General features: G+C 53.4%; 1 long non-coding RNA gene across 1 annotated transcript; it reads left to right on the forward strand.

Annotated features, from left to right (window-relative positions):
* The first annotated feature begins 507 nt into the window (after positions 1-507).
* LOC140737641 (uncharacterized) lies at positions 508-43056 on the forward strand. Its single transcript, XR_012101216.1, has 2 exons — positions 508-667; positions 42449-43056. It is a non-coding gene; the product is annotated as an uncharacterized lncRNA (long non-coding RNA).
* Positions 43057-70060: the final 27004 nt, after the last annotated feature.

The raw sequence follows: 70060 nt of genomic DNA on the forward strand, positions 1-70060 counted from the left end.
GTTGTGTCGAACATGTCCCTACCTTAGTAATTACTAGGGTTACCCATAGCCCTCTATTTTTCTGAGCTCCAAGTACCTATCCAAAAGTCTCTTAAAAGACCCTATCGTATCCACCTCCACCACCATTGCCAGCAGCCCATTCCACGAACTCACCACTGTCTGTGTAAAAAAACTGACATCTCCTCTGTACCTACTTTCAAGCCCCTTGAAACTGTGGCCTCTCATGATAGTTATTTCAGCCTTGGGAAAAAGAATCTGACGATCCACTTGATTATTGCCTCTCATCATCTTATACACTTCTATCAGGTCACCTCTCATCCTCCATCACTCCAAGGAGAAAAGGCCAAGTTCACTCAACCTATTCTTATAAGGCATGCTCCCCAATCCAGGCAACATCCTTGTAAATCTCCTCTGCACCCTTTCTATACTTTCCACATCCTTCTTGCAGTGAGCTGACCAGAACTGAGCACAGTACTCCAAGTGGGGTCTGTCCAGGGTCCTGTATAGCTTCAACATTACCTCGTGCTCTTAAACTCAATCCCACGGTTGATGAAGGCCGTGTTCATGGACCGTTCAGAAATCTGATGTCAGAGGGGCAGAGGCTGTCCTCAGAAGTTGTATATGAGCTTCCAGATGCCAGTAATGAGAAGACGGAATGTCCTGAATGGTGAGTGAGAATGGAAGCTGCCTTCTTGAATGGTGGGAAGGTTGTGTCAATGATGGAGGGGAGGGTTGTGTCTGTATGGTGGGGAGTATTGTGTCCATGATGGAGGGGAGGGGTGGGGAGGGTTGTGTCCATGATGGAGCGGGGTTTGTGTCCATGATGGAGCGGGGTTTGTGTCGGTGATGGTGGGGAGGGTTGTGTCGGTGATGGTGGGGAGGGTTGTGTCGGTGATGGTGGGGAGGGTTGTGTCCGTGATGGAGGGAGGGTTGTGTCGGTGATGGTGGGGAGGGTTGTGTCGGTGATGGAGGGAGGGTTGTGTCGGTGATGGTGGGGAGGGTTGTGTCGGTGATGGTGGGGAGGGTTGTGTCTGTGATGGAGGGGAGGGTTGTGTCGGTGATGGTGGGGGGGGTTGTGTCTGTGATGGTGGGGAGGGTTGTGTCTGTGACGGTGGGGAGGGTTGTGTCTGTGATGGTGACGGTGGGGGGGGTTGTGTCCGTGATGGGGGGGGAGGGTTGTGTCGGTGATGGTGGGGAGGGTTGTGTCGGTGATGGTGGGGGGGGTTGTGTCTGTGACGGTGGGGGGGGTTGTGTCGGTGATGGTGGGGAGGGTTGTGTCGGTGACGGTGGGGAGGGTTGTGTCGGTGATGGAGGGAGGGTTGTGTCGGTGATGGTGGAGGGTTGTGTCAGTGATGGTGGGGAGGGTTGTGTCCGTGATAGTGGGGAGGGTTGTGTCCGTGACGGTGGGGAGGGTTGTGTCGGTGATGGTGGGGGAGGGTTGTGTCCGTGACGGTGGGGAGGGTTGTGTCGGTGATGGAGGGGAGGGTTGTGTCCGTGACGGTGGGGAGGGTTGTGTCGGTGACGGTGGGGAGGGTTGTGTCGGTGATGGAGGGGAGGGTTGTGTCCGTGACGGTGGGGAGGGTTGTGTCGGTGATGGTGGGGGAGGGTTGTGTCTGTGACGGTGGGGAGGGTTGTGTCTGTGACGGTGGGGGGGGTTGTGTCGGTGATGGTGGGGGGGGTTGTGTCGGTGATGGAGGGGAGGGTTGTGTCCGTGACGGTGGGGAGGGTTGTGTCGGTGATGGTGGGGGAGGGTTGTGTCTGTGACGGTGGGGAGGGTTGTGTCGGTGATGGTGGGGGAGGGTTGTGTCGGTGATGGTGGGGAGGGTTGTGTCTGTGACGGTGGGGGGGGTTGTGTCTGTGATGGTGGGGAGGGTTGTGTCTGTGATGGAGGGGAGGGTTGTGTCGGTGATGGTGGGGGGGGGTTGTGTCGGTGATGGAGGGGGGGGTTGTGTCTGTGACGGTGGGGGGGGTTGTGTCAGTGACGGTGGGGGGGGGTTGTGTCGGTGATGGAGGGGGGGGTTGTGTCTGTGATGGAGGGGAGGGTTGTGTCGGTGATGGTGGGGAGGGTTGTGTCTGTGATGGAGGGGGGGGTTGTGTCTGTGACGGTGGGGAGGGTTGTGTCGGTGATGGAGGGGGGGGTTGTGTCTGTGACGGTGGGGAGGGTTGTGTCGGTGATGGAGGGGGGGGTTGTGTCCGTGATGGAGGGGGGTTTGTGTCCGTGACGGTGGGTGGGGGGGGGGGTTGTGTCTGTGATGGAGGGGAGGGTTGTGTCGGTGATGGTGGGGGGGGTTGTGTCTGTGACGGTGGGGAGGGTTGTGTCCGTGACGGGGGGGGAGGGTTGTGTCGGTGATGGAGGGAGGGTTGTGTCCGTGACGGGGGGGGAGGGTTGTGTCGGTGATGGAGGGAGGGTTGTGTCCGTGATGGTGGGGAGGGTTGTGTCGGTGACGGTGGGGAGGGTTGTGTCTGTGACGGTGGGGAGGGTTGTGTCGGTGATGGTGGGGGGGGTTGTGTCTGTGACGGTGGGGGGGGTTGTGTCGGTGATGGAGGGGGGGGTTGTGTCTGTGACGGTGGGGAGGGTTGTGTCGGTGATGGTGGGGGGGGGTTGTGTCGGTGATGGTGGGGGGGGGTTGTGTCTGTGACGGTGGGGGGGGTTGTGTCTGTGATGGTGGGGAGGGTTATGTCCGTGACGGTGGGGAGGGTTGTGTCGGTGATGGTGGGGGGGGTTGTGTCGGTGATGGTGGGGGGGGGTTGTGTCGGTGACGGTGGGGAGGGTTGTGTCCGTGACGGTGGGGAGGGTTGTGTCCGTGACGGTGGGGAGGGTTGTGTCCGTGATGGTGGGGGGGGGGGTTGTGTCCGTGATGGTGGGGGGGGGTTGTGTCTGTGACGGTGGGGGAGGGTTGTGTCTGTGATGGGGGGGGGGGGTTGTGTCCGTGACGGTGGGGGAGGGTTGTGTCTGTGATGGGGGGGGGGGGGTTGTGTCGGTGACGGTGGGGGAGGGTTGTGTCGGTGACGGTGGGGGAGGGTTGTGTCGGTGACGGTGGGGAGGGTTGTGTCCGTGATGGTGGGGAGGGTTGTGTCAGTGACGGTGGGGGGGGGTTGAGTCGGTGACGGTGGGGAGGGTTGTGTCGGTGATGGTGGGGGGGGTTGTGTCTGTGACGGTGGGGGAGGGTTGTGTCTGTGACGGTGGGGAGGGTTGTGTCCGTGATGGTGGGGAGGGTTGTGTCAGTGACGGTGGGGGGGGTTGTGTCCGTGATGGTGGGGAGGGTTGTGTCGGTGATGGTGGGGAGGGTTGTGTCAGTGACGGTGGGGGGGGTTGTGTCGGTGATGGTGGGGAGGGTTGTGTCAGTGACGGTGGGGAGGGTTGTGTCAGTGACGGTGGGGAGGGTTGTGTCCGTGACAGTGGGGGGGGTTGTGTCAGTGACGGTGGGGGGGGGTTGTGTCCGTGATGGAGGGAGGGTTGTGTCCGTGATGGTGGGGAGGGTTGTGTCCGTGATGGTGGGGAGGGTTGTGTCGGTGATGGTGGAGGGTTGTGTCAGTGACGGTGGGGGGGGTTGTGTCGGTGATGGTGGGGAGGGTTGTGTCAGTGACGGTGGGGAGGGTTGTGTCAGTGACGGTGGGGAGGGTTGTGTCCGTGACGGTGGGGAGGGTTGTGTCCGTGATGGTGGGGGGGGTTGTGTCTGTGACGGTGGGGGAGGGTTGTGTCTGTGACGGTGGGGAGGGTTGTGTCCGTGATGGTGGGGAGGGTTGTGTCAGTGACGGTGGGGAGGGTTGTGTCGGTGATGGTGGTGGGGAGGGTTGTGTCCGTGATGGAGGGAGGGTTGTGTCGGTGATGGTGGGGAGGGTTGTGTCGGTGATGGTGGGGAGGGTTGTGTCGGTGATGGTGGTGGGGAGGGTTGTGTCCGTGATGGAGGGAGGGTTGTGTCGGTGATGGTGGGGAGGGTTGTGTCGGTGATGGTGGGGAGGGTTGTGTCCGTGATGGTGGGGGGGGGGGTTGTGTCCGTGATGGTGGGGGGGGGAGGGTTGTGTCGGTGACGGTGGGGGGGGTTGTGTCCGTGATGGTGGTGGGGGGGGGGGTTGTGTCAGTGACGGTGGGGAGGGTTGTGTCGGTGATGGTGGTGGGGAGTGTTGTGTCGGTGATGGTGGTGGGGAGTGTTGTGTCGGTGATGGTGGTGGGGACGGTTGTGTCAGTGACGGTGGGGGGGGGTTGTGTCGGTGATGGTGGGGAGGGTTGTGTCGGTGATGGTGGGGGGGGGGTTGTGTCTGTGATGGTGGGGAGGGTTGTGTCAGTGATGGTGGGGAGGGTTGTGTCAGTGATGGTGGGGGGGGTTGTGTCGGTGATGGTGGGGAGGGTTGTGTCCGTGATGGGGGGGGGGGTTGTGTCAGTGATGGTGGGGAGGGTTGTGTCAGTGATGGTGGGGAGGGTTGTGTCAGTGATGGTGGGGAGGGTTGTGTCCGTGATGGTGGGGAGGGTTGTGTCAGTGATGGTGGGGAGGGTTGTGTCAGTGATGGTGGGGGGGGTTGTGTCGGTGATGGTGGGGAGGGTTTGTGTCGGTGACGGTGGGGAGGGTTGTGTCAGTGATGGTGGGGAGGGTTGTGTCAGTGATGGTGGGGGGGGTTGTGTCGGTGATGGTGGGGAGGGTTGTGTCCGTGATGGGGGGGGGGTTGTGTCAGTGATGGTGGGGAGGGTTGTGTCAGTGATGGTGGGGAGGGTTGTGTCAGTGATGGTGGGGAGGGTTGTGTCCGTGATGGTGGGGAGGGTTGTGTCAGTGATGGTGGGGAGGGTTGTGTCAGTGATGGTGGGGGGGGTTGTGTCCGTGATGGGGGGGAGGGTTTGTGTCGGTGACGGTGGGGAGGGTTGTGTCAGTGATGGTGGGGAGGGTTGTGTCAGTGATGGTGGGGGGGGTTGTGTCGGTGATGGTGGGGAGGGTTGTGTCAGTGATGGTGGGGAGGGTTTGTGTCGGTGACGGTGGGGAGGGTTGTGTCCGTGATGGTGGGGAGGGTTGTGTCAGTGATGGTGGGGAGGGTTGTGTCAGTGATGGTGGGGGGGGTTGTGTCGGTGACGGTGGGGAGGGTTTGTGTCGGTGACGGTGGGGAGGGTTGTGTCCGTGATGGTGGGGAGGGTTGTGTCAGTGATGGTGGGGAGGGTTGTGTCAGTGATGGTGGGGGGGGTTGTGTCGGTGACGGTGGGGAGGGTTGTGTCCGTGATGGGGGGGGGGTTGTGTCTGTGATGGTGGGGAGGGTTGTGTCCGTGATGGTGGGGGGGGGGTTGTGTCCGTGATGGTGACGATGGGGGGGGTTGTGTCGGTGACGGTGGGGAGGGTTGTGTCCGTGATGGGGGGGAGGGTTGTGTCGGTGACGATGGGGAGGGTTGTGTCCGTGACGGTGGGGAGGGTTGTGTCTGTGATGGTGACGATGGGGAGGGTTGTGTCCGTGACGGTGGGGAGGGTTGTGTCTGTGATGGTGACGGTGGGGAGGGTTGTGTCCGTGATGGGGGGGAGGGTTGTGTCGGTGACGATGGGGAGGGTTGTGTCCGTGACGGTGGGGGGGGGTTGTGTCAGTGACGGTGGGGAGGGTTGTGTCCGTGATGGTGGGGGGGGGGGGTTGTGTCCGTGATGGTGGGGGGGGAGGGTTGTGTCGGTGACGGTGGGGGGGGTTGTGTCCGTGATGGTGGTGGGGGGGGGGGTTGTGTCAGTGACGGTGGGGAGGGTTGTGTCGGTGATGGTGGTGGGGAGTGTTGTGTCGGTGATGGTGGTGGGGAGGGTTGTGTCGGTGACGGTGGGGGACGGTTGTGTCAGTGACGGTGGGGGGGGGTTGTGTCGGTGATGGTGGGGAGGGTTGTGTCAGTGATGGTGAGGGAGGGTTGTGTCGGTGATGGTGGGGAGGGTTGTGTCCGTGACGGGGGGGAGGGTTGTGTCGGTGATGGTGGGGAGGGTTGTGTCGGTGATGGTGGGGGAGGGTTGTGTCTGTGACAGTGGGGAGGGTTGTGTCAGTGATGGTGGGGGGGAGGGTTGTGTCTGTGATGGGGGGGGGGGGGGGTTGTGTCCGTGACGGGGGGGGGGGGTTGTGTCCGTGATGGTGGGGAGGGTTGTGTCCGTGACGGGGGGGAGGGTTGTGTCGGTGACAGTGGGGAGGGTTGTGTCGGTGACGGTGGGGAGGGTTGTGTCGGTGACGGTGGGGAGGGTTGTGTCTGTGACGGTGGGGAGGGTTGTGTCGGTGACGGTGGGGGGGGTTGTGTCTGTGATGGTGGGGGGGGTTGTGTCGGTGACGGTGGGGGGGGTTGTGTCTGTGATGGTGGGGGGGGTTGTGTCAGTGATGGTGGGGAGGGTTGTGTCCGTGATGGTGGGGAGGGTTGTGTCGGTGATGGTGGGGGGGGTTGTGTCGGTGACGGTGGGGGGGGTTGTGTCTGTGATGGTGGGGGGGGTTGTGTCAGTGACGGTGGGGAGGGTTGTGTCTGTGACGGGGGGGAGGGTTGTGTCGGTGACGGTGGGGGGGGGTTGTGTCTGTGATGGTGGGGGGGGTTGTGTCACTGATGGTGGGGAGGGTTGTGTCCGTGATGGTGGGGGGGGGGGTTGTGTCGGTGACGGGGGGGAGGGTTGTGTCTGTGACGGTGGGGAGGGTTGTGTCGGTGATGGTGGGGAGGGTTGTGTCGGTGATGATGGGGAGGGTTGTGTCGGTGATGGTGGGGAGGGTTGTGTCTGTGATGGTGGGGAGGGTTGTGTCGGTGACGGTGGGGAGGGTTGTGTCCGTGATGGTGGGGGGGGGAGGGTTGTGTCGGTGACGGTGGGGGGGGTTGTGTCAGTGATGGTGGGGAGGGTTGTGTCCGTGATGGTGGGGGAGGGTTGTGTCGGTGATGGTGGGGAGATTTGTGTCGGTGATGGTGGGGGAGGGTTGTGTCGGTGATGGTGGGGAGGGTTGTGTCGGTGATGGTGGGGAGGGTTGTGTCTGTGATGGTGGGGGGGGGGGGTTGTGTCGGTGATGGTGGGGAGGGTTGTGTCGGTGATGGTGGGGGGGGGAGGGTTGTGTCGGTGATGGTGGGGAGGGTTGTGTCTGTGACGGTGGGGAGGGTTGTGTCGGTGATGGTGGGGAGGGTTGTGTCTGTGACGGTGGGGAGGGTTGTGTCGGTGATGGTGGGGAGGGTTGTGTCTGTGACGGTGGGGAGGGTTGTGTCCGTGATGGTGGGGAGGGTTGTGTCAGTGATGGTGGGGAGGATTGTGTCGGTGATGGTGGGGAGGGTTGTGTCTGTGATGGTGGGGAGGGTTGTGTCGGTGACGATGGGGAGGGTTGTGTCTGTGACGGTGGGGAGGGTTGTGTCCGTGACGATGGGGAGGGTTGTGTCTGTGACGGTGGGGAGGGTTGTGTCCGTGATGGTGGGGAGGGTTGTGTCAGTGATGGTGGGGAGGATTGTGTCGGTGATGGTGGGGAGGGTTGTGTCAGTGATGGTGGGGAGGGTTGTGTCGGTGATGGTGGGGAGGGTTGTGTCTGTGACGGTGGGGAGGGTTGTGTCCGTGATGGTGGGGAGGGTTGTGTCAGTGATGGTGGGGAGGATTGTGTCGGTGATGGTGGGGAGGGTTGTGTCTGTGATGGTGGGGAGGGTTGTGTCGGTGACGATGGGGAGGGTTGTGTCGGTGATGGTGGGGAGGGTTGTGTCTGTGACGGTGGGGAGGGTTGTGTCAGTGATGGTGGGGGGGGGTTGTGTCTGTGATGGGGGGAGGGTTGTGTCAGTGATGGTGGGGAGGGTTGTGTCAGTGATGGTGGGGAGGGTTGTGTCGGTGATGGTGGGGAGGGTTGTGTCAGTGATGGTGGGGAGGGTTGTGTCAGTGATGGTGGGGAGGGTTGTGTCGGTGATGGTGGGGAGGGTTGTGTCAGTGATGGTGGGGAGGGTTGTGTCTGTGATGGTGGGGAGGGTTGTGTCTGTGATGGTGGGGAGGGTTGTGTCAGTGATGGTGGGGAGGGTTGTGTCTGTGATGGTGGGGAGGGTTGTGTACGTGACGGGGGGGGAGGGTTGTGTCTGTGATGGTGGGGGGGGAGGGTTGTGTCAGTGATGGTGGGGAGGGTTGTGTCTGTGATGGTGGGGAGGGTTGTGTCTGTGATGGGGGGGAGGGTTGTGTCGGTGACAGTGGGGGGGGTTGTGTCTGTGATGGGGGGAGGGTTGTGTCGGTGACGGTGGGGAGGGTTGTGTCGGTGATGGTGGGGAGGGTTGTGTCAGTGATGGTGGGGAGGGTTGTGTCGGTGATGGAGGGAGGGTTGTGTCGGTGACGGTGGGGAGGGTTGTGTCCGTGATGGTGGGGGGGGGAGGGTTGTGTCGGTGATGGTGGGGGGGGTTGTGTCGGTGATGGAGGGAGGGTTGTGTCGGTGATGGTGGGGAGATTTGTGTCGGTGATGGTGGGGGAGGGTTGTGTCGGTGATGGTGGGGAGGGTTGTGTCGGTGATGGTGGGGAGGGTTGTGTCTGTGATGGTGGGGGGGGGGGGTTGTGTCCGTGATGGTGGGGAGGGTTGTGTCTGTGATGGTGGGGAGGGTTGTGTCTGTGATGGTGGGGGGGAGGGTTGTGTCCGTGATGGTGGGGGGGAGGGTTGTGTCGGTGACGGTGGGGGGGGTTGTGTCGGTGATGGAGGGGAGGGTTGTGTCAGTGACGGAGGGGAGGGTTGTGTCGGTGATGGTGGGGAGGGTTGTGTCAGTGACGGTGGGGAGGGTTGTGTCCGTGATGGTGGGGGGGAGGGTTGTGTCGGTGACGGTGGGGGGGGTTGTGTCGGTGATGGAGGGGAGGGTTGTGTCGGTGATGGTGGGGAGGGTTGTGTCGGTGATGGTGGGGGGGAGGGTTGTGTCGGTGACGGTGGGGGGGGTTGTGTCGGTGATGGTGGGGGGGAGGGTTGTGTCGGTGACGGTGGGGGGGGTTGTGTCGGTGATGGAGGGGAGGGTTGTGTCAGTGACGGAGGGGAGGGTTGTGTCGGTGATGGTGGGGAGGGTTGTGTCAGTGACGGTGGGGAGGGTTGTGTCCGTGATGGTGGGGAGGGTTGTGTCCGTGACGGTGGGGAGGGTTGTGTCTGTGATGGTGGGGGGGGGTTGTGTCCGTGATGGTGGGGGGGGGTTGTGTCCGTGATGGTGGGGAGGGTTGTGTCAGTGACGGTGTTGGGGGGGGTTGTGTCCGTGATGGAGGGGGGGGGTTGTGTCTGTGATGGTGGGGGGGGGTTGTGTCTGTGATGGTGGGGAGGGTTGTGTCCGTGATGGTGGGGAGGGTTGTGTCTGTGATGGTGGGGAGGGTTGTGTCCGTGATGGTGGGGGGGGGAGGGTTGTGTCTGTGATGGTGGGGAGGAGGGTTGTGTCTGTGATGGTGGGGGGGGGGTTGTGTCTGTGACGGTGGGGAGGGTTGTGTCCGTGACGGTGGGGAGGGTTGTGTCTGTGACGGTGGGGAGGGTTGTGTCCGTGATGGTGGGGAGGGTTGTGTCGGTGACGGTGGGGAGGGTTGTGTCAGTGATGGTGGGGAGGGTTGTGTCAGTGACGGTGGGGAGGGTTGTGTCGGTGATGGTGGGGAGGGTTGTGTCGGTGACGGTGGGGGGGGTTGTGTCGGTGATGGTGGGGAGGGTTGTGTCTGTGATGGAGGGGAGGGTTGTGTCGGTGACGGTGGGGGGGGGTTGTGTCGGTGACGGTGGGGAGGGTTGTGTCGGTGATGGTGGGGAGGGTTGTGTCTGTGATGGTGGGGGGAGGGTTGTGTCTGTGATGGTGGGGGGGGGTTGTGTCGGTGATGGTGGGGAGGGTTGTGTCAGTGATGGTGGGGAGGGTTGTGTCAGTGATGGTGGGGAGGGTTGTGTCGGTGATGGTGGGGAGGGTTGTGTCAGTGATGGTGGGGAGGGTTGTGTCGGTGATGGTGGGGAGGGTTGTGTCGGTGATGGTGGGGGGAGGGTTGTGTCGGTGATGGTGGGGAGGGTTGTGTCGGTGATGGTGGGGAGGGTTGTGTCAGTGATGGTGGGGAGGGTTGTGTCTGTGACGGTGGGGGGGGTTGTGTCGGTGATGGTGGGGAGGAGGGTTGTGTCAGTGATGGTGGGGAGGGTTGTGTCTGTGATGGTGGGGAGGAGGGTTGTGTCGGTGACGGTGGGGAGGGTTGTGTCGGTGATGGTGGGGAGGAGGGTTGTGTCGGTGATGGTGGGGAGGGTTGTGTCGGTGATGGTGGGGAGGGTTGTGTCAGTGATGGTGGGGAGGGTTGTGTCAGTGATGGTGGGGGAGGGTTGTGTCTGTGACGGTGGGGGGGGTTGTGTCGGTGATGGTGGGGAGGAGGGTTGTGTCAGTGATGGTGGGGAGGGTTGTGTCGGTGATGGTGGGGAGGGTTGTGTCCGTGATGGTGGGGAGGGTTGTGTCGGTGATGGTGGGGAGGGTTGTGTCCGTGATGGTGGGGAGGGTTGTGTCGGTGATGGTGGGGAGGGTTGTGTCAGTGACGGTGGGGAGGGTTGTGTCCGTGATGGTGGGGAGGGTTGTGTCCGTGACGGTGGGGAGGGTTGTGTCTGTGATGGTGGGGGGGGGTTGTGTCCGTGATGGTGGGGGGGGGTTGTGTCCGTGATGGTGGGGAGGGTTGTGTCTGTGACGGTGGGGAGGGTTGTGTCAGTGATGGTGGGGAGGGTTGTGTCCGTGATGGAGGGGGGGGGGTTGTGTCTGTGATGGTGGGGAGGGTTGTGTCCGTGATGGTGGGGAGGGTTGTGTCTGTGATGGTGGGGAGGGTTGTGTCTGTGATGGTGGGGAGGGTTGTGTCTGTGATGGTGGGGAGGAGGGTTGTGTCTGTGATGGTGGGGGGGGGTTGTGTCTGTGATGGTGGGGAGGGTTGTGTCTGTGACGGTGGGGAGGGTTGTGTCCGTGACGGTGGGGAGGGTTGTGTCTGTGATGGTGGGGGAGGGTTGTGTCGGTGATGGTGGGGAGGGTTGTGTCGGTGATGGTGGGGAGGGTTGTGTCTGTGATGGTGGGGGAGGGTTGTGTCGGTGATGGTGGGGAGGGTTGTGTCGGTGACGGTGGGGAGGGTTGTGTCAGTGATGGTGGGGAGGGTTGTGTCTGTGACGGTGGGGAGGGTTGTGTCGGTGATGGTGGGGAGGGTTGTGTCGGTGACGGTGGGGGGGGGGTTGTGTCGGTGACGGTGGGGAGGGTTGTGTCGGTGATGGTGGGGAGGGTTGTGTCGGTGATGGTGGGGGGAGGGTTGTGTCGGTGATGGGGGGGAGGGTTGTGTCGGTGACGGTGGGGAGGGTTGTGTCGGTGACGGTGGGGAGGGTTGTGTCGGTGATGGTGGGGAGGGTTGTGTCCGTGATGGTGGGGAGGGTTGTGTCGGTGATGGTGGGGAGGGTTGTGTCGGTGACGGTGGGGGGGGGTTGTGTCGGTGACGGTGGGGAGGGTTGTGTCGGTGACGGTGGGGAGGGTTGTGTCGGTGATGGTGGGGAGGGTTGTGTCGGTGATGGTGGGGGGAGGGTTGTGTCGGTGATGGTGGGGAGGGTTGTGTCAGTGATGGTGGGGAGGGTTGTGTCGGTGATGGTGGGGAGGGTTGTGTCTGTGACGGTGGGGAGTGTTGTGTCAGTGACGGTGGGGAGGGTTGTGTCGGTGATGGTGGGGGGGGTTGTGTCCGTGACGGTGGGGAGGGTTGTGTCGGTGATGGTGGGGGGGGGTTGTGTCGGTGATGGTGGGGAGGGTTGTGTCAGTGATGGTGGGGAGGGTTGTGTCGGTGATGGTGGGGGGGGTTGTGTCCGTGATGGGGGGGGGGTTGTGTCCGTGACGGTGGGGAGGGTTGTGTCGGTGATGGTGGGGGGGGGTTGTGTCGGTGATGGTGGGGAGGGTTGTGTCAGTGATGGTGGGGAGGGTTGTGTCGGTGATGGTGGGGGGGGTTGTGTCCGTGACGGTGGGGAGGGTTGTGTCGGTGACGGTGGGGGAGGGTTGTGTCGGTGATGGTGGGGAGGGTTGTGTCGGTGATGGTGGGGAGGGTTGTGTCGGTGATGGTGGGGGAGGGTTGTGTCCGTGATGGTGGGGGGGAGGGTTGTGTCTGTGATGGTGGGGGGGGGTTGTGTCGGTGATGGTGGGGAGGGTTGTGTCAGTGATGGTGGGGAGGGTTGTGTCGGTGATGGTGGGGGAGGGTTGTGTCTGTGACGGTGGGGGGGGTTGTGTCGGTGACGGTGGGGAGGGTTGTGTCGGTGATGGTGGGGAGGGTTGTGTCTGTGATGGTGGGGAGGGTTGTGTCGGTGACGGTGGGGAGGGTTGTGTCGGTGACGGTGGGGGGGGGTTTGTGTCGGTGACGGTGGGGGGGGTTGTGTCGGTGACGGTGGGGAGGGTTGAGTCAGTGATGGTGGGGAGGGTTGTGTCAGTGACGGTGGGGAGGGTTGTGTCGGTGACGGTGGGGGGGGGTTTGTGTCGGTGACGGTGGGGGGGGTTGTGTCGGTGACGGTGGGGAGGGTTGAGTCAGTGATGGTGGGGAGGGTTGTGTCAGTGACGGTGGGGGGGGTTGTGTCGGTGACGGTGGGGAGGGTTGTGTCGGTGATGGTGGGGAGGGTTGTGTCTGTGATGGTGGGGAGGGTTGTGTCGGTGACGGTGGGGAGGGTTGTGTCGGTGACGGTGGGGGGGGTTGTGTCGGTGACGGTGGGGAGGGTTGAGTCAGTGATGGTGGGGAGGGTTGTGTCTGTGACGGTGGGGGGGGTTGTGTCGGTGACGGTGGGGAGGGTTGTGTCGGTGATGGTGGGGAGGGTTGTGTCTGTGATGGTGGGGAGGGTTGTGTCAGTGATGGTGGGGGGGGTTGTGTCCGTGACGGTGGGGGGGGGTTGTGTCAGTGATGGTGGGGAGGGTTGTGTCGGTGACGGTGGGGAGGGTTGTGTCGGTGACGGTGGGGGGGGGTTTGTGTCGGTGACGGTGGGGGGGGTTGTGTCGGTGACGGTGGGGAGGGTTGAGTCAGTGATGGTGGGGAGGGTTGTGTCGGTGACGGTGGGGGGGGGTTTGTGTCGGTGACGGTGGGGAGGGTTGTGTCGGTGACGGTGGGGGAGGGTTTGTGTCGGTGACGGTGGGGGGGGTTGTGTCGGTGACGGTGGGGAGGGTTGAGTCAGTGATGGTGGGGAGGGTTGTGTCAGTGACGGTGGGGAGGGTTGTGTCGGTGACGATGGGGAGTGTTGTGTCAGTGACGGTGGGGAGGGTTGTGTCAGTGATGGTGGGGGGGGAGGGTTGTGTCGGTGATGGTGGGGAGGGTTGTGTCAGTGATGGTGGGGAGGGTTGTGTCAGTGATGGTGGGGGAGGGTTGTGTCTGTGACGGTGGGGGGGGTTGTGTCGGTGATGGTGGGGAGGAGGGTTGTGTCAGTGATGGTGGGGAGGGTTGTGTCGGTGATGGTGGGGAGGAGGGTTGTGTCGGTGATGGTGGGGAGGGTTGTGTCGGTGATGGTGGGGAGGGTTGTGTCAGTGATGGTGGGGAGGGTTGTGTCAGTGATGGTGGGGGAGGGTTGTGTCTGTGACGGTGGGGGGGGTTGTGTCGGTGATGGTGGGGAGGAGGGTTGTGTCAGTGATGGTGGGGAGGGTTGTGTCGGTGATGGTGGGGAGGGTTGTGTCCGTGACGGTGGGGGGGGTTGTGTCGGTGATGGTGGGGAGGGGAGGGTTGTGTCTGTGATGGTGGGGAGGGTTGTGTTGGTGACGGTGGGGAGGGTTGTGTCGGTGATGGTGGGGAGGAGGGTTGTGTCGGTGATGGTGGGGAGGGTTGTGTCGGTGATGGTGGGGAGGGTTGTGTCCGTGACGGTGGGGGGGGTTGTGTCGGTGATGGTGGGGAGGGGAGGGTTGTGTCTGTGATGGTGGGGGGAGGGTTGTGTCTGTGATGGTGGGGGGAGGGTTGTGTCGGTGATGGTGGGGAGGGTTGTGTCGGTGACGGTGGGGAGGGTTGTGTCGGTGATGGTGGGGAGGGTCGTGTCCGTGATGGTGGGGAGGGTTGTGTCTGTGATGGTGGGGAGGGTTGTGTCTGTGATGGAGGGGAGGGTTGTGTCTGTGATGGTGGGGAGGGTTGTGTCTGTGACGGTGGGGAGGGTTGTGTCTGTGATGGTGGGGAGGGTTGTGTCTGTGATGGTGGTGGTGGGGAGGGTTGTGTCTGTGATGGTGGGGAGGGTTGTGTCCGTGACGGTGGGGAGGGTTGTGTCTGTGATGGTGGGGAGGGTTGTGTCCGTGACGGTGGGGAGGGTTGTGTCTGTGATGGAGGGGAGGGTTGTGTCTGTGATGGTGGGGAGGGTTGTGTCTGTGACGGTGGGGAGGGTTGTGTCTGTGATGGTGGGGAGGGTTGTGTCCGTGACGGTGGGGAGGGTTGTGTCTGTGATGGAGGGGAGGGTTGTGTCCGTGACGGTGGGGAGGGTTGTGTCTGTGATGGAGGGGAGGGTTGAGTCTGTGATGGAGGGGAGGGTTGTGTCCGTGACGGTGGGGAGGGTTGTGTCTGTGATGGTGGGGAGGGTTGTGTCGGTGATGGTGGGGAGGGTTGTGTCCGTGACGGTGGGGAGGGTTGTGTCCGTGATGGAGGGGAGGGTTGTGTCCGTGACGGTGGGGAGGGTTGTGTCCGTGACGGTGGGGAGGGTTGTGTCTGTGATGGTGAGGGAGGGTTGTGTCTGTGACGGTGGGGAGGGTTGTATCGGTGATGGTGGGGAGGGTTGTGTCGGTGACGATGGGGAGGGTTGTGTCCGTGACGATGGGGAGGGTTGTGTCCGTGACGGTGGGGAGGGTTGTGTCCGTGACAGTGGGGAGGGTTGTGTCTGTGATGGTGAGGGAGGGTTGTGTCCGTGACAGTGGGGAGGGTTGTGTCTGTGATGGTGAGGGAGGGTTGTGTCCGTGACAGTGGGGAGGGTTGTGTCTGTGATGGTGAGGGAGGGTTGTGTCTGTGACGGTGGGGAGGGTTGTATCGGTGATGGTGGGGAGGGTTGTGTCGGTGACGATGGGGACGGTTGTGTCCGTGACGGTGGGGAGGGTTGTGTCCGTGATGGAGGGGAGGGTTGTGTCCGTGACGGTGGGGAGGGTTGTGTCCGTGACGGTGGGGAGGGTTGTGTCTGTGATGGTGGGGGGGTTGTGTCCGTGATGGTGGGGAGGGTTGTGTCCGTGACAGTGGGGGGGGTTGTGTCCGTGATGGAGGGGAGGGTTGTGTCCGTGACAGTGGGGAGGGTTGTGTCTGTGATGGTGGGGAGTGTTGTGTCGGTGACGGTGGGGAGGGTTGTGTCTGTCACGGGGGGGGAGGGTTGTGTCCGTGACAGTGGGGAAGGTTGTGTCCGTGACAGTGGGGAGGGTTGTGTCCGTGACAGTGGGGAGGGTTGTGTCTGTGATGGAGGGAGGGTTGTGTCCGTGATGGTGGGGAGGGTTGTGTCCGTGATGGTGGGGAGGGTTGTGTCAGTGACGGTGGGGAGTGTTGTGTCAGTGACGGTGGGGAGGGTTGTGTCTGTGACGGTGGGGAGTGTTGTGTCAGTGACGGTGGGGAGGGTTGTGTCGGTGACGGTGGGGAGGGTTGTGTCTGTGACGGTGGGGAGGGTTGTGTCTGTGATGGTGGGGGGGGGGTTGTGTCTGTGATGGTGGGAAGGGTTGTGTCTGTGATGGTGGGAAGGGTTGTGTCCGTGACGGTGGGGAGGGTTGTGTCTGTGATGGTGGGGGGGGGTTGTGTCTGTGATGGTGGGAAGGGTTGTGTCTGTGATGGTGGGAAGGGTTGTGTCCGTGAAGGTGGGGAGGGTTGTGTCTGTGATGGTGGGGGGGGGTTGTGTCTGTGATGGTGGGAAGGGTTGTGTCCGTGACGGTGGGAAGGGTTGTGTCCGTGACGGTGGGGAGGGTTGTGTCTGTGATGGTGGGAAGGGTTGTGTCCGTGACGGTGGGGAGGGTTGTGTCTGTGATGGTGGGAAGGGTTGTGTCGGTGACGGTGGGGAGGGTTGTGTCGGTGATGGTGAGGGAGGGTTGTGTCGGTGACAGTGGGGAGGGTTGTGTCCGTGACGGTGGGGAGGGTTGTGTCGGTGATGGTGGGGGGGGGTTGTGTTGGTGATGGTGGGGAGGGTTGTGCTGGTGACGGTGGGGAGGGTTGTGTCGGTGATGGTGGGGAGGGTTGTGTTGGTGATGGTGGGGAGGGTTGTGTCGGTGATGGAGGGGAGGGTTGTGCTGGTGACGGTGGGGAGCGTTGTGTCGGTGACGGTGGGGAGGGTTGTGTCGGTGATGGTGGGGAGGGTTGTGTCGGTGACGGTGGGGAGGGTTGTGTCTGTGATGGTGAGGGAGGGTTGTGTCTGTGACGGTGGGGAGGGTTGTGTCAGTGATGGTGGGGAGGGTTGTATCGGTGATGGAGGGGAGGGTTGTGTCAGTGATGGTGGGGAGGGTTGTATCGGTGATGGAGGGGAGGGTTGTGTCAGTGATGGTGGGGAGGGTTGTATCGGTGATGGAGGGGAGGGTTGTGTCGGTGATGGAGGGGAGGGTTGTGTCGGTGATGGAGGGGAGGGTTGTGTCTGTGACGGTGAGGGAGGGTTGTGTCCGTGATGGGGGGGAGGGTTGTGTCGGTGATGGTGGGGGGAGGGTTGTGTCTGTGATGGTGGGGAGGATTGTGTCGGTGATGGTGGGGAGGGTTGTGTCGGTGATGGTGGGGAGGATTGTGTCGGTGATGGTGGGGAGGATTGTGTCGGTGATGGAGGGAGGGTTGTGTCGGTGATGGTGGTGGAGGGTTGTGTCGGTGATGGAGGGGAGGATTGTGTCGGTGATGGTGGGGAGGGTTGTGTCCATGATGGTGGGGAGGGTTGTGTCTGTGATGGTGGGGAGGGTTGTGTCAGTGATGGTGGGGAGGGTTGTGTCTGTGATGGTGGGGAGGGTTGTGTCTGTGACGGTGGGGAGGGTTGTGTCTGTGACGGTGGGGAGGGTTGTGTCCATGATGGTGGGGAGGGTTGTGTCTGTGATGGTGGGGAGGGTTGTGTCTGTGATGGTGGGGGGGGAGGGTTGTGTCAGTGATGGTGGGGAGGGTTGTGTCTGTGACGGTGGGGAGGGTTGTGTCCGTGACAGTGGGGAGGGTTGTGTCTGTGATGGTGGGGGGGGAGGGTTGTGTCAGTGATGGTGGGGAGGGTTGTGTCTGTGACGGTGGGGAGGGTTGTGTCCGTGACAGTGGGGAGGGTTGTGTCTGTGACGGTGGGGGGGGTTGTGTCGGTGACGGTGGGGAGGGTAGTGTCTGTGACGGTGGGGAGGGTTGTGTCAGTGACGGTGGGGAGGGTTGTGTCCGTGATGGTGGGGAGGGTTGTGTCTGTGACGGTGGGGAGGGTTGTGTCTGTGATGGTGGGGGGGGGGGTTGTGTCTGTGATGGTGGGGAGGGTTGTGTCTGTGATGGTGGGGGGGGGGGTTGTGTCTGTGACGGTGGGGAGGGTTGTGTCGGTGATGGTGGGGAGGGTTGTGTCTGTGATGGTGGGGAGGGTTGTGTCTGTGATGGTGGGGGGGGGGGTTGTGTCTGTGATGGTGGGGAGGGTTGTGTCAGTGATGGTGGGGAGGGTTGTGTCTGTGACGGTGGGGAGGGTTGTGTCGGTGATGGTGGGGAGGGTTGTGTCTGTGACGGTGGGGAGGGTTGTGTCGGTGATGGTGGGGGGGGAGGGTTGTGTCAGTGATGGTGGGGAGGGTTGTGTCTGTGATGGTGGGGGGGGGGGTTGTGTCTGTGACGGTGGGGAGGGTTGTGTCTGTGATGGTGGGGGGGGAGGGTTGTGTCAGTGATGGTGGGGAGGGTTGTGTCTGTGACGGTGGGGAGGGTTGTGTCGGTGATGGTGGGGAGGGTTGTGTCGGTGATGGGGGGGAGGGTTGTGTCGGTGATGGAGGGGAGGGTTGTGTCGGTGACAGTGGGGAGGGTTGTGTCGGTGACGGTGGGGAGGGTTGTGTCGGTGATGGTGGGGAGGGTTGTGTCTGTGATGGAGGGGAGGGTTTGTGTCTGTGATGGTGGGGGAGGGTTGTGTCTGTGATGGTGGGGAGGGTTGTGTCGGTGACGGTGGGGGGGGGTTGTGTCGGTGACGGTGGGGAGGGTTGTGTCGGTGATGGAGGGAGGGTTGTGTCGGTGACGGTGGGGAGGGTTGTGTCGGTGATGGTGGGGAGGGTTGTGTCTGTGATGGTGGGGAGGGTTGTGTCGGTGATGGTGGGGAGGGTTGTGTCGGTGATGGTGGGGGGGGGTTGTGTCTGTGATGGTGGGGAGGGTTGTGTCCGTGATGGTGGTGGGGGAGGTTGTGTCGGTGACGGTGGGGAGGGTTGTGTCAGTGATGGTGGGGAGGGTTGTGTCCGTGATGGTGGGGGGGGGTTGTGTCAGTGATGGTGGGGAGGGTTGTGTCAGTGATGGTGGGGAGGGTTGTGTCAGTGACGGTGGGGAGGGTTGTGTCAGTGATGGTGGGGAGGGTTGTGTCGGTGATGGTGGGGAGGGTTGTGTCGGTGATGGTGGGGAGGATTGTGTCGGTGATGGTGGGGAGGGTTGTGTCCATGATGGTGGGGAGGGTTGTGTCTGTGATGGTGGGGAGGGTTGTGTCAGTGATGGTGGGGAGGGTTGTGTCTGTGATGGTGGGGAGGGTTGTGTCTGTGACGGTGGGGAGGGTTGTGTCTGTGACGGTGGGGAGGGTTGTGTCCATGATGGAGGGGAGGGTTGTGTCAGTGACGGTGGGGAGGGTTGTGTCAGTGACGGTGGGGAGGGTTGTGTCAGTGATGGTGGGGAGGGTTGTGTCCGTGATGGTGGGGAGGGTTGTGTCAGTGATGGTGGGGAGGATTGTGTCGGTGATGGTGGGGAGGATTGTGTCGGTGATGGTGGGGGGGGGTTGTGTCCGTGATGGTGGGGAGGGTTGTGTCCGTGATGGTGGGGAGGGTTGTGTCAGTGATGGTGGGGAGGATTGTGTCTGTGATGGTGGGGAGGGTTGTGTCGGTGATGGAGGGGAGGGTTGTGTCAGTGACGGTGGGGAGGGTTGTGTCAGTGACGGTGGGGAGGGTTGTGTCAGTGATGGTGGGGAGGGTTGTGTCCGTGATGGTGGGGAGGGTTGTGTCAGTGATGGTGGGGAGGATTGTGTCGGTGATGGTGGGGAGGATTGTGTCGGTGATGGTGGGGAGGATTGTGTCGGTGATGGTGGGGGGGGGTTGTGTCGGTGATGGTGGGGAGGGTTGTGTCAGTGATGGTGGGGAGGGTTGTGTCTGTGATGGTGGGGGGGGTTGTGTCAGTGATGGTGGGGGGGGGGAGGGTTGTGTCTGTGATGGTGGGGGGGGGTTGTGTCAGTGATGGTGGGGGGGGGTTGTGTCGGTGATGGTGGGGGGGGGTTGTGTCGGTGATGGTGGGGAGGGTTGTGTCGGTGACGGTGGGGAGGGTTGTGTCAGTGATGGTGGGGAGGGTTGTGTCCGTGATGGTGGGGAGGGTTGTGTCAGTGATGGTGGGGAGGATTGTGTCGGTGATGGTGGGGAGGGTTGTGTCGGTGATGGTGGGGAGGGTTGTGTCCGTGATGGTGGGGAGGGTTGTGTCCGTGATGGTGGGGAGGGTTGTGTCAGTGATGGTGGGGAGGATTGTGTCGGTGATGGTGGGGAGGGTTGTGTCGGTGATGGTGGGGGGGGGTTGTGTCGGTGATGGTGGGGAGGGTTGTGTCCGTGATGGTGGGGAGGGTTGTGTCCGTGATGGTGGGGAGGGTTGTGTCCGTGATGGTGGGGAGGGTTGTGTCCGTGATGGTGGGGAGGGTTGTGTCAGTGATGGTGGGGAGGATTGTGTCGGTGATGGTGGGGAGGGTTGTGTCGGTGATGGTGGGGGGGGGTTGTGTCGGTGATGGTGGGGGGGGTTGTGTCAGTGATGGTGGGGAGGGTTGTGTCTGTGATGGTGGGGGGGGTTGTGTCAGTGATGGTGGGGGGGGGGAGGGTTGTGTCTGTGATGGTGGGGGGGGGGTTGTGTCAGTGACGGTGGGGAGGGTTGTGTCAGTGATGGTGGGGAGGGTTGTGTCCGTGATGGTGGGGAGGGTTGTGTCAGTGATGGTGGGGAGGGTTGTGTCGGTGATGGTGGGGGGGGGTTGTGTCGGTGATGGTGGGGGAGGGTTGTGTCGGTGATGGTGGGGAGGGTTGTGTCGGTGATGGTGGGGGGGGGTTGTGTCGGTGATGGTGGGGAGGGTTGTGTCGGTGACGGTGGGGGAGGGTTGTGTCGGTGATGGTGGGGGAGGGTTGTGTCGGTGATGGTGGGGAGGGTTGTGTCGGTGACGGTGGGGGAGGGTTGTGTCGGTGATGGTGGGGGGGGGTTGTGTCGGTGATGGTGGGGAGGGTTGTGTCGGTGACGGTGGGGGAGGGTTGTGTCGGTGATGGTGGGGAGGGTTGTGTCAGTGATGGTGGGGAGGGTTGTGTCGGTGATGGTGGGAGGGTTGTGTCAGTGATGGTGGGGGGGGTTGTGTCAGTGATGGTGGGGGGGGGGGAGGGTTGTGTCAGTGACGGTGGGGAGGGTTGTGTCTGTGATGGTGGGGGAGGGTTGTGTCAGTGATGGTGGGGAGGGTTGTGTCTGTGATGGTGGGGAGGGTTGTGTCGGTGATGGAGGGGAGGGTTGTGTCTGTGATGGTGGTGGTGGGGAGGGTTGTGTCCGTGATGGTGGAGGGTTGTGTCGGTGACAGTGGGGAGGGTTGTGTCGGTGATGGTGGGGAGGGTTGTGTCGGTGACGGTGGGGGAGGGTTGTGTCGGTGATGGTGGGGAGGGTTGTGTCAGTGATGGTGGGGAGGGTTGTGTCGGTGATGGTGGGAGGGTTGTGTCAGTGATGGTGGGGGGGGTTGTGTCAGTGATGGTGGGGGGGGGGGAGGGTTGTGTCAGTGACGGTGGGGAGGGTTGTGTCTGTGATGGTGGGGGAGGGTTGTGTCAGTGATGGTGGGGAGGGTTGTGTCTGTGATGGTGGGGAGGGTTGTGTCGGTGATGGAGGGGAGGGTTGTGTCTGTGATGGTGGTGGTGGGGAGGGTTGTGTCCGTGATGGTGGAGGGTTGTGTCGGTGACAGTGGGGAGGGTTGTGTCGGTGACGGTGGGGAGGGTTGTGTCGGTGATGGTGGGGAGGGTTGTGTCGGTGATGGTGGGGAGGGTTGTGTCGGTGATGGAGGGAGGGTTGTGTCGGTGACGGTGGGGAGGGTTGTGTCGGTGATGGTGGGGAGGGTTGTGTCTGTGATGGTGGGGAGGGTTGTGTCAGTGATGGTGGGGAGGGTTGTGTCTGTGATGGTGGGGGGGGAGGGTTGTGTCCGTGATGGAGGGAGGGTTGTGTCCGTGATGGTGGGGAGGGTTGTGTCAGTGATGGTGGGGAGGATTGTGTCGGTGATGGTGGGGAGGGTTGTGTCGGTGATGGTGGGGGGGGGTTGTGTCGGTGATGGTGGGGAGGGTTGTGTCAGTGATGGTGGGGAGGGTTGTGTCCGTGATGGTGGGGAGGGTTGTGTCAGTGATGGTGGGGAGGGTTGTGTCGGTGATGGTGGGGGGGGGTTGTGTCGGTGATGGTGGGGAGGGTTGTGTCGGTGATGGTGGGGGGGGTTGTGTCGGTGATGGTGGGGAGGGTTGTGTCGGTGATGGTGGGGAGGGTTGTGTCAGTGATGGTGGGGAGGGTTGTGTCGGTGATGGTGGGGAGGGTTGTTGTCAGTGATGGTGGGGAGGGTTGTGTCGGTGATGGTGGGGGGGGGGTTTGTGTCGGTGATGGTGGGGAGGGTTGTGTCAGTGATGGTGGGGGGGGGTTGTGTCGGTGATGGTGGGGAGGGTTGTGTCGGTGATGGTGGGGAGGGTTGTGTCGGTGATGGAGGGAGGGTTGTGTCAGTGACGGTGGGGGGGGTTGTGTCAGTGACGGTGGGGGGGGGTTGTGTCGGTGATGGAGGGAGGGGTTGTGTCGGTGATGGTGGGGGGGGTTGTGTCAGTGATGGTGGGGGGGGGGAGGGTTGTGTCAGTGATGGTGGGGAGGGTTGTGTCTGTGATGGTGGGGGGGTTGTGTCAGTGACGGTGGGGAGGGTTGTGTCAGTGATGGTGGGGAGGGTTGTGTCTGTGATGGAGGGGGGGTTGTGTCAGTGACGGTGGGGAGGGTTGTGTCAGTGATGGTGGGGGGGGTTGTGTCTGTGATGCTGGGGAGGGTTGTGTCGGTGACGGTGGGGGGGGTTGTGTCGGTGATGGTGGGGAGGGTTGTGTCTGTGATGGTGGGGAGGGTTGTGTCAGTGATGGTGGGGAGGGTTGTGTCAGTGATGGTGGGGGGGGTTGTGTCAGTGATGGTGGGGGGGGGAGGGTTGTGTCGGTGACGGTGGGGAGGGTTGTGTCGGTGACGGTGGGGAGGGTTGTGTCGGTGATGGTGGGGAGGGTTGTGTCAGTGACGGTGGGGAGGGTTGTGTCCGTGATGGTGGGGAGGGTTGTGTCAGTGATGGAGGGGAGGGTTGTGTCTGTGATGGAGGGGAGGGTTGTGTCAGTGATGGAGGGGAGGGTTGTGTCAGTGATGGTGGGGGGGGTTGTGTCCGTGACGGTGGGGAGGGTTGTGTCAGTGATGGTGGGGAGGGTTGTGTCTGTGATGGAGGGAGGGTTGTGTCAGTGATGGAGGGGAGGGTTGTGTCTGTGATGGAGGGAGGGTTGTGTCAGTGATGGAGGGGAGGGTTGTGTCTGTGATGGAGGGAGGGTTGTGTCAGTGATGGAGGGGAGGGTTGTGTCAGTGATGGTGGGGAGGGTTGTGTCTGTGATGGAGGGAGGGTTGTGTCAGTGATGGAGGGGAGGGTTGTGTCTGTGATGGAGGGAGGGTTGTGTCAGTGATGGTGGGGAGGGTTGTGTCTGTGATGGAGGGAGGGTTGTGTCAGTGATGGTGGGGAGGGTTGTGTCCGTGATGGTGGGGAGGGTTGTGTCCGTGATGGGGGGAGGGTTGTGTCCGTGATGGGGGGAGGGTTGTGTCCGTGATGGTGGGGAGGGTTGTGTCCGTGATGATGGGGAGGGTTGTGTCTGTGACGGTGGGGGGGGGGTTGTGTCAGTGATGGTGGGGAGGGTTGTGTCTGTGACGGTGGGGAGGGTTGTGTCGGTGACGGTGGGGAGGGTTGTGTCTGTGATGGAGGGGAGGGTTGTGTCTGTGATGGAGGGAGGGTTGTGTCAGTGATGGTGGGGAGGGTTGTGTCCGTGATGGTGGGGAGGGTTGTGTCTGTGATGGTGGGGGGGGGAGGGTTGTGTCATTGACGGTGGGGAGGGTTGTGTCCGTGATGGTGGGGAGGGTTGTGTCTGTGACGGTGGGGAGGGTTGTGTCCGTGATGGTGGGGGGGGAGGGTTGTGTCCGTGATGGTGGGGAGGGTTGTGTCTGTGATGGTGGGGGGGGGTTGTGTCTGTGACGGTGGGGAGGGTTGTGTCCGTGATGGTGGGGAGGGTTGTGTCTGTGACGGTGGGGAGGGTTGTGTCCGTGATGGTGGGGGGGGAGGGTTGTGTCCGTGATGGTGGGGAGGGTTGTGTCTGTGACGGTGGGGAGGGTTGTGTCCGTGATGGTGGGGGGGGAGGGTTGTGTCCGTGATGGTGGGGAGGGTTGTGTCTGTGACGGTGGGGAGGGTTGTGTCCGTGATGGTGGGGGGGGAGGGTTGTGTCCGTGATGGTGGGGAGGGTTGTGTCTGTGATGGTGGGGGGGGGTTGTGTCTGTGACGGTGGGGAGGGTTGTGTCCGTGATGGTGGGGAGGGTTGTGTCTGTGACGGTGGGGAGGGTTGTGTCCGTGATGGTGGGGAGGGTTGTGTCTGTGACGGTGGGGAGGGTTGTGTCGGTGATGGTGGGGAGGGTTGTGTCTGTGATGGTGGGGAGGGTTGTGTCTGTGATGGTGGGGAGGGTTGTGTCCGTGACGGGGGGGGAGGGTTGTGTCCGTGACGGGGGGGGGAGGGTTGTGTCTGTGATGGTGGGGAGGGTTGTGTCTGTGATGGTGGGGAGGGTTGTGTCCGTGACGGTGGGGAGGGTTGTGTCGGTGATGGTGGGGAGGGTTGTGTCCGTGACGGGGGGGGAGGGTTGTGTCGGTGATGGTGGGGAGGGTTGTGTCGGTGATGGTGGGGAGGAGGGTTGTGTCCGTGATGGGGGGGAGGGTTGTGTCGGTGACAGTGGGGAGGGTTGTGTCTGTGATGGTGGGGAGGGTTGTGTCTGTGATGGTGGGGAGGGTTGTGTCTGTGATGGTGGGGAGGGTTGTGTCTGTGATGGTGGGGGGAGGGTTGTGTCGGTGATGGGGGGAGGGTTGTGTCTGTGATGATGGGGAGGGTTGTGTCTGTGATGGTGGGGAGGGTTGTGTCTGTGATGATGGGGAGGGTTGTGTCTGTGATGGTGGGGAGGGTTGTGTCAGTGATGGTGGGGAGGGTTGTGTCAGTGATGGGGGGGAGGGTTGTGTCTGTGATGGTGGGGAGGGTTGTGTCTGTGATGGTGGGGAGGGTTGTGTCTGTGATGGTGGGGGGAGGGTTGTGTCGGTGATGGGGGGAGGGTTGTGTCTGTGATGATGGGGAGGGTTGTGTCTGTGATGGTGGGGAGGGTTGTGTCTGTGATGATGGGGAGGGTTGTGTCTGTGATGGTGGGGAGGGTTGTGTCAGTGATGGTGGGGAGGGTTGTGTCAGTGACGGTGGGGAGGGTTGTGTCTGTGACGGTGGGGAGGGTTGTGTCGGTGACGGTGGGGAGGGTTGTGTCGGTGATGGTGGGGAGGGTTGTGTCTGTGACGGGGGGGAGGGTTGTGTCGGTGATGGTGGGGGAGGGTTGTGTCTGTGATGGTGGGGGGGGAGGGTTGTGTCCGTGATGGGGGGGAGGGTTGTGTCGGTGACGGTGGGGGAGGGTTGTGTCAGTGACGGTGGGGAGGGTTGTGTCTGTGATGGTGGGGAGGGTTGTGTCTGTGATGGTGGGGAGGGTTGTGTCTGTGATGGTGGGGGGGGTTGTGTCAGTGATGGTGGGGGGGGTTGTGTCTGTGACGGTGGGGAGGGTTGTGTCCGTGATGGGGGGGAGGGTTGTGTCAGTGATGGTGGGGAGGGTTGTGTCTGTGATGGTGGTGGTGGGGAGGGTTGTGTCTGTGACAGTGGGGGGGGGGTTGTGTCGGTGATGGTGGGGAGGGTTGTGTCCGTGACGGTGGGGAGGGTTGTGTCCGTGACGGTGGGGAGGGTTGTGTCCGTGACAGTGGGGGGGGGGTTGTGTCGGTGATGGTGGGGAGGGTTGTGTCGGTGATGGTGGGGAGGGTTGTGTCCGTGACGGTGGGGAGGGTTGTGTCCGTGATGGTGGGGGGGGTTGTGTCCGTGACGGTGGGGAGGGTTGTGTCTGTGATGGTGGGGAGGGTTGTGTCAGTGATGGTGGGGAGGGTTGTGTCCGTGACGGTGGGGAGGGTTGTGTCTGTGATGATGGGGAGGGTTGTGTCAGTGATGGTGGGGAGGGTTGTGTCCGTGACGGTGGGGAGGGTTGTGTCGGTGACAGTGGGGAGGGTTGTGTCCGTGATGGAGGGGAGGGTTGTGTCTGTGATGGTGACGGGGGGGAGGGTTGTGTCAGTGATGGTGGGGGGGGTTGTGTCTGTGATGGTGGGGGGGGGTTGTGTCTGTGATGGTGGGGAGGGTTGTGTCAGTGATGGTGGGGAGGGTTGTGTCTGTGACGGTGGGGAGGGTTGTGTCAGTGACGGTGGGGAGGGTTGTGTCTGTGATGGAGGGGGGGGTTGTGTCGGTGATGGTGGGGAGGGTTGTGTCTGTGATGGGGGGGGGGGTTGTGTCCGTGACGGAGGGGAGGGTTGTGTCGGTGATGGAGGGGGGGTGTGTCAGTGATGGTGGGGAGGGTTGTGTCCGTGACAGTGGGGAGGGTTGTGTCGGTGATGGTGGGGAGGGTTGTGTCCGTGATGGAGGGAGGGTTGTGTCGGTGACGGGGGGGAGGGTTGTGTCGGTGATGGAGGGGAGGGTTGTGTCGGTGATGGAGGGAGGGTTGTGTCGGTGATGGTGGGGAGGATTGTGTCGGTGATGGAGGGAGGGTTGTGTCGGTGATGGAGGGAGGGTTGTGTCCGTGATGGAGGGGAGGGTTGTGTCGGTGATGGAGGGGAGGATTGTGTCGGTGATGGAGGGAGGGTTGTGTCGGTGATGGAGGGAGGGTTGTGTCGGTGATGGAGGGGAGGATTGTGTCGGTGATGGAGGGGAGGATTGTGTCGGTGATGGAGGGAGGGTTGTGTCGGTGATGGAGGGAGGGTTGTGTCGGTGATGGAGGGGAGGATTGTGTCGGTGATGGAGGGAGGGTTGTGTCGGTGATGGAGGGAGGGTTGTGTCGGTGATGGAGGGGAGGATTGTGTCGGTGATGGAGGGAGGGTTGTGTCGGTGATGGAGGGAGGGTTGTGTCGGTGATGGAGGGGAGGATTGTGTCGGTGATGGAGGGAGGGTTGTGTCGGTGATGGAGGGAGGGTTGTGTCCGTGATGGAGGGGAGGGTTGTGTCGGTGACGGTGGGGAGGGTTGTGTCGGTGATGGTGGGGAGGGTTGTGTCTGTGATGGTGGGGAGGGTTGTGTCAGTGACGGTGGGGAGGGTTGTGTCAGTGACGGTGGGGAGGGTTGTGTCAGTGATGGTGGGGAGGGTTGTGTCTGTGATGGTGGGGAGGGTTGTGTCTGTGACGGTGGGGAGGGTTGTGTCCGTGATGGTGGGGGGGGAGGGTTGTGTCTGTGATGGAGGGGAGGGTTGTGTCAGTGATGGTGGGGAGGGTTGTGTCTGTGATGGTGGGGAGGGTTGTGTCTGTGATGGTGGGGAGGGTTGTGTCTGTGATGGTGGGGGGAGGGTTGTGTCTGTGACGGTGGGGAGGGTTGTGTCGGTGATGGAGGGGAGGGTTGTGTCCGTGACAGTGGGGGGAGGGTTGTGTCTGTGACGGTGGGGAGGGTTGTGTCTGTGACGGTGGGGAGGGTTGTGTCGGTGATGGAGGGGAGGGTTGTGTCGGTGACGGTGGGGGGAGGGTTGTGTCTGTGACGGTGGGGAGGGTTGTGTCGGTGATGGAGGGGAGGGTTGTGTCCGTGACAGTGGGGAGGGTTGTGTCTGTGACGGTGGGGAGGGTTGTGTCGGTGATGGAGGGGAGGGTTGTGTCCGTGACAGTGGGGAGGGTTGTGTCTGTGACGGTGGGGAGGGTTGTGTCTGTGACGGTGGGGGGAGGGTTGTGTCTGTGACGGTGGGGAGGGTTGTGTCTGTGATGGTGGGGTGGGGAGGGTTGTGTCAGTGATGGTGGGGGAGGATTGTGTCTGTGATGGGGGGGGGGGTTGTGTCGGTGATGGTGGGGGGGGGTTGTGTCAGTGACGGTGGGGGGAGGGTTGTGTCTGTGACGGTGGGGAGGGTTGTGTCGGTGATGGTGGGGAGGGTTGTGTCTGTGACGGTGGGGAGGGTTGTGTCGGTGATGGAGGGGAGGGTTGTGTCCGTGACAGTGGGGAGGGTTGTGTCTGTGACGGTGGGGAGGGTTGTGTCTGTGACGGTGGGGGGAGGGTTGTGTCTGTGACGGTGGGGAGGGTTGTGTCTGTGACGGTGGGGGGAGGGTTGTGTCTGTGACGGTGGGGAGGGTTGTGTCTGTGACGGTGGGGGGAGGGTTGTGTCTGTGACGGTGGGGGGAGGGTTGTGTCTGTGATGGTGGGGGGAGGGTTGTGTCTGTGACGGTGGGGAGGGTTGTGTCTGTGATGGTGGGGTGGGGAGGGTTGTGTCAGTGATGGTGGGGGAGGATTGTGTCTGTGATGGGGGGGGGGGTTGTGTCGGTGATGGTGGGGGGGGGTTGTGTCAGTGACGGTGGGGGGAGGGTTGTGTCTGTGACGGTGGGGAGGGTTGTGTCGGTGATGGTGGGGAGGGTTGTGTCAGTGATGGTGGGGGAGGATTGTGTCTGTGATGGGGGGGGGGGGTTGTGTCGGTGATGGTGGGGGGGGGTTGTGTCGGTGATGGTGGGGAGGGTTGTGTCTGTGACGGTGGGGAGGGTTGTGTCAGTGACGGTGGGGAGGGTTGTGTCTGTGATGGTGGGGAGGGTTGTGTCCGTGACGGTGGCGAGGGTTGTGTCTGTGATGGAGGGGAGGGTTGTGTCTGTGATGGTGGGGAGGGTTGTGTCAGTGACGGTGGGGAGGGTTGTGTCTGTGACGGTGGGGAGGGTTGTGTCGGTGATGGTGGGGAGGGTTGTGTCGGTGATGGTGGGGGAGGGTTGTGTCTGTGACGGTGGGGAGGGTTGTGTCGGTGATGGTGGGGAGGGTTGTGTCAGTGATGGTGGGGAGGGTTGTGTCTGTGATGGTGGGGAGGGTTGTGTCAGTGATGGTGGGGAGGGTTGTGTCTGTGATGGTGGGGAGGGTTGTGTCGGTGATGGTGGGGAGGGTTGTGTCGGTGATGGTGGGGGGGGTTGTGTCTGTGATGGGGAGGGGGGTTGTGTCCGTGATGGTGGGGAGGGTTGTGTCTGTGACGGTGGGGAGGGTTGTGTCGGTGATGGTGGGGAGGATTGTGTCGGTGATGGTGGGGAGGGTTGTGTCCGTGACAGTGGGGAGGGTTGTGTCGGTGATGGTGGGGGGGGTTGTGTCGGTGATGGTGGGGAGGATTGTGTCGGTGATGGTGGGGAGGGTTGTGTCTGTGACGGTGGGGAGGGTTGTGTCTGTGACGGTGGGGGGGTTGTGTCTGTGACGGTGGGGAGGGTTGTGTCTGTGACGGTGGGGAGGGTTGTGTCGGTGATGGGGGGGAGGGTTGTGTCAGTGATGGTGGGGAGGGTTGTGTCTGTGATGGTGGGGAGGGTTGTGTCTGTGACGGTGGGGAGGGTTGTGTCTGTGATGGTGGGGGGGGGAGGGTTGTGTCAGTGATGGAGGGGAGGGTTGTGTCAGTGACGGTGGGGAGGGTTGTGTCTGTGACGGTGGGGGGGGAGGGTTGTGTCTGTGATGGAGGGGAGGGTTGTGTCTGTGACGATGGGGAGTGTTGTGTCTGTGACGGTGGGGAGGGTTGTGTCTGTGACGATGGGGAGGGTTGTGTCTGTGACGGTGGGGAGGGTTGTGTCTGTGACGATGGGGAGTGTTGTGTCAGTGACGGTGGGGAGGGTTGTGTCAGTGACGGTGGGGAGGGTTGTGTCTGTGACGGTGGGGAGGGTTGTGTCAGTGACAGTGGGGAGGGTTGTGTCTGTGATGGAGGGGAGGGTTGTGTCTGTGACGGTGGGGGGGGAGGGTTGTGTCTGTGATGGTGGGGAGGGTTGTGTCAGTGACGGTGGGGAGGGTTGTGTCAGTGACGGTGGGGAGGGTTGTGTCTGTGACGGTGGGGGGGGAGGGTTGTGTCTGTGATGGTGGGGAGGGTTGTGTCAGTGACGGTGGGGAGGGTTGTGTCTGTGACGGTGGGGGGGGAGGGTTGTGTCAGTGATGGTGGGGAGGGTTGTGTCAGTGACGGTGGGGAGGGTTGTGTCTGTGATGGTGGGGAGGGTTGTGTCAGTGACGGTGGGGGGGGAGGGTTGTGTCAGTGACGGTGGGGAGGGTTGTGTCAGTGACGGTGGGGAGGGTTGTGTCAGTGACGGTGGGGGAGGGTTGTGTCTGTGACGGTGGGGGGGGAGGGTTGTGTCTGTGATGGTGGGGAGGGTTGTGTCTGTGACGGTGGGGGGGGAGGGTTGTGTCAGTGATGGTGGGGAGGGTTGTGTCAGTGACGGTGGGGAGGGTTGTGTCTGTGATGGTGGGGAGGGTTGTGTCAGTGACGGTGGGGGGGGAGGGTTGTGTCAGTGACGGTGGGGAGGGTTGTGTCAGTGACGGTGGGGAGGGTTGTGTCAGTGACGGTGGGGAGGGTTGTGTCAGTGACGGTGGGGGGGGAGGGTTGTGTCAGTGACGGTGGGGAGGGTTGTGTCAGTGACGGTGGGGAGGGTTGTGTCAGTGACGGTGGGGAGGGTTGTGTCTGTGATGGTGGGGAGGGTTGTGTCAGTGACGGTGGGGGGGGAGGGTTGTGTCAGTGACGGTGGGGAGGGTTGTGTCAGTGACGGTGGGGAGGGTTGTGTCAGTGACGGTGGGGAGGGTTGTGTCTGTGACGGTGGGGGGGGAGGGTTGTGTCTGTGACGGTGGGGAGGGTTGTGTCTGTGACGGTGGGGGGGGAGGGTTGTGTCAGTGATGGTGGGGAGGGTTGTGTCAGTGACGGTGGGGAGGGTTGTGTCTGTGATGGTGGGGAGGGTTGTGTCAGTGACGGTGGGGAGGGTTGTGTCTGTGACGGTGGGGGGGGAGGGTTGTGTCAGTGATGGTGGGGAGGATTGTGTCGGTGGTGGTGGGGAGGGTTGTGTCTGTGATGGTGGGGAGGGTTGTGTCGGTGATGGTGGGGAGGATTGTGTCGGTGGTGGTGGGGAGGGTTGTGTCTGTGATGGTGGGGGGGGTTGTGTCGGTGATGGTGGGGAGGGTTGTGTCTGTGATGGGGGAGGGTTGTGTCAGTGATGGTGGGGAGGGTTGTGTCTGTGACGGTGGGGGGGGTTGTGTCGGTGACGGTGGGGAGGGTTGTGTCAGTGACGGTGGGGAGGGTTGTGTCAGTGACGGTGGGGAGGGTTGTGTCTGTGACGGTGGGGGGGGAGGGTTGTGTCTGTGATGGAGGGGAGGGTTGTGTCAGTGACGGTGGGGAGGGTTGTGTCTGTGACGGTGGGGAGGGTTGTGTCTGTGACGGTGGGGGGGGAGGGTTGTGTCGGTGATGGTGGGGAGGGTTGTGTCTGTGATGGTGGGGGGGGTTGTGTCGGTGACGGTGGGGGGGGTTGTGTCTGTGACGGTGGGGGGGGAGGGTTGTGTCAGTGATGGTGGGGGGGGTTGTGTCCGTGACGGTGGGGGGGGTTGTGTCGGTGATGGTGGGGAGGGTTGTGTCTGTGATGGTGGGGAGGGTTGTGTCAGTGATGGTGGGGAGGGTTGTGTCTGTGATGGTGGGGAGGGTTGTGTCCGTGATGGTGGGGAGGGTTGTGTCTGTGATGGTGGGGAGGGTTGTGTCAGTGATGGTGGGGAGGGTTGTGTCTGTGATGGTGGGGAGGGTTGTGTCTGTGATGGTGGGGAGGGTTGTGTCCGTGATGGTGGGGAGGGTTGTGTCGGTGATGGTGGGGAGGGTTGTGTCAGTGACGGTGGGGAGGGTTGTGTCTGTGATGATGGGGAGGGTTGTGTCTGTGACGGTGGGGAGGGTTGAGTCAGTGATGGTGGGGAGGGTTGTGTCAGTGACGGTGGGGAGGGTTGTGTCTGTGACGATGGGGAGTGTTGTGTCAGTGACGGTGGGGAGGGTTGTGTCAGTGACGGTGGGGAGGGTTGTGTCTGTGACGGTGGGGAGGGTTGTGTCAGTGACGGTGGGGAGGGTTGTGTCTGTGACGGTGGGGGGGGAGGGTTGTGTCTGTGATGGAGGGGAGGGTTGTGTCAGTGACGGTGGGGAGGGTTGTGTCTGTGATGATGGGGAGGGTTGTGTCGGTGATGGTGGGGAGGGTTGTGTCTGTGATGGTGGGGAGGGTTGTGTCGGTGATGGTGGGGAGGGTTGTGTCAGTGATGGTGGGGAGGGTTGTGTCAGTGACGGTGGGGGGGGTTGTGTCGGTGATGGTGGGGAGGGTTGTGTCGGTGATGGTGGGGAGGGTTGTGTCTGTGATGGTGGGGAGGGTTGTGTCGGTGATGGTGGGGAGGGTTGTGTCAGTGATGGTGGGGAGGGTTGTGTCTGTGACGGTGGGGAGGGTTGTGTCTGTGATGGTGGGGAGGGTTGTGTCTGTGACGGTGGGGAGGGTTGTGTCTGTGATGGTGGGGGAGGGTTGTGTCTGTGACGGTGGGGAGGGTTGTGTCGGTGATGGTGGGGAGGGTTGTGTCGGTGACGATGGGGAGGGTTGTGTCTGTGACAGTGGGGAGGGTTGTGCTGGTGACGGTGGGGAGGGTTGTGTCGGTGACGGTGGGGAGGGTTGTGTCTGTGATGGTGGGGAGGGTTGTGTCAGTGACGGTGGGGGGGGTTGTGTCCGTGATGGAGGGAGGGTTGTGTCAGTGACGGTGGGGGGGGGTTGTGTCCGTGATGGAGGGAGGGTTGTGTCAGTGACGGTGGGGGGGGTTGTGTCAGTGACGGTGGGGGGGGTTGTGTCCGTGATGGAGGGAGGGTTGTGTCAGTGACGGTGGGGAGGGTTGTGTCCGTGACAGTGGGGGGGGGGTTGTGTCGGTGATGGTGGGGAGGGTTGTGTCTGTGATGGTGGGGAAGGTTGTGTCTGTGATGGTGGGGAGGGTTGTGTCAGTGACGGTGGGGAGGGTTGTGTCCGTGACGGTGGGGAGGGTTGTGTCTGTGATGGTGGGGAGGGTTGTGTCAGTGATGGTGGGGAGGGTTGTGTCTGTGACGGTGGGGGGGGAGGGTTGTGTCCGTGACGGTGGGGAGGGTTGTGTCCGTGATGGAGGGGGGGGGGAGGGTTGTGTCGCTGACGTTGGGGGGGTGGGTTTGTGTTTGTGACGGTGGGGAGGGTTGTGTCCGTGACGGTGGGGAGGGTTGTGTCTGTGATGGTGGGGAGGGTTGTGTCGGTGATGGTGGGGAGGGTTGTGTCTGTGACGGTGGGGAGGGTTGTGTCCGTGATGGTGGGGGGTTGTGTCGGTGACGGTGGAGGGTTGTGTCGGTGACGGTGGGGAGGGTTGTGTCTGTGATGGTGGGGAGGGTTGTGTCGGTGATGGTGGAGGGTTGTGTCGGTGACGGTGGGGAGGGTTGTGTCTGTGATGGTGGGGAGGGTTGTGTCCGTGATGGTGGAGGGTTGTGTCGGTGACAGTGGGGAGGGTTGTGTCGGTGACGGTGGGGAGGGTTGTGTCGGTGATGGAGGGGAGGGTTGTGTCGGTGACGATGGGGAGGGTTGTGTCTGTGATGGTGGGGAGGGTTGTGTCTGTGATGGGGGGGGAGGGTTGTGTCCGTGATGGGGGGGAGGGTTGTGTCGGTGACGGTGGGGAGGGTTGTGTCGGTGATGGTGGGGAGGATTGTGTCGGTGATGGTGGGGAGGGTTGTGTCAGTGATGGTGGGGGGGGTTGTGTCTGTGACGGTGGGGAGGGTTGTGTCTGTGATGGTGGTGGTGGGGAGGGTTGTGTCTGTGATGGTGGGGAGGGTTGTGTCAGTGATGGAGGGAGGGTTGTGTCGGTGACGGTGGGGAGGGTTGTGTCTGTGATGGTGGGGAGGATTGTGTCGGTGATGGTGGGGAGGGTTGTGTCAGTGATGGTGGGGAGGGTTGTGTCTGTGATGGTGGGGAGGGTTGTGTCTGTGACGGTGGGGAGGGTTGTGTCTGTGATGGTGGGGGGGGAGGGTTGTGTCAGTGATGGTGGGGAGGGTTGTGTCTGTGACGGTGGGGAGGGTTGTGTCTGTGATGGTGGGGAGGGTTGTGTCTGTGATGGTGGGGAGGGTTGTGTCAGTGATGGTGGGGGGGGTTGTGTCCGTGATGGAGGGGAGGGTTGTGTCAGTGATGGTGGGGAGGGTTGTGTCGGTGATGGTGGGGAGGGTTGTGTCTGTGACGGTGGGGAGGGTTGTGTCTGTGATGGTGGGGAGGGTTGTGTCTGTGACGGTGGGGAGGGTTGTGTCTGTGATGGTGGGGAGGGTTGTGTCTGTGACGGTGGGGAGGGTTGTGTCTGTGATGGTGGGGAGGGTTGTGTCGGTGACGGTGGGGAGGGTTGTGTCAGTGATGGTGGGGAGGGTTGTGTCTGTGATGGTGGGGGGGGGAGGGTTGTGTCAGTGATGGAGGGGAGGGTTGTGTCCGTGATGGGGGGGAGGGTTGTGTCGGTGACGGTGGGGAGGGTTGTGTCGGTGATGGTGGGGAGGATTGTGTCGGTGATGGTGGGGAGGGTTGTGTCAGTGATGGTGGGGGGGGTTGTGTCCGTGATGGAGGGAGGGTTGTGTCTGTGATGGTGGGGAGGGTTGTGTCGGTGATGGTGGGGAGGGTTGTGTCGGTGATGGTGGGGAGGGTTGTGTCAGTGATGGTGGGGGAGGGGGGGTTGTGTCTGTGACGGTGGGGAGGGTTGTGTCTGTGATGGTGGGGAGGGTTGTGTCTGTGATGGTGGGGAGGGTTGTGTCTGTGATGGTGGTGGTGGGGAGGGTTGTGTCTGTGATGGTGGGGGGGGTTGTGTCGGTGATGGTGGGGAGGATTGTGTCGGTGATGGTGGGGAGGGTTGTGTCTGTGATGGTGGGGAGGGTTGTGTCAGTGATGGTGGGGAGGGTTGTGTCTGTGATGGTGGGGAGGGTTGTGTCTGTGATGGTGGGGAGGGTTGTGTCAGTGATGGTGGGGGAGGGGGGGTTGTGTCTGTGACGGTGGGGAGGGTTGTGTCTGTGATGGTGGGGAGGGTTGTGTCTGTGATGGTGGTGGTGGGGAGGGTTGTGTCTGTGATGGTGGGGGGGGTTGTGTCGGTGATGGTGGGGAGGATTGTGTCGGTGATGGTGGGGAGGGTTGTGTCTGTGATGGTGGGGAGGGTTGTGTCGGTGATGGTGGGGAGGGTTGTGTCTGTGACGGTGGGGAGGGTTGTGTCTGTGATGGTGGGGAGGGTTGTGTCGGTGATGGTGGGGAGGATTGTGTCGGTGATGGTGGGGAGGGTTGTGTCAGTGATGGTGGGGAGGGTTGTGTCTGTGATGGTGGGGAGGGTTGTGTCGGTGATGGTGGGGAGGATTGTGTCGGTGATGGTGGGGAGGGTTGTGTCTGTGATGGTGGGGAGGGTTGTGTCGGTGATGGTGGGGAGGGTTGTGTCAGTGATGGTGGGGAGGGTTGTGTCTGTGATGGTGGGGGGGGTTGTGTCGGTGATGGTGGGGAGGATTGTGTCGGTGATGGTGGGGAGGGTTGTGTCTGTGATGGTGGGGAGGGTTGTGTCAGTGATGGTGGGGAGGGTTGTGTCTGTGATGGTGGGGAGGGTTGTGTCTGTGATGGTGGGGAGGGTTGTGTCAGTGATGGTGGGGGAGGGGGGGTTGTGTCTGTGACGGTGGGGAGGGTTGTGTCTGTGATGGTGGGGAGGGTTGTGTCTGTGATGGTGGGGAGGGTTGTGTCTGTGATGGTGGTGGTGGGGAGGGTTGTGTCTGTGATGGTGGGGGGGGTTGTGTCGGTGATGGTGGGGAGGGTTGTGTCTGTGATGGTGGGGAGGGTTGTGTCGGTGATGGTGGGGAGGGTTGTGTCTGTGACGGTGGGGAGGGTTGTGTCTGTGATGGTGGGGAGGGTTGTGTCGGTGATGGTGGGGAGGATTGTGTCGGTGATGGTGGGGAGGGTTGTGTCAGTGATGGTGGGGAGGGTTGTGTCTGTGATGGTGGGGAGGGTTGTGTCTGTGACGGTGGTGGTGGGGAGGGTTGTGTCTGTGATGGTGGGGGGGGTTGTGTCGGTGATGGTGGGGAGGATTGTGTCGGTGATGGTGGGGAGGGTTGTGTCAGTGATGGTGGGGAGGGTTGTGTCTGTGATGGTGGGGAGGGTTGTGTCTGTGACGGTGGGGAGGGTTGTGTCTGTGATGGTGGGGGGGGGAGGGTTGTGTCAGTGATGGTGGGGAGGGTTGTGTCTGTGACGGTGGGGAGGGTTGTGTCTGTGATGGTGGGGGGGGGAGGGTTGTGTCAGTGATGGAGGGGAGGGTTGTGTCAGTGACGGTGGGGAGGGTTGTGTCTGTGACGGTGGGGAGGGTTGTGTCTGTGATGGTGGGGAGGGTTGTGTCGGTGATGGTGGGGAGGGTTGTGTCAGTGATGGTGGGGAGGGTTGTGTCTGTGACGGTGGGGAGGGTTGTGTCTGTGATGGTGGGGAGGGTTGTGTCTGTGACGGTGGGGAGGGTTGTGTCTGTGATGGTGGGGGAGGGTTGTGTCTGTGACGGTGGGGAGGGTTGTGTCGGTGATGGTGGGGAGGGTTGTGTCGGTGACGATGGGGAGGGTTGTGTCTGTGACAGTGGGGAGGGTTGTGCTGGTGACGGTGGGGAGGGTTGTGTCGGTGACGGTGGGGAGGGTTGTGTCTGTGATGGTGGGGAGGGTTGTGTCAGTGACGGTGGGGGGGGTTGTGTCCGTGATGGAGGGAGGGTTGTGTCAGTGACGGTGGGGGGGGTTGTGTCCGTGATGGAGGGAGGGTTGTGTCAGTGACGGTGGGGGGGGTTGTGTCAGTGACGGTGGGGGGGGTTGTGTCGGTGATGGTGGGGAGGGTTGTGTCTGTGATGGTGGGGAAGGTTGTGTCTGTGATGGTGGGGAGGGTTGTGTCAGTGACGGTGGGGAGGGTTGTGTCAGTGACGGTGGGGAGGGTTGTGTCAGTGATGGTGGGGAGGGTTGTGTCTGTGACGGTGGGGGGGGAGGGTTGTGTCTGTGATGGAGGGGAGGGTTGTGTCCGTGACGGTGGGGAGGGTTGTGTCTGTGATGGTGGGGAGGGTTGTGTCGGTGATGGTGGGGAGGGTTGTGTCTGTGACGGTGGGGAGGGTTGTGTCCGTGATGGTGGGGGGTTGTGTCGGTGACGGTGGAGGGTTGTGTCGGTGACGGTGGGGAGGGTTGTGTCTGTGATGGTGGGGAGGGTTGTGTCGGTGATGGTGGAGGGTTGTGTCGGTGACGGTGGGGAGGGTTGTGTCTGTGATGGTGGGGAGGGTTGTGTCCGTGATGGTGGAGGGTTGTGTCGGTGACAGTGGGGAGGGTTGTGTCGGTGACGGTGGGGAGGGTTGTGTCGGTGATGGAGGGGAGGGTTGTGTCGGTGACGATGGGGAGGGTTGTGTCTGTGATGGTGGGGAGGGTTGTGTCTGTGATGGGGGGGGAGGGTTGTGTCCGTGATGGGGGGGAGGGTTGTGTCGGTGACGGTGGGGAGGGTTGTGTCTGTGATGGTGGGGAGGGTTGTGTCGGTGATGGTGGGGAGGATTGTGTCGGTGATGGTGGGGAGGGTTGTGTCAGTGATGGTGGGGGGGGTTGTGTCTGTGACGGTGGGGAGGGTTGTGTCTGTGATGGTGGGGAGGGTTGTGTCAGTGATGGTGGGGGGGAGGGTTGTGTCGGTGACAGTGGGGAGGGTTGTGTCTGTGATGGAGGGGAGGGTTGTGTCTGTGACGGTGGGGAGGGTTGTGTCCGTGATGGTGGGGGGTTGTGTCGGTGACGGTGGAGGGTTGTGTCGGTGACGGTGGGGAGGGTTGTGTCTGTGATGGTGGGGAGGGTTGTGTCGGTGATGGTGGAGGGGGGTTGTGTCCGTGATGGAGGGAAGGGTTGTGTCCGTGATGGTGGAGGGTTGTGTCGGTGACAGTGGGGAGGGTTGTGTCGGTGACGGTGGGGAGGGTTGTGTCTGTGATGGTGGGGAGGGTTGTGTCGGTGATGGTGGGGAGGGTTGTGTCTGTGACGGTGGGGAGGGTTGTGTCTGTGATGGTGGGGAGGGTTGTGTCGGTGATGGTGGGGAGGATTGTGTCGGTGATGGTGGGGAGGGTTGTGTCAGTGATGGTGGGGAGGGTTGTGTCTGTGATGGTGGGGAGGGTTGTGTCTGTGACGGTGGGGAGGGTTGTGTCTGTGATGGTGGGGAGTGTTGTGTCCGTGATGGAGGGAGGGTTGTGTCTGTGATGGTGGGGAGGGTTGTGTCGGTGATGGTGGGGAGGGTTGTGTCTGTGATGGTGGGGAGGGTTGTGTCAGTGATGGTGGGGAGGGTTGTGTCTGTGATGGTGGGGAGGGTTGTGTCTGTGATGGTGGGGAGGGTTGTGTCAGTGATGGTGGGGGAGGGGGGGTTGTGTCTGTGACGGTGGGGAGGGTTGTGTCTGTGATGGTGGGGAGGGTTGTGTCTGTGATGGTGGGGAGGGTTGTGTCTGTGATGGTGGTGGTGGGGAGGGTTGTGTCTGTGATGGTGGGGAGGGTTGTGTCAGTGATGGTGGGGAGGGTTGTGTCCGTGACGGTGGGGAGGGTTGTGTCTGTGATGGTGGGGAGGGTTGTGTCCGTGACGGTGGGGAGGGTTGTGTCTGTGATGGAGGGGAGGGTTGTGTCTGTGATGGTGGGGAGGGTTGTGTCTGTGACGGTGGGGAGGGTTGTGTCTGTGATGGTGGGGAGGGTTGTGTCCGTGACGGTGGGGAGGGTTGTGTCTGTGATGGTGGGGAGGGTTGTGTCCGTGACGGTGGGGAGGGTTGTGTCTGTGATGGAGGGGAGGGTTGTGTCCGTGACGGTGGGGAGGGTTGTGTCTGTGATGGAGGGGAGGGTTGTGTCTGTGATGGAGGGGAGGGTTGTGTCCGTGACGGTGGGGAGGGTTGTGTCTGTGATGGTGGGGAGGGTTGTGTCGGTGATGGTGGGGAGGGTTGTGTCCGTGACGGTGGGGAGGGTTGTGTCCGTGATGGAGGGGAGGGTTGTGTCCGTGACGGTGGGGAGGGTGTGTCTGTGATGGTGGGGGGGGGGTTGTGTCTGTGATGGTGAGGGAGGGTTGTGTCTGTGACGGTGGGGAGGGTTGTATCGGTGATGGTGGGGAGGGTTGTGTCGGTGACGATGGGGAGGGTTGTGTCCGTGACGGTGGGGAGGGTTGTGTCCGTGATGGAGGGGAGGGTTGTGTCCGTGACGGTGGGGAGGGTTGTGTCGGTGACGGTGGGGAGGGTTGTGTCTGTGATGGTGGGGAGGGTTGTGTCCGTGATGGTGGGGAGGGTTGTGTCCGTGATGGTGGGGGGGGTTGTGTCTGTGATGGTGAGGGAGGGTTGTGTCTGTGATGGTGGGGAGGGTTGTGTCTGTGATGGTGGGGGGGGGTTGTGTCTGTGATGGTGAGGGAGGGTTGTGTCTGTGATGGTGAGGGAGGGTTGTGTCCGTGACGGTGAGGGAGGGGTTGTGTCTGTGATGGTGAGGGAGGGTTGTGTCCGTGATGGTGGGGAGGGTTGTGTCGGTGATGGAGGGAGGGTTGTGTCGGTGATGATGGGGAGGGTTGTGTCCATGATGGTGGGGAGGGTTGTGTCGGTGATGGTGGGGAGGGTTGTGTCCGTGATGATGGGGAGGGTTGTGTCTGTGACGGTGGGGAGGGTTGTGTCCGTGATGGTGTGGAGGGTTGTGTCTGTGACGGTGGGGAGGGTTGTGTCCATGATGGTGGGGAGGGTTGTGTCGGTGATGGTGGGGAGGGTTGTGTCGGTGATGGTGGGGAGGGTTGTGTCCGTGATGGTGGGGGGAGGGTTGTGTCTGTGATGGTGGGGAGGGTTGTGTCTGTGATGGTGGGGGGGGGGTTGTGTCCGTGATGGTGGGGAGGGTTGTGTCTGTGATGGTGGGGGGGGGGTTGTGTCCGTGATGGTGGGGAGGGTTGTGTCTGTGATGGAGGGGAGGGTTGTGTCTGTGATGGTGGGAAGGGTTGTGTCCGTGACGGTGGGGAGGGTTGTGTCCGTGACGGTGGGGAGGGTTGTGTCTGTGATGGGGGGGAGGGTTGTGTCGGTGACAGTGGGGGGGGGGGGTTGTGTCCGTGATGGTGGGGAGGGTTGTGTCTGTGATGGTGGGGAGGGTTGTGTCTGTGACGGTGGGGGGGTTGTGTCTGTGATGGTGGGGAGGGTTGTGTCTGTGATGGGGGAGGGTTGTGTCGCTGACGTTGGGGGGGCAGGGTTGTGTCAGTGACGGTGGGGGGGTTGTGTCTGTGATGGTGGGGAGGGTTGTGTCTGTGATGGTGGGGAGGGTTGTGTCTGTGATGGGGGAGGGTTGTGTCGCTGACGTTGGGGGGGCAGGGTTGTGTCAGTGACGGTGGGGGGGTTGTGTCTGTGACGGTGGGGAGTGTTGTGTCCATCACGGGGGGGGTAGGGTTGTGTCGGTGATGGAGGGGAGGGTTGTGTCGGTGATGGTGGGGAGGGTTGTGTCCGTGACGGTGGGGAGGGTTGTGTCGGTGACGGTGGGGAGGGTTGTGTCGTTGATGGTGGGGGGGGTTGTGTCGGTGACGGTGGGGAGGGTTGAGTCAGTGATGGAGGGGAGGGTTGTGTCGGTGACGGTGGGGAGGGTTGTGTCGGTGATGGAGGGGAGGGTTGTGTCGGTGACGGTGGGGAGGGTTGTGTCGGTGACGGTGGGGAGGGTTGTGTCGGTGACGGTGGGGGGGGTTGTGTCGGTGATGGTGGGGAGGGTTGTGTCCGTGACGGTGGGGAGGGTTGTGTCGGTGACGGTGGGGAGGGTTGTGTCGGTGACGGTGGGGGGGGTTGTGTCGGTGATGGTGGGGAGGGTTGTGTCGGTGATGGTGGGGAGGGTTGTGTCCGTGACGGTGGGGAGGGTTGTGTCGGTGACGGTGGGGAGGGTTGTGTCGGTGATGGTGGGGGGGGTTGTGTCGGTGACGGTGGGGAGGGTTGAGTCAGTGATGGAGGGGAGGGTTGTGTCAGTGACAGTGGGGAGGGTTGTGTCCGTGACAGTGGGGAGGGTTGTGTCTGTGACGGTGGGGAGGGTTGTGTCGGTGACGGTGGGGAGGGTTGTGTCGGTGATGGAGGGGAGGGTTGTGTCGGTGATGGTGGGGAGGGTTGTGTCGGTGATGGAGGGGAGGGTTGTGTCGGTGACGGTGGGGAGGGTTGTGTCGGTGATGGTGGGGGGGGTTGTGTCTGTGATGGGGGAGGGTTGTGTCTGTGATGGTGGGGAGGGTTGTGTCAGTGATGGTGGGGAGGGTTGTGTCAGTGACGGTGGGGGGGTTGTGTCTGTGACGGTGGGGAGGGTTGTGTCGGTGATGGTGGGGGGGAGGGTTGTGTCTGTGATGGAGGGAGGGTTGTGTCGGTGATGGAGGGAGGGTTGTGTCGGTGATGGTGGGGAGGGTTGTGTCGGTGATGGAGGGGAGGGTTGTGTTGGTGATGGTGGGGAGGGTTGTGTCGGTGATGGTGGGGGGGAGGGTTGTGTCTGTGATGGAGGGAGGGTTGTGTTGGTGATGATGGGGAGGGTTGTGTCCGTGACAGTGGGGGGGGGGTTGTGTCAGTGACGGTGTTGGGGAGGGTTGTGTCTGTGATGGAGGGAGGGTTGTGTCGGTGATGGTGGGGAGGGTTGTGTCCGTGACAGTGGGGAGGGTTGTGTCTGTGATGGTGGGGATGGTTGTGTCTGTGATGGTGGGGGGGGTTTGTGTCCGTGATGGATCTGACTGAGTCTACGACCCTCTGCAGCCTCTTGCGATCCCATGCATTGGAGCTTCCATACCAGGTGCTGATGTAACCAGTCAGATTGTTCTTCACTGCTAGAGCATTTAGTGACTTTACCAAATCTCAAACTCTCCTTGAAGAATAGTCTTGCATATTTACACGTACTTTATTCCAGAGATGTGCAGTACAGGGCATCCTAAAAGTTGTATCAATGCATGGTACGGAAACTGGCTTCTGGTGTGCCCCCGCCTTGCTCATTTACACTCATGTCTGCTTCAAAAGGGCAACCATTCTACCAGTGCCCAAGAAGAGCAGTGTGAGATGCCTCAGTGACTATCATCCAGTAGCATTTACATCTACGGTGACGATGTGCTTGGACAGGTTGGTTATGACTGGAATCAACTCCTGCCTCAGCCAGGATCTGGACCCACTGCAATATGCCTCTTGCCACAATAGGTCTACGGCAGACATGTCCTTATTGGCTCTCCACACGGCTTTGGATCACCTGGACAATACAGTATCTAAGCCAGGGTGTTGTTTATTGACTATAGCTCAGTGTCTAACACCATCATCTCTACAGTCCTGACTGAAAAGCTACAGAACCTGGGCCTCCGTACCTCCCTCTGCAACTGGATCCTCGTCTTCCGAACGGGAAGACTACAGTCTGTTCAGATTGATTATCAGTGAGGTGGAGATACTATTTCCAATGCTGATGCACCACAGGGATGTGTGCTTAGCCCACTGCTCTACTCTCTCTACACCCATGATGTGAGGCTAGGCACAGCTCAGATACCATCTATAAATTTGCTGATGATCCAACCATTGTTGACAAAATCTCAGGTGGTGACGAGAGGGCGTACAGGAGTGAGATATAGGAGTTAGTTGAGTGGTGCCGGAGTAACAATCATGCACTCAACGTCAGCAAGATGAAAGAGCGGATTTGAAAGGATAAGACGAGGGAACACGGTCGAGGGATTCTCAGTGGGATCAGAAGTGGAGAGAGTGAGCAATTTCAGGTTCCTGAGTGATATTATCTGAGGGATAACCGGGTGCCAACATATCGATGGAACTGTAAAGAAGGCAAGACAGTGTCTGTATTTCATTCGGAGTTTAAGGAGATTTGGTCTGTCACCTAAAGCACTCGCAAATGTCTACGGACGTTCCGTGGAGAGCATTCAGACTGGTCGCATCACCGTCTGGTCTGGAGGGGGGTGGGCTGGAGTGCCATTGCACAGAATGGAAGTGAGCTGCAGAGAGTTGTAAAGTTGGTCATGGACACCAGCCTTTGTAATATCCAATACATCTTCAAGCAGCGGTGACTGAAAAAGGTTTGTGTCCACCGTTAAGGACCCCCACCACCCAGGACATGCCCTCTTCTCACTGTTACCGTCAGGAAGGAGGTCCAGAAGACTGAAGTCACACACTCAGTGATTCAGGAACAGCTTCTTCCCCTCTGCCATCCGATTTGTGAATTTACATTGAACCCAGAAACACTACATAACTACCTTTTTTATTTGTTCTTTTACTATTTATTTAACTTAATGTTTAATGCCTATATATACACTTAGTGTAATTGAGTTCTTTTCTATAAGTTGTTTTGCATTGTACTGTAAAGTTAACAAATTGCATGCCACATGCCGTTGATATGAAACCTGGTTCTGTTTCTACAGATGCACAGAGGGCATCCTAAACGCTGAATCACTGCATCCGGCCTACCCACCTTCAAGATGCTGGAAAAGGGCCAATAACATCATGAAGGGTCTGACTCACCATGCTCACGGACTGCTTGTCCCACTCCCATCAGGGAGGAGGCTACACAAATCCACGCCAGGACCACCAGACTCAAAAACAGTTACTTTCCCCAAGAAGTAAGGCTGATCAATATCTTCACCCGTGGAAGTTGCAGTAAACAAAGGGATAAAGAGAATGATAGCCCGGGGCAGCTGTAGACAAGTGTCACTTCCGGAGTCTCCCCTGCTCAATCCAAACTAGCGACAATATAACAGAAAGATGTTAAGCATCTCCAACAACAAAGGCTCTGTTGTCCTCACTGACTTTTTAAATATCATCGGCTGTCCATTTGAAGTTTCGGTTGGGTTTAACACGTCTATTGTGAATGGCGAATGATCTTGTGAATAAGGAATTCACACATATACAACTTATAATGATCAATATCCAGAACTAATAAGTCAATTTGAATATTCAGAGTTCAGAACACTGACAGGGGCTAGGTTGTACTCCTTGTCTACAAGTAAAATTAATAAAATGCTTGAGTCAGAAGTGTCCGAGTGTTCTGGGCCCAGTTACTGTAGTTATATCATTTTGTGATGGGCAATGATAATTATTTCAGCACGTCCACTAATGCCACCACTATTTTATTATTGCCTTCAGTCACATTATGTACAGCCTAATGTCACATTCAGTCTAAGTCTATAAGCTGTTTATGCATTTATATGTATTGTGTGTGCTTTTTTAGTATTATTGTGTTCATTTTTTGTTTGTTTTTCTGTGCTGCATCGGATCCAGAGTAACAATTATTTTGTTCTCCTTTACAATTGTGTACTGGAAATGATGTTAAACAATTTTAAAGTTTTGAAAATTTTGATCGTGTCTATCTGGTGGGCACAGGTTAATAAGTTTGCCAAAACCAGTCCCAGTGTTGTTCAGTTCTGTGTTCTGTTTCCCGCTTCGCAACAGAACCGGTTAATTTCAGTTTTTCCTCCAGTGACCTGCATTCCTGAGACTTTGCCGTTGCTCCTGCTACCTATCCCACTAACATTTCTACAAATCCCTTGTGTTTACGATTTTCCAAACAGTATATATATTCTTCATGAATATTAGAATTTCTGACAGCTACATCAGCAATTTGTGAATGCTACAGTTTAGAGAAGTTACATATATAACGTGAACGTTATAATTTTGGAAAGCTGCATGTATCACTCATGGAGACTGCAATTTGTGAAACCTACCGGTGCAATCTGAACACAAGAAATTCTGCAGATGCTGGAAATCCAAAGCAACACACACACAATTCTGAAGGAACTCTGCAGGTCAGGCAACATCTGGAAGTGAACGAACAGTCAACATTTCGGGCCGAGACCCTTGTTCAGGACTGAGAAGGAAGGGGAAGATGACAGACTTAAAAGATGCCGGGGGGTGGGTGGTGGAGAAGGAGGATTGCTGGAGAACGCTACGATTTCTGATTGCCACAATTTGAAAACTACTGGCACCATTTCTGAAAGTTACAATTAATGAAAGATTGATGTATGATTTCTGGAGTCTACACATTGGGGAAGGTACACGTATAATCACAGACTGTGACAATTTATGAAGGCTGCCTGTTATAACCTCTTGATATAACTGTCACTCACTAGGTGTAGTTTTGCTTTTCACACATTTCTCTCTAAACTCCAGAGACTTCTGCATGAAAATCCAGGATACCAGCAGTTTGAGATACTCAAACCACCCTGTCTGGCACCAACAATAGACTAGATTCAGTTAGATCACATTCCCTCCCCATTCTGACGTTTGGTCTGAACAACTGAACGTCTTTCTTCTTCTGACTTTTAACTGCAAAGTCAAAGGTGCATTAACACCACCGACAGAACTGGAGTGTGGTGTAGAGAGTTACAACTTTGCAAGGAAAAATTTCTTCCATCCATTGTAAGTCCAAAATGATGGCAACCAGTTCTGCTGTACATACTGATAAATGGTTAGTAAGACATTTCTTTATGGCTCCCTGTAATTCAAGCACAAAAAATAACCACGCAAACAGTCCCAGCTTAATTAGATTTTTATCCATCAGTAAAAGTAATTAACATATCACAATAATTTCCCTTAATATACTGATTAACCAACAGACTCTCAGACATACAAGGATCCTTGGACTTCATTAAAACAAGCAACCTAATATCAACTGAAGTGATTGGGGAAAAAACCAGACAAAGAAAACCAAAACCAAAGAAGCGACAGTGGGACATATTGCAAAATCCAGCAAACCCATATTCCTAGTGAGATGAGATCCCAGCCACCCAAAAGTGAAAACACTCTTCTTGTGATGTTCCCAACAGTCTTCCAACACACTTTTAACTGGGTGATCATTCCTCTGCTCCCCCAAGTTAACCCGGTATGATAACACTAACTGCAACCTCCACAACTGTAAGGGTAATTGTCCCATTTCAACCAGTGAAGCTGAAACAGGAGATGACCTCACTGCACCACAACACAGTCTTAAAGCCTGAGCTTGTAGCACACCAAACATTTTAAATTGCGTGCTGGTCTATTCATCCTCTTAGTAAAACATACAATTTGTGGTTTATCTACAGAAAGCTTAAAACCCTATCTTCTCTCCTCTCTCTCTCTCTCTCTCTCTCTCTCTCTCTCTCTCTCTCTCTCTCTCCCTCTTTCTCTCTCTCTCTCTCTCTCTCTCTCTCTCTGAGGGAAATGAGGGAAGTGCAAGACAGGTATAGTCCAAATAAGAAGAAATTTTTGAATGGAAGAAGGACACTACCATTGCTGACAAGTGAAGTCAGAGCCAAAGTAGAAGCAAAAGAGAGGGCATTCAAGGAAGCCAGAGCTAGTGGGAAGATAGAGGACTGGAGAGCTTTTAAAAACTTGCAGAAAGAAACTAAGAAGGTCATTTGGAAGGAAAAGATGAATTATGAGAAGAAGCTGGCCATGATTATTCATTTCCATAATCAGGAAGCTTAATGGTCTGAGGGTGGATAAATCTCCTAGACCTGATGGAATGCACCCTCTGGTCATGAAGGAATTAGCTGGAGAGACTGTGGAGGTGTTAACAATAATCTTTCAAGAATTGATAGATTCTGGCCTTGTGCCGGATGACTGGAAAATTGCAGATGTTACTCTGCTTTTTAAGAAGGGTGGGAAGCAGCAGAAAGGAAACTATAGACCCTTTAGCCTGTCATCAGTGGTTGGGAAATTGTTGGAAGCGATTGTTAGGCTTGAGATGATGGCACATGACAAGATAGGCCAAAGCCAGCATGGTTTTTTGGAAGAAAGATCCTGCTTGATAAACCTACTGAAATTACAAGCAGGATAGACAAAGGAGATGCAGTAGACGTGGTGTGCTTGGATCTTCAGAAGGCCTTTGTCAAGGTGCCACACATGCAGCTGCCTAACAAGATAAGAGCCCAAGGAATTACAGGGAAGTTACTAGCAGGGATGGAGCATTGGTTGGTCGGCCAAAAACAGAGAGTGGGAATAAAGGGATCCTATTCTGGCCGGCTGCCGGTTACCAGTGCTACAGGGGTCAGTGTTGGGACCACTGCTTTTTACAATGTACGTCAAAGATTTAGACTATGGTATTAATGGATTTGTGGCTAAATTTGCCGATGATAGAAAGATAGGTGGAGGAGTGATAATGTTGAGGAAACAGAAAGCTTGCAGAGAGACTTGGATAGTTGAGGGGAATGGGCAAAGACGTGGCAAATGAAATACAATGTTGGAAAGTGTACGGTCATGCACTTTGATGGAAGAAATAAACGGGCAGACTATTAATTAGATGAGGAGAGAATTCAAAATGCAGAGATGAAAAGAGATTTGGAAGTCCCTGTGCAAGATACCCTAAAGATTAACCTGCAAGTTGAGTTGGTTGTGAAGAAGGCGAATGCCATTCATTTCTAGAGGTATGGAATATAAGAGCTGGGATGTGATGTTGAGGTTCTATAAGGCACTCGTGAGACCACACGGAGTATTGTGTGCAGTTTTGGGCTCCTTATTTTAGAAAAGATATACTGACATTGGAGAGTGTTCAGAGAAGATTCACGAGAATGATTTCAGGAATGAAAGGGTTACTGCATGAGGAACGTCTGGCAGGTCTTGGGCTGTATTCCCTGGAGTTCATGAGGATGAGGGGGGATCTTATAGAAATATTCCAAATGTTAAAAGGCCTGAACAAATTAGATATCGGGAAGTTATTTCCCTTGGTAGGGTATTCTAGGCCAAGAGGGCACGACTTCAGGATTGAAGGACGTCCTTTTAGAACTGAGATGTGGAGAGATTACTTTAGTCAGAGGGTGGTAAATCTGTCGAATTTGTTGCCACGAGCGGCTGTGGAGGCCAAGTCATTAAGTGTATTTAAGGCAGAGCTGGATAGGTTCTCGATTAGCCAGGGCATCAATGGAGAAGGGCTGAAAGCAGGGGAGTGGAGATGACAGGATGAAGTGGATCAGCCCATGATTAAATGGTGGAGCAGACTCGATGGGCTGAATAGCCTACTTCTGCTCCTATATCTATGGTCTTATGGTCTAACACAGTTTTAAAGCCCGAGCTGGTATCACATCCAATCATTATTAATTTGAAGATGAAGCTGAGCCATAAGTCACACAGCCATAATCAAGTACCAATTTAAACAGATATAAATGATCCACAGAGATTTTTGTGTAGCACCCCAAGAGTTACCACATAGACCCAAGGATATTTAATGCCCCTTTACAGTTATCAATTATTTTACTGATATGGTGCTTCCATGTCAGGCTATTCTCCAGCCACATTCCAAATAATCTGATCACTGACACCTTCCAGAGTTTGACAAATTTCAAACCAAGTGCAGGTCCCAATATTGATCCTCTGTAAAACACATAACTTGTGTTTTAGCTACCAAAACCTTCACAGCCCATCTATTTGCACACTGTTCGACCTTATTAATCACTAATTGCATTCCATATACTGTTACATTTAAACTTCTACCTCTAATCCACATAGCTCCATCATCTGCAAAAAGTGATTTAGCCACCCCTGTACCCATCTCAGAGAAAATATCATTCATGTTATGAAACAGTAAAGGGCCACACTAGAGAGGATATAGCTGCAGTATATTCCCCTCTGCAATTATAACAATTAACATTACACGTTCACAATCTTCATATTTATCTTCCCCGCCACACTTACTACATCTTAGTTTCCCATGACGTACTGCCGCAACATTCCCAAGCCTGTGACATTTGCAACATTTAAGAGGAGGTGGGACACGCTCGTACATTATAACTAACATACCCCAAACTAACTTTATCAGGGAGCTTCACCTCATCAAAATAAATCAGTACAGATAAACTACCCATCCTTTCCCCATTTCAGACAACTTGCAATCTCTTTGCCTCCCGAGAAATGAGATTTAACCTCTCCTGTCGAAATCTCCACCAGAACTCCTGGATAACACTCCTAATGTCTCTATTTTCATTATGCAACATAGATACCACCTTTTGCAAGTAATGTCTTCAAACGGAATGCCTTCTCACTACAAATGATTAACACATCACTTCCTCCTAAAGCACGAGCATAATCTATATTCCCTATGGGCGATTTTAACTCGGTAGTTGATTGAAGAAGGCCATTCCGGGTCAAGTTTAAACAATATTTTGAAGCTTTCTTCCCGTATTTTTTCAAAATACCCCGCCCTTGCTCTCAATCGCTTCAAATTTATTCAAGTATTATGTTTCTTTTTTCGTTTTCCAGATTAGATTCAACTTCATTCCAACCTCCTTCCACCAACCCACGTTCATTTGAATCCTCCATTTGCAGTTCCCTGTCCAGATCCTCGCCTCGACCTGAACCCACACTATCTCCCAGCACCACCAGCCGCCACACCTCCCAGCCAAGCCTCGAACCCCCAACTGAACCTCTTCCTCTTCTTCCGATTTTAATGGCGGCTGGCAGCCCAACCTAAAGGTGCATTACCACCACCAACTGGACTGGAGTGTGTTGTAGAGAGTTGGGAAATAAATACCTGCTCGTTTTATCAGATGAAGACTAAATTACCCCCAAAAGCCCTGCAGATGGTAAGAAATGTAAGACAACATTGTGAATGAAATTAAAGCCACTTCCATAATTTGGTAAAGTGTTTAAATGAAAACCATCACCTCCCAAAGCTAATAGTGCAGCCTGCATTTGCTTTCTTTCAACCTTACATGGCTTACGTTGTAAAAGAATGCGTTCAAATGTTTCATCATGATGACAACAGAGTGATGTTTTTAAGAAGGTATAAGGAATAATTAAGCATAGTATGCCCAATTCTGAGTCAATATAATTCCTTCACTTCTTCCCCCCTTCCCCCATCAATCCAACAGTTTTATGTCTTCTGTGAAGCAGTCTCCCTTACGGTCACTATCCCTCAAGTCTTACCATAATCCTACATCCCACCACCCCTTCAGCTTCTGATTTGCAAAGAGGAGGGTCTGTACTCAAAGGTGAACTTTTAACAGCTATTTTGGCCAGACAAGCAACCCGGGCATTCCCCTCAACACCTCTGTGTGCAGGGACCCATAAGAAGTAGACATATAGAGCAATACTTTGAATATGAAGTGAAGTTTGAGGAGCTTCCTGCAATAAATCTGACCTACTGCTAGAATGACCTTTTTTAAGACTAGTCAAAGCCGAAAAATAATCTGAACAAATTACAACTTTACAAGAACAAATTTCTTTCACCAATTAGACATTGGCTGAATGGGAGAAGCCAGAGGGTTATAGTGGAGGATTGATTCTCTGAGTGGAGGCCTGTGACTAATGGTGTGCAAAAGGGATCAGTGCTGGGTCCATTGTTATTTGTCATCTATATCAATGATCTGGATGACAATGTGGCAAATTGGATCAGTAAATTTGCTGATGATACAAAGATTGGAGGTGTAGTGGACAGTGAGGAAGGTTTTCAAAGCTTGCAGAGGGATCTGGACCAGTTGAAGGAATGGGCTGAAAAATGGCAGATGGAGTTTAATGTGGACAAGTGTGAGGTATTGCACTTCGGAAGGTCAAACCAAGGTAGAACATACAAGGTACTGAGGAGTGCAGTAGAACAGAGGGATCTGGGAATACAGATACAAAATTCCCTAACAGTGGCGTCACAGGTGGATAGGGTCGGAAAGAGAGCTTTTGGTACATTGGCCTTTATAAATCAAGGTATTGAGTATAAGAGTTGGAATGTTATGGTGAGGTTGTATAAGGCATTGGTGAGGCCGAATTTGTAGTATTGTGTGCAGTTTTGGTCACCGGATTACAGGAAGGATATTAATAAGGTTGAAAGAGTGCAGAGAAGGTTTACAAGGATGTTGCCAGGACTTGAGGAACTGAGTTACAGAGAAAGGTTGAATAGGTTAGGACTTTATTCCCTGGAGTGTAGAAGAATGAGGGGAGATTTGATAGAGGTATATAAAATTATGATGGGCATAGATAGAGTGAATGCAAGCAGGATTTTTCCATTGAGACTAGGGGAGAAAAAAACCAGAGGACATGGGTTAAGGGTGAAGGGGGTTAAGTTTAAAGGGAACATTTGGGGGGGCTTCTTCACACAGAGAGTGGTGGGAGTGTGGAATGAGCTGCCAGATTAAGTGGTAAATGCAGGCTCACTTTTAACATTTAAGAAAGACTTGGACAGGTACATGGATGAAAGGGATTTGGAGGGATATGGTCCAGGTGCAGGTCAGTGGGGCTAGGCAAATAAAAAGGTTCAGCACAGCCAAGAAGGGCCAAAAGGCCTGTTTCTGTACTGTAATGTTCTATGGTTCTATGGTTCTAACTGTAAACCCAAAATGATGGCAACTAATATGGCAACTAATTCTGCTGTATACACTGATAAATGATCAGTGAGATGTTTGTGTATTGTTCCTGTAATCCAGACATTCCCAGTTAATCTATTTTTGGACCCATCAGTACAAATGGTTAACATATCACAATAATTTTCCTTAACATATTGATGAACCAAATGTCTTTTGGGCATATCAGGATCCTTGGACCATTAAATCTTGCAACCGAAAATCAACTATAGGCATTGGGAAAAAACATGGTGGGGTTACCAAAAAGTTACTGCATGATAGATAGATAGATAGATACTTTATTCATCCCCATGGGGAAATTCAACATTTTTTCCAATGTCCCATACACTTGTTTTAGCAAAACTAATTACATATACCCAGCATGATGAGAATCCAGATGCTCAAAACTAAAAATACTCTTCATGTTCCCAACAGTCTTCCAACACACTTTTAACAGGATTATTATTTCTCTGCCCCCTCAACTTAACCCAGTGTGATAACAATAACTTCAAACTCCGCAACTGTAAGGGTTATGGTCCCATTTCAACCAGTGAAGCTGAAACAGGAGATGACCTCACTGCACCACAACACAGTCTTAAAGCCTGAGCTTGTAGCACACCAAACATTTTAAATTGCGTGCTGGTCTATTCATCTTCTTAGTAAAACATACAATTTGTGGTTTATCTACTGAAAGCTTAAAACCCTATCTTCTCTCTCTCCCTCTCTCTCTCTCTCTCTCTCTCTCTCTCTCTCTCTCTCTCTCTCTCTCTCTCTCTCTCTCTCTCTCTCTCTTTCTCTCGCTCCCTCTTTCTCTCTCTCTCTCTCTGAGGGAAATGAGGGAAGTGCAAGACAGGTATAGTCCAAATAAGAAGAAATTTTTGAATGGAAGAAGGACACTACCGTTGCTGACAAGTGATGTCAGAGCCAAAGTAGAAGCAAAAGAGAGGGCATTCAAGGAAGCCAGAGCTAGTGGGAAGATAGAGGACTGGAGAGCTTTTAAAAACTTGCAGAAAGAAACTAAGAAGGTCATTTGGAAGGAAAAGATGAATTATGAGAAGAAGCTGGCCATGATTATTCATTTCCATAATCAGGAAGCTTAATGGTCTGAGGGTGGGTAAATCTCCTAGACCTGATGGAATGCACCCTCTGGTCATGAAGGAATTAGCTGGAGAGACTGTGGAGGTGTTAACAATAATCTTTCAAGAATTGATAGATTCTGGCCTTGTGCCGGATGACTGGAAAATTGCAGATGTTACTCTGCTTTTTAAGAAGGGTGGGAAGCAGCAGAAAGGAAACTATAGACCCTTTAGCCTGTCATCAGTGGTTGGGAAATTGTTGGAAGCGATTGTTAGGCTTGAGATGATGGCACATGACAAGATAGGCCAAAGCCAGCATGGTTTTTTGGAAGAAAGATCCTGCTTGATAAACCTACTGAAATTACAAGCAGGATAGACAAAGGAGATGCAGTAGACGTGGTGTGCTTGGATCTTCAGAAGGCCTTTGTCAAGGTGCCACACATGCAGCTGCCTAACAAGATAAGAGCCCATGGAATTACAGGGAAGTTACTAGCAGGGGTGGAGCATTGTTGGTCGGCAGAAAAAAGAGTGGGGATAAAGGGGTCCTATTCTGGCTGACTGCTGGATACCAGTAGGGGTCGGTGTTAGGAACGTTACTTTTTACAATGTATGTCAATGATATGGACCACGGTATTAATGGATTTGTGGCTAAATTTGCCGATGATAGAAAGATAGGTGGAGGAGTGATAATGTTGAGGAAACAGGGAGCCTGCAGAGAGACTTGGATAGTTGAGGGGAATGGGCAAAGACGTGGCAAATGAAATACAATGTTGGAAAGTGTACGGTCATGCACTTTGATGGAAGAAATAAACGGGCAGACTATTAATTAGATGAGGAGAGAATTCAAAATGCAGAGATGAAAAGAGATTTGGGAGTCCCTGAGCAAGATACCCTAAAGATTAACCTGCAAGTTGAGTCGGTTGTGAAGAAGGCGAATGCCATTCATTTCTAGAGGTATAGAATATAGGAGCTGAGATGTGATGTTGAGGCTCTATAAGGCACTCGTGAGGCCATGCTAGGAGTATTGTGTGCAGTTTTGGGCTCCTTATTTTAGAAAAGATATACTGACATTGGAGAGTGTTCAGAGAAGATTCACGAGAATGATTTCAGGAATGAAAGGGTTACTGCATGAGGAATGTCTGGCAGGTCTTGGGCTGTATTCCCTGGAGTTCATGAGGATGAGGGGGGATCTTATAGAAATATTCCAAATGTTAAAAGGCCTGAACAAATTAGATATCGGGAAGTTATTTCCCTTGGTAGGGTATTCTAGGCCAAGAGGGCACGACTTCAGGATTGAAGGACGTCCTTTTAGAACTGAGATGTGGAGAGATTACTTTAGTCAGAGGGTGGTAAATCTGTCGAATTTGTTGCCACGGGAGGCTGTTGAGATCATGTCATTGGGTGTATTTAAGGCAGAGCTGGATAGGTTCTTGATTAGCCAGGGCATCAATGGAGAAGGGCTGAAAGCAGGGGAGTGGGGATGACAGGATGAAGTGGATCAGCCCATGATTAAATGGTGGAGCAGACTCGATGGGCTGAATAGCCTACTTCTGCTCCTATATCTATGGTCTTATGGTCTAACACAGTTTTAAAGCCCGAGCTGGTATCACATCCAATCAATTTTAATTTGAAGATGAAGCTGATCCATAAGTCACACAGCCATAATCAAGTACCAATTTAAACAGATATAAATGATCCACAGAGATTTTTGTGTAGCACCCCAAGAGTTACCACATAGACCCAAGGATATTTAATGCCCCTTTACAGTTATCAATTATTTTACTGATATGGTGCTTCCATGTTAGGCTATTCTCCAGCCACATTCCAAATAATCTGATCACTGACACTTCCAGAGTTTGACAAATTTCAAACCAAGTGCAGGTCCCAATATTGATCATCTGTAAAACACATAACTTGTGTTTTAGCTACCAAAACCTTCACAGCCCATCTATTTGCACACTGTTCGACCTTATTAATCACTAATTGCATTCCATATACTGTTACATTTAAACTTCTACCTCTAATCCACATAGCTCCATCATCTGCAAAAAGTGATTTAGCCACCCCTGTACCCATCTCAGAGAAAATATCATTCATCATGTTATGAAACAGTAAAGGGCCACACTAGAGAGGATATAGCTGCACTATGTTCCCCTCTGCAATTATAACAATTAACATTACACGTTCACAATCTTCATATTTATCTTCCCCGCCACACTTACTACATCTTAGTTTCCCATGACGTACTGCCGCAACATTCCCAAGCCTGTGACATTTGCAACATTTAAGAGGAGGTGGGACGCGCTCGTACATTATAACTAACGTACCCCAAACTAACTTTATCAGGGAGCTTCACCTCATCAAAATAAATCAGTACAGATAAACTACCCATCCTTTCCCCATTTCGGACAACTTGCAATCTCTTTGCCTCCCGAAAAATGAGATTTAACCTCTTCGGTCGAAATCTCCACCAGAACTCCTGGATAACACTCCTAATGTCTCTATTTTCATTATGCAACATAGATACTACCTTTTGCAAGTAATGTCTTCAAACGGAATGCCTTCTCACTACAAATGATTAACACATCACTTCCTCCTAAAGCACGAGCATAATCTATATTCCCTATGGGCGATTTTAACTCTGTAGTTGATTGAAGAAGCCCATTCCGGGTCAAGTTTAAACAATATTTTGAAGCTTTCTTCCCGTATTTTTTCAAAATACCCCGCCCTTGCTCTCAATCGCTTCAAATTTATTCAAGTATTATGTTTCTTTTTTCGTTTTCCAGATTAGATTCAACTTCATTCCAACCTCCTTCCACCAACCCACGTTCATTTGAATCCTCCATTTGCAGTTCCCTGTCCAGATCCTCGCCTCGACCTGAACCCACACTATCTCCCAGCACCACCAGCCGCCACACCTCCCAGCCAACCAGCCGCCACACCTCCCAGCCAAGCCTCGAACCCCCAACTGAACCTCTTCCTCTTCTTCCGATTTTAATGGCGGCTGGCAGCCCAACCTAAAGGTGCATTACCACCACCAACTGGACTGGAGTGTGTTGTAGAGAGTTGGGAAATAAATACCTGCTCGTTTTATCAGATGAAGACTAAATTACCCCCAAAAGCCCTGCAGATGGTAAGAAATGTAAGACAACATTGTGAATGAAATTAAAGCCACTTCCATAATTTGGTAAAGTGTTTAAATGAAAACCATCACCTCCCAAAGCTAATAGTGCAGCCTGCATTTGCTTTCTTTCAACCTTACATGGCTTACGTTGTAAAAGAATGCGTTCAGATGTTTCATGATGATGACAACAGAGTGATGTTTTTAAGAAGGTATAAGGAATAATTAAGCATAGTATGCCCAATTCTGAGTCAATATAATTCCTTCACTTCTTCCCCCCTTCCCCCATCAATCCAACAGTTTTATGTCTTCTGTGAAGCAGTCTCCCTTACGGTCACTATCCCTCAAGTCTTACCATAATCCTACATCCCACCACCCCTTCAGCTTCTGATTTGCAAAGAGGAGGGTCTGTACTCAAAGGTGAACTTTTAACAGCTATTTTGGCCAGACAAGCAACCCGGGCATTCCCCTCAACACCTCTGTGTGCAGGGACCCATAAGAAGTAGACATATAGAGCAATACTTTGAATATGAAGTGAAGTTTGAGGAGCTTCCTGCAATAAATCTGACCTACTGCTAGAATGACCTTTTTTAAGACTAGTCAAAGCCGAAAAATAATCTGAACAAATTACAACTTTACAAGAACAAATTTCTTTCACCAATTAGACATTGGCTGAATGGGAGAAGCCAGAGGGTTATAGTGGAGGATTGATTCTCTGAGTGGAGGCCTGTGACTAATGGTGTGCAAAAGGGATCAGTGCTGGGTCCATTGTTATTTGTCATCTATATCAATGATCTGGATGACAATGTGGCAAATTGGATCAGTAAATTTGCTGATGATACAAAGATTGGAGGTGTAGTGGACAGTGAGGAAGGTTTTCAAAGCTTGCAGAGGGATCTGGACCAGTTGAAGGAATGGGCTGAAAAATGGCAGATGGAGTTTAATGTGGACAAGTGTGAGGTATTGCACTTCGGAAGGTCAAACCAAGGTAGAACATACAAGGTAAATGGTAGGGCACTGAGGAGTGCAGTAGAACAGAGGGATCTGGGAATACAGATACAAAATTCCCTAACAGTGGCGTCACAGGTGGATAGGGTCGGAAAGAGAGCTTTTGGTACATTGGCCTTTATAAATCAAGGTATTGAGTATAAGAGTTGGAATGTTATGGTGAGGTTGTATAAGGCATTGGTGAGGCCGAATTTGTAGTATTGTGTCCAGTTTTGGTCACCGAATTACAGGAAGGATATTAATAAGGTTGAAAGAGTGCAGAGAAGGTTTACAAGGATGTTGCCAGGACTTGAGGAACTGAGTTACAGAGAAAGGTTGAATAGGTTAGGACTTTATTCCCTGGAGTGTAGAAGAATGAGGGGAGATTTGATAGAGGTATATAAAATTATGATGGGCATAGATAGAGTGAATGCAAGCAGGATTTTTCCATTGAGACTAGGGGAGAAAAAAACCAGAGGACATGGGTTAAGGGTGAAGGGGGTTAAGTTTAAAGGGAACATTTGGGGGGGCTTCTTCACACAGAGAGTGGTGGGAGTGTGGAATGAGCTGCCAGATTAAGTGGTAAATGCAGGCTCACTTTTAACATTTAAGAAAGACTTGGACAGGTACATGGATGAAAGGGATTTGGAGGGATATGGTCCAGGTGCAGGTCAGTGGGGCTAGGCAAATAAAAAGGTTCAGCACAGCCAAGAAGGGCCAAAAGGCCTGTTTCTGTACTGTAATGTTCTATGGTTCTATGGTTCTAACTGTAAACCCAAAATGATGGCAACTAATTCTGCTGTATACACTGATAAATGATCAGTGAGATGTTTGTGTATTGTTCCTGTAATCCAGACATTCCCAGTTAATCTATTTTTGGACCCATCAGTACAAATGGTTAACATATCACAATAATTTTCCTTAACATATTGATGAACCAAATGTCTTTTGGGCATATCAGGATCCTTGGACCATTAAATCTTGCAACCGAAAATCAACTATAGGCATTGGGAAAAAACATGGTGGGGTTACCAAAAAGTTACTGCATGATAGATAGATAGATAGATACTTTATTCATCCCCATGGGGAAATTCAACATTTTTTCCAATGTCCCATACACTTGTTTTAGCAAAACTAATTACATATACCCAGCATGATGAGAATCCAGATGCTCAAAACTAAAAATACTCTTCATGTTCCCAACAGTCTTCCAACACACTTTTAACAGGATTATTATTTCTCTGCCCCCTCAACTTAACCCAGTGTGATAACAATAACTTCAAACTCCGCAACTGTAAGGGTTATGGTCCCATTTCAACCAGTGAAGCTGAAACAGGAGATGACCTCACTGCACCACAACACAGTCTTAAAGCCTGAGCTTGTAGCACACCAAACATTTTAAATTGCGTGCTGGTCTATTCATCTTCTTAGTAAAACATACAATTTGTGGTTTATCTACTGAAAGCTTAAAACCCTATCTTCTCTCTCTCCCTCTCTCTCTCTCTCTCTCTCTCTCTCTCTCTCTCTCTCTCTCTCTCTCTCTCTCTCTCTCTCTCTCTCTTTCTCTCGCTCCCTCTTTCTCTCTCTCTCTCTCTGAGGGAAATGAGGGAAGTGCAAGACAGGTATAGTCCAAATAAGAAGAAATTTTTGAATGGAAGAAGGACACTACCGTTGCTGACAAGTGATGTCAGAGCCAAAGTAGAAGCAAAAGAGAGGGCATTCAAGGAAGCCAGAGCTAGTGGGAAGATAGAGGACTGGAGAGCTTTTAAAAACTTGCAGAAAGAAACTAAGAAGGTCATTTGGAAGGAAAAGATGAATTATGAGAAGAAGCTGGCCATGATTATTCATTTCCATAATCAGGAAGCTTAATGGTCTGAGGGTGGGTAAATCTCCTAGACCTGATGGAATGCACCCTCTGGTCATGAAGGAATTAGCTGGAGAGACTGTGGAGGTGTTAACAATAATCTTTCAAGAATTGATAGATTCTGGCCTTGTGCCGGATGACTGGAAAATTGCAGATGTTACTCTGCTTTTTAAGAAGGGTGGGAAGCAGCAGAAAGGAAACTATAGACCCTTTAGCCTGTCATCAGTGGTTGGGAAATTGTTGGAAGCGATTGTTAGGCTTGAGATGATGGCACATGACAAGATAGGCCAAAGCCAGCATGGTTTTTTGGAAGAAAGATCCTGCTTGATAAACCTACTGAAATTACAAGCAGGATAGACAAAGGAGATGCAGTAGACGTGGTGTGCTTGGATCTTCAGAAGGCCTTTGTCAAGGTGCCACACATGCAGCTGCCTAACAAGATAAGAGCCCATGGAATTACAGGGAAGTTACTAGCAGGGGTGGAGCATTGTTGGTCGGCAGAAAAAAGAGTGGGGATAAAGGGGTCCTATTCTGGCTGACTGCTGGATACCAGTAGGGGTCGGTGTTAGGAACGTTACTTTTTACAATGTATGTCAATGATATGGACCACGGTATTAATGGATTTGTGGCTAAATTTGCCGATGATAGAAAGATAGGTGGAGGAGTGATAATGTTGAGGAAACAGGGAGCCTGCAGAGAGACTTGGATAGTTGAGGGGAATGGGCAAAGACGTGGCAAATGAAATACAATGTTGGAAAGTGTACGGTCATGCACTTTGATGGAAGAAATAAACGGGCAGACTATTAATTAGATGAGGAGAGAATTCAAAATGCAGAGATGAAAAGAGATTTGGGAGTCCCTGAGCAAGATACCCTAAAGATTAACCTGCAAGTTGAGTCGGTTGTGAAGAAGGCGAATGCCATTCATTTCTAGAGGTATAGAATATAGGAGCTGAGATGTGATGTTGAGGCTCTATAAGGCACTCGTGAGGCCATGCTAGGAGTATTGTGTGCAGTTTTGGGCTCCTTATTTTAGAAAAGATATACTGACATTGGAGAGTGTTCAGAGAAGATTCACGAGAATGATTTCAGGAATGAAAGGGTTACTGCATGAGGAATGTCTGGCAGGTCTTGGGCTGTATTCCCTGGAGTTCATGAGGATGAGGGGGGATCTTATAGAAATATTCCAAATGTTAAAAGGCCTGAACAAATTAGATATCGGGAAGTTATTTCCCTTGGTAGGGTATTCTAGGCCAAGAGGGCACGACTTCAGGATTGAAGGACGTCCTTTTAGAACTGAGATGTGGAGAGATTACTTTAGTCAGAGGGTGGTAAATCTGTCGAATTTGTTGCCACGGGAGGCTGTTGAGATCATGTCATTGGGTGTATTTAAGGCAGAGCTGGATAGGTTCTTGATTAGCCAGGGCATCAATGGAGAAGGGCTGAAAGCAGGGGAGTGGGGATGACAGGATGAAGTGGATCAGCCCATGATTAAATGGTGGAGCAGACTCGATGGGCTGAATAGCCTACTTCTGCTCCTATATCTATGGTCTTATGGTCTAACACAGTTTTAAAGCCCGAGCTGGTATCACATCCAATCAATTTTAATTTGAAGATGAAGCTGATCCATAAGTCACACAGCCATAATCAAGTACCAATTTAAACAGATATAAATGATCCACAGAGATTTTTGTGTAGCACCCCAAGAGTTACCACATAGACCCAAGGATATTTAATGCCCCTTTACAGTTATCAATTATTTTACTGATATGGTGCTTCCATGTCAGGCTATTCTCCAGCCACATTCCAAATAATCTGATCACTGACACTTCCAGAGTTTGACAAATTTCAAACCAAGTGCAGGTCCCAATATTGATCATCTGTAAAACACATAACTTGTGTTTTAGCTACCAAAAACCTTCACAGCCCATCTATTTGCACACTGTTCGACCTTATTAATCACTAATTGCATTCCATATACTGTTACATTTAAACTTCTACCTCTAATCCACATAGCTCCATCATCTGCAAAAAGTGATTTAGCCACCCCTGTACCCATCTCAGAGAAAATATCATTCATCATGTTATGAAACAGTAAAGGGCCACACTAGAGAGGATATAGCTGCACTATGTTCCCCTCTGCAATTATAACAATTAACATTACACGTTCACAATCTTCATATTTATCTTCCCCGCCACACTTACTACATCTTAGTTTCCCATGACGTACTGCCGCAACATTCCCAAGCCTGTGACATTTGCAACATTTAAGAGGAGGTGGGACGCGCTCGTACATTATAACTAACGTACCCCAAACTAACTTTATCAGGGAGCTTCACCTCATCAAAATAAATCAGTACAGATAAACTACCCATCCTTTCCCCATTTCGGACAACTTGCAATCTCTTTGCCTCCCGAGAAATGAGATTTAACCTCTTCGGTCGAAATCTCCACCAGAACTCCTGGATAACACTCCTAATGTCTCTATTTTCATTATGCAACATAGATACTACCTTTTGCAAGTAATGTCTTCAAACGGAATGCCTTCTCACTACAAATGATTAACACATCACTTCCTCCTAAAGCACGAGCATAATCTATATTCCCTATGGGCGATTTTAACTCTGTAGTTGATTGAAGAAGCCCATTCCGGGTCAAGTTTAAACAATATTTTGAAGCTTTCTTCCCGTATTTTTTCAAAATACCCCGCCCTTGCTCTCAATCGCTTCAAATTTATTCAAGTATTATGTTTCTTTTTTCGTTTTCCAGATTAGATTCAACTTCATTCCAACCTCCTTCCACCAACCCACGTTCATTTGAATCCTCCATTTGCAGTTCCCTGTCCAGATCCTCGCCTCGACCTGAACCCACACTATCTCCCAGCACCACCAGCCGCCACACCTCCCAGCCAACCAGCCGCCACACCTCCCAGCCAAGCCTCGAACCCCCAACTGAACCTCTTCCTCTTCTTCCGATTTTAATGGCGGCTGGCAGCCCAACCTAAAGGTGCATTACCACCACCAACTGGACTGGAGTGTGTTGTAGAGAGTTGGGAAATAAATACCTGCTCGTTTTATCAGATGAAGACTAAATTACCCCCAAAAGCCCTGCAGATGGTAAGAAATGTAAGACAACATTGTGAATGAAATTAAAGCCACTTCCATAATTTGGTAAAGTGTTTAAATGAAAACCATCACCTCCCAAAGCTAATAGTGCAGCCTGCATTTGCTTTCTTTCAACCTTACATGGCTTACGTTGTAAAAGAATGCGTTCAGATGTTTCATGATGATGACAACAGAGTGATGTTTTTAAGAAGGTATAAGGAATAATTAAGCATAGTATGCCCAATTCTGAGTCAATATAATTCCTTCACTTCTTCCCCCCTTCCCCCATCAATCCAACAGTTTTATGTCTTCTGTGAAGCAGTCTCCCTTACGGTCACTATCCCTCAAGTCTTACCATAATCCTACATCCCACCACCCCTTCAGCTTCTGATTTGCAAAGAGGAGGGTCTGTACTCAAAGGTGAACTTTTAACAGCTATTTTGGCCAGACAAGCAACCCGGGCATTCCCCTCAACACCTCTGTGTGCAGGGACCCATAAGAAGTAGACATATAGAGCAATACTTTGAATATGAAGTGAAGTTTGAGGAGCTTCCTGCAATAAATCTGACCTACTGCTAGAATGACCTTTTTTAAGACTAGTCAAAGCCGAAAAATAATCTGAACAAATTACAACTTTACAAGAACAAATTTCTTTCACCAATTAGACATTGGCTGAATGGGAGAAGCCAGAGGGTTATAGTGGAGGATTGATTCTCTGAGTGGAGGCCTGTGACTAATGGTGTGCAAAAGGGATCAGTGCTGGGTCCATTGTTATTTGTCATCTATATCAATGATCTGGATGACAATGTGGCAAATTGGATCAGTAAATTTGCTGATGATACAAAGATTGGAGGTGTAGTGGACAGTGAGGAAGGTTTTCAAAGCTTGCAGAGGGATCTGGACCAGTTGAAGGAATGGGCTGAAAAATGGCAGATGGAGTTTAATGTGGACAAGTGTGAGGTATTGCACTTCGGAAGGTCAAACCAAGGTAGAACATACAAGGTAAATGGTAGGGCACTGAGGAGTGCAGTAGAACAGAGGGATCTGGGAATACAGATACAAAATTCCCTAACAGTGGCGTCACAGGTGGATAGGGTCGGAAAGAGAGCTTTTGGTACATTGGCCTTTATAAATCAAGGTATTGAGTATAAGAGTTGGAATGTTATGGTGAGGTTGTATAAGGCATTGGTGAGGCCGAATTTGTAGTATTGTGTGCAGTTTTGGTCACCGGATTACAGGAAGGATATTAATAAGGTTGAAAGAGTGCAGAGAAGGTTTACAAGGATGTTGCCAGGACTTGAGGAACTGAGTTACAGAGAAAGGTTGAATAGGTTAGGACTTTATTCCCTGGAGTGTAGAAGAATGAGGGGAGATTTGATAGAGGTATATAAAATTATGATGGGCATAGATAGAGTGAATGCAAGCAGGATTTTTCCATTGAGACTAGGGGAGAAAAAAACCAGAGGACATGGGTTAAGGGTGAAGGGGGTTAAGTTTAAAGGGAACATTTGGGGGGGCTTCTTCACACAGAGAGTGGTGGGAGTGTGGAATGAGCTGCCAGATTAAGTGGTAAATGCAGGCTCACTTTTAACATTTAAGAAAGACTTGGACAGGTACATGGATGAAAGGGATTTGGAGGGATATGGTCCAGGTGCAGGTCAGTGGGGCTAGGCAAATAAAAAGGTTCAGCACAGCCAAGAAGGGCCAAAAGGCCTGTTTCTGTACTGTAATGTTCTATGGTTCTATGGTTCTAACTGTAAACCCAAAATGATGGCAACTAATTCTGCTGTATACACTGATAAATGATCAGTGAGATGTTTGTGTATTGTTCCTGTAATCCAGACATTCCCAGTTAATCTATTTTTGGACCCATCAGTACAAATGGTTAACATATCACAATAATTTTCCTTAACATATTGATGAACCAAATGTCTTTTGGGCATATCAGGATCCTTGGACCATTAAATCTTGCAACCGAAAATCAACTATAGGCATTGGGAAAAAACATGGTGGGGTTACCAAAAAGTTACTGCATGATAGATAGATAGATAGATACTTTATTCATCCCCATGGGGAAATTCAACATTTTTTCCAATGTCCCATACACTTGTTTTAGCAAAACTAATTACATATACCCAGCATGATGAGAATCCAGACGCTCAAAACTAAAAATACTCTTCATGTTCCCAACAGTCTTCCAACACACTTTTAACAGGATTATTATTTCTCTGCCCCCTCAATTTAACCCAGTGTGATAACAATAACTTCAAACTCCGCAACTGTAAGGGTTATGGTCCCATTTCAATCAGTGAAGCTGAAACAGGAGATGACCTTACTGTACCACAACACAGTCTTAAAGCCTGAGCTTGTAGCACACCAAACATTTTAAATTGCGTGCTGGTCTATTCATCCTCTTAGTAAAACATACAATTTGTGGTTTATCTACAGAAAGCTTAAAACCCTATCTTCTCTATCTCTCCCTCTCCCTCTCTCCCTCTTTCTCTCTCTCTCTCTCTCTTTCTCTCCCCACCCCCATCCTCCTCCCCCCCACCACCGTCAACTGTCACCACCTCTCGGTATGTTTGTCTACTCGCAGCGCGACTCCCGCTTCAGCCTCGCTTTCTCTCTCTCTCTCTCTCTCTCTCTCTCTCTCTCTCTCTCTCTCTCTCTCTCTCTCTCTCTCTCTCTCTCTCTCTCTCCCTCTCTCTCCCTCTCTCTCCCTCTCTCCCCCTCTCTCCCTCTCTCCCTCTCTCTCTCTCTCCCTCTCTCTCTCCCTCCCTCCCTCCCTCCCGCAAGAGTGGGTGATACTGTAACAGGTTTTCTGAAACCTAGCAACTGAAAGAGAATCAGCAGCCACAACGGAAACTGAGGAAACCCGGAAAACCTGGAATAAGGAACCTGGACCGGACCGTGAACCTGAATGCGGATTTCACGGACCGGACCATGACAGTAACCCCCGCTCTATGGGAGCCTCCTGGCGAACCAAAAGGCTTCCCCAATCTCCCCTCATTGTCCTCTGCAGCAGAGAACGAAGCCCTAAACTGTTCAGCCTTTCCCTATAACTCAGCTCGTCCAACGCTGGCAACATATACATTGTATACATTGTGTACACTGGAATTTAGAAGGATGAGAGGGGATCTGATTGAAACATATAAGATTATTAAGGGATTGAACACGCTGGAGGCAGGAAGCATGTTCCCGCTGATGGGTGAGTCCAGAACTAGAGACCACAGTTTAAGAATAAGGGGTAGGCCATTTAGAACAGGAGATGCGGAAAAACTTTTTCACCCAGAGAGTGGGGGATATGTGGAATGCTCTGCCCCAGAAGGCAGTGGAGGCCAAGTCTCTGGATGCATTCAAGAGAGAGTTAGATAGAGCTGTTATAGATAGCGGGGTCAAAGGGTATGGGGAGAGGGCAGGAACAGGGTACTGATTGTGTATGATCAGCCATGATCACAGTGAATGGCGCTGCTGGCTAGAAGGGCCGAATGGCCTGCTCCTGCACCTACTGCAGGAGCACCTACTCTATTATCAAACTGAGTGCAGGTCTATTGATGCTCTTTGTAAAACATATAACTTGTGTTTTAGCTACTGAAAGCTTCAAAGCCCATCTGTTTGCCCACTGTTCAACCTTATTATTTGCTAATTTCAACCTATATACAGTTAAATTGACTTTTCCCCTCTGATCCATAAAGCTCCATCACCTGCAAAAAGTGATTTCCTCACCCTGCTGCCCATCTCAGAGAAACTCATAATATTAAACAATAAAGGGCTGCAAATACTGTGTTGTGGGGTCCCATTCTCTATCTCGTAGAAGCCCGAATATACCAACTGAACCTCTTGACCATTCTTACACGCTTTTATGCATTAATTTGCTGTCGCATGATTGGCTCATTAGATATTTCCATTAACAAGGTGTACAGGTGTATCCAAAAAAATGTTCTTTGTATTAATGCGTACCGTAGGTTACTCATAAAGAAACATATTCTGGAAGAATGTAACTAGAACTTCTCGATCATTCTGGATCTTTCTCTCATTTCTGCTGATGGTCAGAGCTCTGTCCAATCATGTTCTGACACGTGTATCACCATATCTTCCTTTCCTTAAAAAGAACAACAATTAGCAACATTAATCAGAACAAATGCATAATTTAACATGTCTCTATCAGTCTCTCTGGGGGTTTACGAACACGAGTAGACCTAAGTGGTTCACACAGTTCTTGTGTTTCGTTGTTATTTCCATGTTTCATCCGGTCTGCATCAGTTAACTGAAACTCTGAAGTTGGCTCTTTCTTGAGGTTTTTGTGATTTCTTTTCAACGCCGCTCCTTCTTCTGTTTGGACCCTGTATGATCCGGGTTGTACTTCTTCAGTGCGGTAGCTCTCTTAATTCCTTCCACTTCCATTCGTAATGAAAGACCAATCTTCTTTCCTTCATCTAATCCTTTCATTAACTTTGGAATCTCTTTTATACATCGTGAAACCTAGAATTTGTAAACATTCGAAGAATAATTTGTGATGCTTACAGCTTTTGAAAGCTAATGTATAATGTCTGAACACTACAGTTTGCAAAAACTACATATATAATTTGTGAAAAGCAATGTTTAACTTATAAACACCATAATTTGTAAAACTTATTTGTATAATTTGTAGAAATTAGAAATTGTGAACCCTGTGTGTATAATTCGCGAACATTACAATCTCTGAAATCGACGTGTAATATTTTTGAACGGTACATTTTGAAAGCTACAGGTATAATTTGCGAACGTTACTGTTTATGAAAGTTACCTGTACTCTTTGTGAAGGCTACGAACGCTGAAGGGCACACGTGTGCCACAATTGGTGAAATCTTCCTTTCTAAGCCATTCACTGTACAATTTGTAGATAATACACGTGTCATTTCTGAACGCTACAAATTGTGAAAGGTACAAGTATCATTTGACCGATGAGCACGTTGCATGTTTAATTTGCGAACCCCACTATTTTCACAAGCGACATGTGTATAACGTGAATGCCGCAACTGGTACAAGATACCTGTAGAATTTGTGGCCGGTACAATTTTGTGTGCGCAATCGGTATAATTTGTAAATATTTAAACATTGACTGGCTGTGAGCGTGCTGAAGGCAGACAATGCGGGCAATAGGAATTCATGAAATTCCGAATAATCTAGCTGTGTGCGCGTCCCAGGTCTGGCCGCCTGCCCGTGAAGGCAGGGCTAACGGACGAAGGCTCTTCCGTTGCTTCAGTCCAATTGTAGCCGAAGGATTTATGTGTGTTGACGGGGCGCAAACACAACAGGTCCCGCTCCAAACCACGTTTCCCGTTGTCTCCGTCGGACTCATGATGTGGGGCCGAGCACTAAATCGTCCCAGCACGGTGTGAACTGGGGTACGGGTCCCGGGACTTACGATGCCCCGCCGCTGAGAGGGAGGGGAACCGATAACCGAACGGTTCAGTGGTTGGCGGGATTTGGAGGTTGTCGAGGCCGGTGCTATGAGGCGTGTTGGCGAGAGAGGAGGTGCACGATGAGGAGGGGGCAGTGGGAGGGACCAGAGGGCACAGCCACAGAATAGAACAGAGATGAGGAATCTGTGGGATTAATTTCTTTCACAACGTCTGGCAGATCTTGAGCTGTATTCGCTGGAGGGGGGAATCTCATAGAAGCAGTCCGAATGTTAAAAGGGCTGAAAAGATTAGATATGGCAAAGTTACTTCTTATGGTGGGGGAATTATAGGACAAGAGGGCACGACTTCAGGATTGAAGGCGGTTCATTTACAACAGAGGTGGGGAGAAATTGCTTTAGTCAGAGGGTGGCAAACATAGTAGATTAATTTGAGATTGTAATCGGTTCTGTGACTAGGCCAGGGCTAAGTAGGCACATTCCCAGGCGGCGCTACTCCTGAGCAAGAAGGGCGTTTAAAAAATTGTGTCTGCGTCTCCACAAATCCTTGGCAACGAATAACTCGCACCCATCACACTCTGCGTAAGATTCGTACCTCTGTTAAATTCCCCGCCCAAACATCTGTTTGTACAGTTTGTAGAAGCGACGTATATATTTTGTGAGCAATTTGTGAAAACAACGTTTTGTGGAAGTCTCAGGTATATCGTTTGAAGGCTACAGTTTTTGAAAGCTGCGTGTATAGTTCGAGGAATCTGTAAAAATTACGAAACTATTTTGTGAAATGTAGCATTTTTGAAAACTACAGGAATGATTTGTGGATGTCAGAATGTAAGGATTCTACACGTATAATTCGTGAACATTAGGATCACTGAAAGCTGTCTGTATAAGTTGCCAATGTGATAGGTTTTGAAATCCAGATGTAGATTTTGCGAGAGCCTCAATTTATAAAAGTAAAATGTGAGCAAACTTCATCTATAACTCCTCAATACGACAATTTATGAACGCCGGTGAATTTGTGAGGGCTACAGTTTGTGAAGGAAATATTAGTTGAACGCTACAATTTCTGAATGCAACAGGGATAATTTGTAAGAGTTAGAACTGATGAAATTTACCTGCTTAATTTGTTAACGCTACCCTCTGTGAAAGCCTCATATAGAAATTGTGAAGATTACCCTTTGTGAAAACTGCATGGAGCATTTGTGAGCGCTGCAATTTCTGAATGTTACTATTTATGAAATTCACACCAATAGTTCACATTGTGGAAGATACAGGTATTATTTGCGAGTGCTACACTTTCTGAAGCCTGCGTGCATAATTTGTTAATACGACAATTTGTGAAAGGTAGATGTATAAAATTTAGAAGTTACCATTTGTGAAATCTGTGTGTATAATTTCTGAACGCTACTTAAATAATTTCTAAAGACTATAGTTTTTGAAGCTATATCTATAATTTATGAAACGTTTAATTTTGATCACCATTTTTCTAAGCTACTGGTATCATTTGTGAAAGTTTCCGTTAATGAAAGTTGCATGTACAATTAGTGAATATTACAATTTGTGTAAGATAATAATATGTTAATATTGAAGTTTAAGATTTGTTAAAGCTACACGTATCGTTTCTAAATATTACCATTTTTGAATGCTACATGTACAATTCACGAACATTATAATTTGTTAAATTTAGATGTATAATTTATCAGTGACAATAATTTGTGGTTTACATGTACAATTTATAAATGCTACAATTTCTGATCATAATTTTTGAAAACTACTGGTATCATTTGTGAAGTTAGTTTATGAAAATTAAATGTATAGGTACTAAATATTACAATTTCTGAATGGTTTATATATGTATATAAATTTTGAATGATAGAATTTTTACGTGTTAAGTTTGTGAAAACTACTGGTATAATTTGTGAACTGTAGAATTTGTGAAAACTTCACGCATAATTTGTGAATGCTACAATATCTCATTATCAGATTTTATGAAGGTTACAATTTATGCAAATTACACATGTAATTTAAAATGTGTGGAGACTGCAATACGTGATCAGTACATGCATACGTTGCAGAAACTAAAATTGGTAAAAGCTAATATATAATTTGTGAGTGTTACATTTTTGAAAGGTTCATGTAAAACTTTGAAAGCTACAATTTTTGAAGGATATAGTTGGTAAAAATTACATATATAATTGACCTGTACGGTTTTTCAAAGCTATGGGTATAACTTGTGAATGATACAATATGGGAACACAACAGATTTGAAAACTAAAGGTATGCTCAAGCCTGTATGCATTTATGTTCGAGCCTGTTAGAATTGATGAAACTAAACTATATAATTTGTGAACGCTATAATATGTGACGGCTCGTTATATGATTTACAAATACTGCTATTTTTAAGTGTAACATTGTAAATTGTGAAGGTTACAATCTATGTAAATAACATATAAATTTTAAATGCTAACATTTAGGCGCAGTGCAGTTTGTGAAAGGTACATGTATACTTTGTTAATTCTACAATTTGTGAAACATGATGTATAACTGAACGATCAGATTTTGAAAGCTACAGTATAATTATGAAAGTTACATGTTTAATCCGTGAATGACACATTTTCTGTTCTCTACTCGTTGTGAAATGTAGATGTGTACTTGGTGAATGCTGAAATGTGGGAAACTACATGTACAATTTGTGATGGCTACGTTTTTAAATGTACACATATAAATTGTGAAGGTTACAATTTGTGAAAAGTACGTATAAGATTGTAAAAGTTACCATTTATCGAACCTACGTGTACAATTTGTGAACGCTACAATTAGAGAAGGCTACAATTTATGAAAATTACATATATATTTCATGTGTTAAAATCATGAACACTACAACTACTTATCGCAATGTTTGACAGGTGTATTTGTGAACGTTAACAGTTTATGAAAAACATATATATGTAGTGAATATTACAATTTTTGAATGGTTTGTATATATATATAAATTTTGAATGTTAGAATTTGCAAAAGCTTCGTTATCCTTTCTAAACATTATAGTTTGTGAAAGCTACAGGTAGAATTTGTGAACTGTAGAATCTGTGAAAAGTTCACGTATGATTAGTGAATACTACAACTTCTCATCGTCACAATTTGTGAAAGCTACAATTTATAGAATTACATATATAACTTCTAAATTCTAAAGTGTGCATACTGCAATATGCGAAAAGTACATGTATACTCTGTGAATGCTTTTATTGGTGAAATCTAATATGCAATTTGTCAGTGCTATATTTTTTTGAAAGTTTCATGTTTAACTTCTAAATGCTACAATTTTTGAAACCTACACATATAATTTCTGAAGTTTGTAAAAATTAAACAGTAAATTACATATATAATTTGTAAACTGCATAATTTTTGAAAGCAGCATGAATAAATTATGTATGTTACAATTTCTGAACGTAACAGGTTTTGAAAACTACAGTATAATTTACGAATTTTCGAATATTCGTATTTATGTTCTCTACAGTTTGTGAAATGTAGATGTGCACTTGGTGATCTGCCATTTTGCAGTTCATGGAGTAAGTCTCAATTTACAGCGGCTCCACTTTTCTTTTTACTTTATATCCCACTGACAGATTCCTTTTACGTTTGATGAAGGGTTTACGATTTAATTACGGTGGCCGAAAGAAGTCGATCTGGTATTGAACTGGGAAGCGGCAAGACTTTTCCTGAAACGGAGCAAACTGAATAAATAAAGAAAGCGGAGGAACCTGTTACTTTAGCAGGAATATTTTCTTCAATACAAGACATGATGTCAGAATTCGGATCGCTTAACACTGATTGATAAGCTGACGGACACCAACGGGAAGCTTGAAAAATCTATCTTTAGTGTGCCAGATTCTCTGAAGAATTTGGACTTTCAACTTCAGACGCTTAAGCAGACTACAAATCGAATCTAGAACGAACATGATCAATTCAGGCAAACTATTAAAGAACAAGGAGTGAAGATGTCTTCGATGGAAAAGAAAATCAATGAAATTACCTCGGAACTATCTAAAACGACGAAAACAATGGTTGATTTAGATAGTAGAGGGCGTCGGAGGAATCTGCGTATTCTGGGACTGCCTGAAAATACTGAAGCTGGTGATTTGTTAAAATTCTTCTCAGATATGTTGAACACACTTTTTAGTGAGACCCTGG

This window comes from Hemitrygon akajei, chromosome 1 (assembly GCF_048418815.1).
Source record: "Hemitrygon akajei chromosome 1, sHemAka1.3, whole genome shotgun sequence".
In the NCBI taxonomy this organism is placed as follows: Eukaryota; Metazoa; Chordata; class Chondrichthyes; order Myliobatiformes; family Dasyatidae; genus Hemitrygon; species Hemitrygon akajei.